This window comes from Dermacentor andersoni, chromosome 9, assembly GCF_023375885.2.
Source record: "Dermacentor andersoni chromosome 9, qqDerAnde1_hic_scaffold, whole genome shotgun sequence".
NCBI classification, from domain to species: Eukaryota; Metazoa; Arthropoda; class Arachnida; order Ixodida; family Ixodidae; genus Dermacentor; species Dermacentor andersoni.
This window is the reverse complement of record NC_092822.1, coordinates 117,484,182-117,556,270: the sequence shown is the minus strand read 5'-3', so window position 1 is coordinate 117,556,270 and position 72,089 is coordinate 117,484,182. Positions and strand designations below refer to the sequence as shown.

General features: G+C 45.7%; 1 long non-coding RNA gene across 2 annotated transcripts; it reads left to right on the top strand.

The window, feature by feature from the left end:
• Positions 1-18,790: 18,790 nt before the first annotated feature.
• Positions 18,791-32,743, top strand: LOC129384463 (uncharacterized). 2 transcript variants are annotated; one of them, XR_008612178.2, is made up of 4 exons: positions 18,791-19,173; positions 20,881-20,986; positions 23,491-23,560; positions 30,921-32,743. It is a non-coding gene; the product is annotated as an uncharacterized lncRNA (long non-coding RNA). The 2 variants fall into 2 exon arrangements; XR_008612179.2 differs by lacking the exon at positions 18,791-19,173 and adding an exon at positions 19,190-20,042.
• The last annotated feature ends 39,346 nt before the right edge of the window (positions 32,744-72,089 follow it).

Here is a 72,089-nt window from a genome sequence, read left to right as displayed (position 1 = left end):
CCTGCGTGCGCTATACCGTGTAATCTCAAGCGCTTGCTGCATGCTATAGCATGGATTTATTTCTTCAGGTCCAATTTCTGTCAGAACACACGTGTGCACTGCTGTGAAGCCTGGAGTATAACCGGCATGAGGCAGAAGGGCGGCTAGTTGACAGGGTCGTTCGCCGACATTTAAGCACGCCTTGATTGCAAGGCGATTGGTTGCGGTTGAGAAAACAAAACGCAAGCGTAATCACAGGTTTCCTTTGTAGCAATTGCTACGAACGGGTCGATGTCTGATTTTCCCTTTATTCATTACTTTTCTCCACCTTGCGGGTTTCCGCAGAACTACTGCGTCAAGACGAATTTTTCTTCAACTATGAGTCTTTTCTTTCGAGGAACCCGAATGGGTTTCCTTTGTAGCAATTGCTACGAACGGGTGGATGTCTGATTTTCCCTTTATTAATTACTTTTCTACACCTTGTGGGTTTCCGCCGAACTACTGCGTCGGAAGATAGTGTAAATGCCTTAGGGTTCACCGAGTACATAAACTGAGCACACTATTTAGAGTGCCAAGGGCTAAGGGCTCTTCCAGCAAAAGCCTGCCCTGTAATCGTCTACCAGTGTTGGCCACATTGATGCGACCAGTCACGTGCACTTGTATAAGCCCACATGCCATCGCTTCCTTTGAAGAGGAAGCTTTAACTCGCGGTCGGCTCCAGTGCTTCCTATCGAAATACATGTAAACTGTAAAAATCGTTTCATGAGATAACCGCCTGACGGATTTGAATGCCATTTTTTTTTGCGTTTATCAGAAAAAAATTAACGCTGGTCACTACAAGAAGCGAAATTTTAACTTAAGAGCTACAATTTCTACAACCTAGAAATCGTCTAAGATTGATAAGCTTAAAAAAATTTGAAGCACAAAGTTTTCGAATCGATAACTTTTCCCTCATAGATATATCGCAGTTCTGTAGAGTGCGTCCTTTGGAGAATCTAAAGCGTACAAAGTTAGTATGTGAATTTATAGCTTACAAGAATTAGTTACATTGTTTACAAGGAATTTGGAAACGTCCTACTCACAAATTAGTGCTGTATTTGCAGAGAGCGGTATATACACCACGTTTGTCCGGTATAGGTATTAGATGCAGCTTACGGAATTCTGATATCTTTTTTCATTGCCGAGTTTGAGTGGTAAACATGATAGACATTTTAATTTGAATTTTCAATTTTTTTTCAATGATGCCAACCTAAATAAACAATCCGTTTCATGCACTCATTAAATTATAATCTGATATTTTAAATGTAATAAACCTCATCAACTTTGGAGAACTGGTTGCCGACGAAAATGATTTCCCTCTTCTCATCTATTTAGCAGGAACCGCCAAGTTAAAGCTTAATGTTAGGACCCCATTCATACTCCTGAAGCAGGGGCCCAAGGGCGATATTCAAATGATTGCCACAGGAAGACGCAATGGCGCATTGATGTGAACCTCTGCAGTGACCGAATAGAGCTCACGCACGTACTTGTGAGGGTTACAGTGAACATGCGGGAGTATTCAAAAGTGTCCGTCTAGGTACCGAAAATACAGCGATTCATGACAGAGCAGGATAAATCTGTAGCAGCAGGCGACGAGCCTTGGCAATGTTGTTAATCAACCTTCACGTAAATTTCCGTTAGAATCCAGTGATCCGCTTGTGTGTTACAGCATCAGCTAATTATTACCGGTAGAAATTCTTGTGAAGATTTTGGATTACGGTTAAAGGGGCGTTTGGTGAATATCTGCCACCAGTTTGCATAAAGCTTCGGTAGATTCTTCTCACAGCAAAGCTGCACATGGCTAGGGCTCCTTGCATTATTGTTTGCCGTGAACAAAAACTAGCATCATCAATGCCTCATACTCCTGTAAGTAAGCAAAAAATGCACTGGCTCATAGCCCCGTGAGGCAGAGGCTACAATTACTCAAGCTATATACAATCGCTCAGCAAAGTGAAGCGAAGGGTGCTTAAATTATTTTTAATCACGCATACAACATACAGAACAGCATGTCTAAAACTGGTCTCATCAATAGCTGATACCCCCGTAAGCAACCAAAAAATGCCATGACTCATAGTCCTGTAAGGACTTTACGTCGATTAGCTGCGATTAGTCCCTGTTGTTGTCGGTGATTTCAATGTGAATGCGTCGGTACCAAAAAGTGAGCGGTTTACGCGTTCCGTGTTGAAGATATATCCCTTGCAATGCCACATCGATACGGCCCAACCGACCACCCAGTGACGTACGTGCATCGATTTGACGTTATGAAACAACAATGTGATTGCAGCTGCGAGGGAAGTAATAACCACTGATAAAGACATGTAATGTGTGTGTACCTTTCGTCATGATGACCACCCATCAAGACAATAAATGAGTTCGTGCCTTTGTTCAAAATTGTGTCACCTCCGTGTCGTGTGTTAAACAGCTTCGCTGGTCAACCACCTTCACAGAGTGGAATGCTCATGTTTCTTTTCTTCTTTTTTTTTTTTGGCAGCAACGTTAAGACGCTGTGACCACCAAGCCCCCTTCCTTAGACTTAGTATACCATTGTTGGAAGCCCTCTGTATCAGCGCATAGTGTTGTGCGACAAAATATCTAAGATGTGCTTTGTCAACTTTGCAAGTACCATGCTCAGCCTTAATGGAGTGGTTACTGAAAAATTCGCTATACATTTATGCTTTCGGTCTTGTCTGCCCATGCCGTCGGGTCTTTTTCTCGAGACAGGCTTTCATTCACGTCCTACCTTTTATTTCACTCAAATAATCAATCACTCCATCAATGAATCAGTCAATTTTTATTGAGAAAGTACGAGTTCAACAACAACGATATTAAGCTTATTGGTCTAAGCATAATTCATTAGGCAGTATATGCAACTCTGTTTGACGGAAGCCAAGTAGACAAAGCCTGCTCAAGTTCACACACTGTAGCACCTTCGTTTGTGTCAACGTATAATTTGAATTACCGCGGACGGTATATGCGCTATCACAACGCTTTTCTTTTCTTCTTTCTGCTTCTTACCTGTTCTTCCCCTTTCCCACTCCCCAAGTGTAGGGTAGCCAACCGGGCACGTTCTTAGTTGGCCTCCCTACCTGCCCCTTTTTGTCTCTCTCTCTCTCTCTCTCAGCCAGCCACACGGAATCAATCGACTGCATTGGTTTTTGTCGATTTGCTCTCTAAAAAAAACACTTTGTGCCATATTTCCATGTGCTTGACCATTTTGTTTTGCATAATTTTCGTACCTCCTCGTCAGTGCATACTTGTGAAAGTGTCTTCAATAATCAACATGAACAATTCTTGAGTGTGGTCAGGTATATCTAAAAACAAACAGCAACAAAATGAAAATAAACCAAGGAAATGTTTTCGATGCGAGCGCCGCCAGGTCATGCCAGCAGATAATTTGTCTCGTGCCGAGTAAAGTCCTGATAAATTGTCGCGAGTTAAAGAATAATCGTGTGGCGCTTCACACGCATGACTGCACGCAAACGCAGTAACCCACCTTTGTACAATACAAGGGCCAGTGCGTTACAGCTACTTTCCATCCCCTTTTCCCTTTCCCCAGTGTAGGGTAGCCAACCGGGCTCAGTCCTGGTTAACCTCCCTACCTTTCCTTTAACATTTGCTCTCTCTCTCAAGGAAAAAAAAAACGAAAGCATTCCTTTACACTTCGTGGGTTGATGGACGACGTCCCTGGCGGCAACCTGTTGATTCCACTGACATTAATTAATTTATTATGTGAATGCTAGTGTCTTTTTCAACGAATCATAAAACCCTGGCTTTCTGATTCTGATTTCCTAATGAGTAAGCCTTAAGATAGTACACAAAACCACGGTATCATATAACTGTGGGTAAAGTAACTTTATTTGCGTGTTACATAAAAAAAACCTAACAGCTTCTACAGGCCCTCAATTTGTTCTCAGCTGCGATAAAGTAAAGAAAGAATAGCACACGATACATTTCATTAGGTCGATCGGTTTCAAAGCGCCAGCTGTGTAATGAATATTAAACAAAGGTCCAAGTTCTCTAATTTTACGTCGTCTCCTGCGAGTAGTAGGCAACTATACAAGAGACCTTACTGGAACGCAACGATTGTTCCAACTTCTAAAGCATCGTCCTTGCTGTGGGATTTGCAATCGCCTATAGCTAACGAACTGACGGCACGCTCAAAAACGTCGCATAATGGTAGGCAACGTTACCTTCCTTTGGGATAACTTTTCCAGATACCTAACATTTAACATGAGTGCCATTATTTATGCGTCTATAGTGGAGATAGCAAAAAAAAAAAAAACGATCATCGCAATATTTCCTCAACTTATCCATTAAAGGACCCATTTTCTTACAATATTGTAACAATGAACGTTCACGTGCAGTATACGCAATTTGCCGCAAGGAGCGCAACTAACTTGACGCTAAAGACTGCGTGGTTAAGGTGATGAACAGAGGCACACCGACGCCTAAACACGAAGCGTACAACGACCTCGCGCTACTCCTTGTAAGTTGCGTAGGTTTCGTGTCCCCATGTCACTGCCCACACGACTTGGCGTAATGTAGTTTCGACAGCAGCGCAACATCCCGGAACAGACCATGCCATAACCTATTAGCCCCTGAAAAAGCCTCCGTTTCAGAGTAGAAATACGTTTCTTCAAACTTACCGTAGTCTGTTTGGCCAACGATTCCGGGTAAGCTCCAAATCCAAGCGAGTGCGATTAAAGCGATACTGCGACCACAACAAACACCTTGCTTGAATCGAGAATTCCTGGCCATTTCAGCGGTTCACAACACAATGCGTGCGCTAAGCCGTATGTATTCCGGACTACGGAGATCCACGCGATGCCAGAAACTTTCCTGGAGAGACACGCAAGCCGAAGGCATCAAGCTCTCTGTTCGATCGGCAAAGCCGGAGGTTGTCGGTCGCAGTTGTTGGTGCGCCGGCGCGCCGAGTCAAAGTGAGAGTCGTCCCCGCTCTTCGCCCGCAGCGACCCCCTGCGGAAAGCGCAGGCGGGAGCGCTCACGGAGCGCGTCGTCGCGAGGAAGGGGTGCCTGCATTTTGCTGCAGTTAGACTCATCGTATCGCTGGGTTCGTTTGTTAATAGCGCGAAATAGGCAGCGCAAACATTGGTTTCGTACTTAACACTCACCGCAAATCATTCCGTTCGTTTATTTGTTTATTTGTCTTTTTCCTCGCAGTTGACCTCTGAGATCCAGCGTATTGGCCGAGAATGTTCGGAATTGAGAAGTTGCATTGGGTAGGAGAGAACTCTTCGGATGATGTGTGCTATCAATGTTGTGTGGGCGTTATCAAGCTAAGCTGTGTGGGTTAATTAGAACCTTTACTGAAAATTACTTTACAAGCACTCCAAGAGCATAGAAGGTCATTTTATGAACCACGTACTCTTTGAACCACGCCCGATATCCGGAAAGAACTGAATGTTAAAAAAAAAACCTATAATCTTGAAGAAATAAGGAGCTTAATATGGGTGACTTGCTGCCAAAGTTTCAAGAGCATTAGGTAAATGCGGGCTTCAGCAAGATTTCGTAGGGCAGTACTTCTCTTGTGGAACTTTACGCTTCTCACTACGCAATAAGTTAAAACTAGCTCGCGTTCAACTTGACGGGACGTCAACTTTTTTAATCTGTCTACTTCCATTTGAATCACCGACGCTAGTTAGTATGCATGCGCAATTTGTAAACATGCCTGCGTAGCACCAATAGCTGCTGGTGCCACCTAGTATTGCAAAACTATGCCATGTGCTGATTGCAGTAAGCGGTGTGTCTTTGGAGCGCCATTGAAAATGACTATCGGCAAAATCCGACCACCTGTTGTCGTGCCTTCTTTGAAAACCCCAGAGGGGACAATGATGACGGGCCTGCTTGCTCCAGCCCACGTCGTTGAGGTTGAGGACGCAGGTGTCCACCAAATGACCAGGCGACGGATTCCTTAGGGCATGTTTACGCTCGAGCCGCCCATCGCCGTAAGCCGCACCGCACGCGTGGGGTCACGCGAAAGAGTGCGCATATCGAATACTACTAGTGCACAAATTTAGGCTGACAATGTGTACGATTGACACTGTGTACAAAGTGTCAATGGAAATTTGTGCTCAAGTGTTCGATATGTGCACTCTTTCGCGCGACCGCGCGCGTCCGGTGCGGCATGGGCGATAGGCGGCTCGAGCGTAAACAGGTCCTTAGAACATCGGCGCATAAGGGCGGTCGCTGCGGCGCCGGCGGTCGCGCTTCGGTATAACCGCCCTTTCACAACGAAGGAGGTCACTGGGAGCACTGGGCAAATCTTCGGTACCCGGCCTTGACGGCATCACTCTTCCCATACTAAGATCACTATTCGCGTGCCACCCTAATTTCGTTTTGTTCATTTTCAATTCGGGTTTAACACTTGGCTATTTCCCGCGCAAATGGAGAGAAGGTCATGTAATCTTCATTTACAAGCCCAGCAGACCATCGGATGACAGGTCCTCCTACCGACCGATTGTAATGAATTCCCTCTTTTTTTGGCAAAATTTTGGAATGTCTGCCAAATTCATCACTCTATTTTTTCTTGCACTTTTGCGGCCTGCTTCACAATAACCAATTCGGATTTACGCATGGCGAGAAGCGCCGTGTTGGCTTTTTATCAGCTTCGTTAAAATTTACATCATTTCAAAAAATTTAATGTCCCGGCTATTCGCATTTCATTAGATATTAAAGGTGCTTTTGATTCCGTCTGGCACCCATTGGTTCTCGAATTTCTGCAAAAACACGTCTGCCCACGCAATCTGTTTTACCTCCTCCGTCCCTTCCCTCCGGCCGCCTTGTCATCTTTCGTTCACACACTGAAGAGGTGTCTGCACGGCCTACATTGCGCAGCCCGGAGGGCTCGCCCACTAGCCGATTGTTGCGGAAAATAGTTATTTCCAGCCTGCTCGATATTCCCCAGCCGCCTGAAGTACGCTTGCAGGCCTGTGGGGACGATATGGTCACCATCCTCCCGGGCGAGAATAGAGCGACTATTTAAGCGCTCTGTATACCTTTAATCTTAAGCCATGTGGCGCGGTGTTGGTCAGCGTGCAAACCCGCCGTGGTTGCTGCTGAGCACGATTTTGCGGGATCGAATCCCGGCCACGGCGGCCGCATTTTAATGGAGGCGAAATGCGAAAACACTCGTGTACTTAGATTTACATGCACGTTAAAGAACTCCAGCAGGTCGAAATTTGTGGAGTCCTCCACTACGGCGTGCCTCATAATCAGAAAGAGGTTTTGGCACGTAAAACCCCATATTTTTTTTTTTCAGCGTGCAGATATCTTTCTGTTTAGCCTTCCCACACGGCAGCGCAGCGGTGAGGGGACCGCTGTTAAAAATATGCATGGGTGATGGCACGCTTCAACACGAGAAAACCATTTAAAATTTTAGGCGTAGTGTTTGAGATAGGGGGCGAAATGGTGCCAAGCAGTATGGTTTTACGAGGGTAGTTACAGCGCATGGAGTCAGAAGTCATTTTCTCCATCAGCTCATGTAATAGATATGTTTGTATAAAAAAGTGAAATCTTTATTAACACGGGCAATTGTTGTAATGGTTCGGAAAGGGAACTGGTCGCGCTCTCTTCGCGAGATTGGACAGAATCATGCCTTTGTCAGCGGGCCGCTGATAGAAGCGCGATTCTGACCAATCGCGACAAAGCAAGCAAGACTACTTGTATTTCGAATTCTTCTACGGCGGCCCCCCTAAGATACGTGCTTTCAACGAAGGTTTCATTTATTTTAGTGAAAATGATGACAATCATTGCTTTCCCCGATTTTGATCTCTTGTACATATTCACATTCCACAGAAGGAATACATAGACAGTTACCGCTTTTCAATATCTCCTGCCATCTATTTGCTGTCATGTTGTATACTAGAGGAAAGTTCCCATAATGCGTTTCCTAGAATTCCGTGATCTAGGTTACGACTTCAGTTTTCTTTCCAGGGCCTCTGAATATATTAACAATGCCAGTAGTGCAAGTAAGCCGAGAAAATTGTATTTTCTATCGATATTTTTTTTACTTCGAGCACGGACGAAGGTGCACTAGCGAAGTGGAAAGGGAGAGTTATTTATACCACCCGCCGATTTATGGCGACTGTTGTATTCTCCCATTAAAAGCAGCTACATGGACAGGAAGATCATAGCTCATCATTATACACCACACCAGACTCGCAGACCAATAAAGAGGTCGTGTTGCTCCTCGCATGCACAATGTAGGCCCTTTGTTGGGATTGCGGTCGGCGCTGTGTTGTCAACGGAGAAAAACGCCAGCAATTTAGCTTGTGACGGAACGAACCGACGCAGGAGAGTGTGCACGCGAAGTTGCATGCACTGCTCTCTTTGTTTGGGCCAGCTTCTCCGCGAGCGTGCGTTTACATTGATTTAGTTCAATCTCTACGTATACCTCAGTAGTGCCCTGCAACGCTGTTGAAGGCTAAAGGTTGTGAAATTTAAGTATGGGGGAAGCGACAACGCTATTGACACGCGAGAGAGTAGGGCAACGAAATGCAGGTCAGTTGACTTGACTTTCAGCAGTCTGCCACCCGTAACGTGAGTACGGGGACGGGAGAGAGGAAAGAGAGAGAGAGAAAGATACGGACTTGCGATTCATCCACCGCACTACACAAGATGCAGCGTGTCTACAGCCTGGCTTTCTTGTGTGTCGCCTAGAGGCATTGCAGAAGTGCCTGTGTGGCTTTCTGGGCTCCAAGGACTTTTTATTCGGTAAAAGGCCGATTGTGCAGCGCGATCAAGGCGCGCTGGAGAGTTGAGATTTGTTATTCGGGGTACTAAAAATGACAGAGGGGCCTGCTCGATATAGCCTTCTGACACGTGCGCCGAGCGCACATGGAGGAGTCCGCCATCCATGTGCGATTGCTGTGTCAGTTTTGAAGGCTATGCCACACACACGACACAGCAGCGTTGTGTAACATTGTGAGAGAGTTGATGGTAACTCCTAGTGGAATTGATTGTTTATTGGGCAGGAGAATAGAATGCCCTTCCCGCTCCCGTCGCAATGGCAACAAATTTTGCTTCCTTTAATTATCGGCTTGCCTGATTCATGATATTCATCACAAAGTTAACATTCACCTCCACCCCTCATGTAAATAAATAAAGATACCCCGTTTTACAAGGAACATTACATGGGAGGAGGAAAGAGAAAAGTAGTAGGCAGGGAGGTTAACCCGAAGAACGTCCGGTTGGCTACCCTACACCAGGGGAATGGGAAAGGGAAAACAAAGATAACAGGGAGAGAGAGGAGGGAAGGAAAGAAGAAAATTCCGGCGAGTTCGCTGACGCGTGTGGTCTTACAGAAATTGCATTAATAGTCACAGATTGTCGCACAAATCCGTCATCCTTAAGAAGCACAAAAGCGCCTTCACCGCTTTATGGGCCGATGGGCGATGGTGGCAGTGTTCCAGCAGCACCTGCACAGAAAGCGGCCGATTGGCCAGTTTTTGGAGAGCTTTGGCAAGTTCTTGTCTCTCCGGGGCATATCGTGGACAGTGGCACAGCAAGTGGTCGATGTTTTCTTCGGTGCCACAGACCTCGCATGCTGCACTGTCATGAGTGTTACACTATATATATATATATATATATATATATATATATGTGTGTGTGTGTGTGTGTGTGTGTGTGTGTGTGTGTGTGCGTGCGTGTGCGTGTGCGTGTGTGTGTGTGTGTGTGTGTGTGTGTGTGTGTGTGTGTGTGTGTGTACGGTGTCAGTTTCTCTTTCGGTTAACCTCTCTGCCTCTTTAATCTCATTCTCTTGCTTTAAAACTCAACAATTCGACAATTGAACATATCTGAAAATAAAACATCAGATTCTCCGCTCACTGTCACGCACACTATCGTAAGCCCAGCCCTTAGCAACCGCGGGAACTACGTATTCTCCACTTCTTAATGTGCCCAGCGTTATGTAATTCAGCTCTTGTGATTTAAATCCACATGCTTACTCACCAAATTTTACATTCACAAAGTTAGGCATGACTTTTTTTTGTGCCGCTGAATCAAAGAGAAAGTCCAACGAAAGAACTTTTGTGTCTGAAATGCTGCACGACGAGATTACAAGTAACAAGTACGTGGTGGTGTCGTACCGTAAAATGAGCCGATCTAATCATGTGGAGTCCATGACGCTATATATTTATTACGGCAACCCAGTGAGGTCCGCAACTACTCAGCCACTGGGGAGGATTCTTTTTGATCGTTCAGCTATGCTATTACTTTAGATATGAACCGCCACGGTAGCTGAGTGGCTATGGCCTTGCGCTGAGCTGAGGTCGAAGTCGCGGGTTGGATCCCGGTCGCGTACCGTGCATTGGGCGTCCGTCCGTTCATTGGGCGTCCGTGGTCAAAATTATACCGGAGTCCGCCACTGTGGTGTGCCTCCTGATTATTTCGTCGATTTGTCGCGTAATATACCACATTTAATGAACTGACACCAAACTATGAAAAAACAAAAGATTGGTTAGCGTCGTCCAGAACGCTGATATCTGAAAATACTTACCTATTTACTGTTTATTATTAATAAAAAATAACTAATAAATAATAAACATTATTTAGTAATGTTCAATGTCGATGAGTTTTGAGAATGACTGAGTAGAGATCCAGAAAAAATTGTAATCATCCTAACGAAGCAACGCAAAACAGATTCCAAGCAAGGCATCCAACCCCTTCGCTGCCGTAACGTGGAAACTATCTTAAGCGTTTTCTACAACTGGAGAGAAATAGAAAAAATTGAAAGAACCGTCTCCAGAGAATGGCACTAGTGCATGATCAATTGACGGCGAAAAGCCTGCGCCGGAAAAAAATAATCGATAACGTCAATTTGACTCCCTTCCCGGCGCTTTTGCGCAGAGTGATCATCAGCATACAGGACTGCCATTTTCGCTTCGCGTACTTCCTCTCATCATTTAACACATCTTGTACGTGCGACGCAGACGTATTGGCTCTTCCACGTTCGCTGAAAGCTTGTTGGCAAATGCATTTGCCCTCTGATTGTTTTCACTTTATAACGATTGATCAATATATACGTCGTCCGTCCATGACTGAATCGAACACATGAATTGAACCGAACCCTTGGGTGTTTTGGCTGGGTAAAGAAGACGCAAAACGTATCTGTATGCTCTTGGTACGCTTAATCGAAATGCTAGAGTACGTTTCTGCAATATACCGCTTTAATGTAAACTATATTTTCATTTGTCTGCATGTAGTCCAACGACGACAACACCAACGACTACAACAATAACCTTAAGCCAAAACGAATGTTTCATGTCAGCACAAAATAATGGCATGAATGGGAATGGCACGGGTCTGCCGCTGTCTCGTACCCCCGTTTTTTCATTCAAACAGAGTAATAACATCTTGAATACGTGTTCACGTTGTTGTCATCTTTATCTGCAGTGAAGAACACAGACTAGAGTGCCGGAGACCAATTGGCAACTGCCACCGGGAAAGGCCCAGTACCCGAATACCTTAAAGGCAGCGAGGGTAAACGTGTGCATAGGTTCAGGAAAGGCAAACAAACGATGAGGGAGGTGGAATAGAAGGGTTAATAGGCGCACACGCTTGCACACGCACGCAAATGCATTCCTAAACATATACAGGTAGCATGCAGCCAGTGGTCTCTCGACTTGGCATTTTGAAGTTGGAAAGTGGTGTGCCGTGTTAGAAAAAAAAACAAATTGAGAAAAAAGAGAGAGAAAAAGGTAGTGTACATCAACAATACGCGCAGTCGATTCGCTACCCCACACAGTTGTAAAGGGTACAAGAGGAGGAAAGGGGGCGGCACCCACTAGCAGTGCGGATATAAGCATTGCGGCGAAGTGTGTATGTTATCCTAACCATGGGATACAAACTGTAGCATGCTAATGTAATCACATATAGCACTGGACTTTTCCAGTTATCAGCCTGTCGTCGTGACAACGAGGCAAAATTAAGCGCTTCGAACGACTGTTTCGTTTTTTTTTTTGTACGACTGCCAAAAATATTGTTTATGACACTTTGCTCAGAGGCGCGTTCTTTTTTTCTTTTTCTGGTGCTCATCATCTTCACGCCTAAAAACGTCTCTTTTTGCAACCCTCTTACATGAATGCATCGTGATGACGAAGTTCTTGAGAGCGGTGCGGTGTCCACTGTCAGCGCTTCCTGATGCCGCAGCAAACGTCGACGGGGGAACCGCTTAAGGCATACGGATTGTTGGTCTTTGGTTCTACAATGAATGGTTTCTACGCGTTGTCAGGTCTAGCTTTCGCGCGATTATTCTACTCAAACTGACATTTAAACGTGCTTTACTTCTACTAAGGCGCTTCCATTGTCTGCTTGAAGGACGCGTGAACAGATATGAAATGGGAAAACGGGGGTATCCCGTTGTCAACCACTGGTGCTTTCTTCATCAGCCTCCTATACGACCACATTATTTCTTTTATTGTTGTTTCATGAAAATAATCTGGCAGCACATACCAATTTCCGGAGTCCTCCACTACGGTGTGCTTTATAATCAGATCGTGGTCATGCCACTTAAAACTGCATAATTTATTCGGGTTTTCTTTTAACATTGCCTCAAAATCAAGACGACGATATTCCACGAGCAGACGGATTTATTAATGCAAAACAATTGCATACCCCAGTACGCGAAAACTCGTCGGCGTCAGTGTGGCTGAAGGATGGTGCCAAAAATGGCCGATGGCGCAGAGTAGAAACACGTGAAGGAATGCTCGGATTGACGTCAAACTTCTCAGCGAGGTTCCTTTAAACGAAGTAAATTATAGGCCTTGAATAGAAAAGTTCGTAAATTTCAGTCTGGGTGGGAATTGAACTCGGGACTCCGGGGTGCGAGACGAGCACGATACCCCGACAGCACGGTGGCTCCACAGCTCTGACTGCCTATGGGGTGGTTAGGCCAGTCAAGTTAGGAGAGGGTTGTTTGGGCTAACTTTGCTAAGTTGCTCAGATGTCGTCAAATTTCAGTGTCAGTATGCAGTGTAACGTACAGAAAGAAACTGGAGATACAGCTCACTTTTTAAATAAATGTTATGACCATTCATTCAGGTTTGTGATTAAATAAATGTGTCGGCTACGCGGGCGTCATTGGGCACATAACGGCACAGTCAATGTGGAGCACGTGGTGTCAACTCTTGAGTGTACAAGCGGAAAGTCAGAGAGGCTGAGATAATCTCATGGGTGGCGGCAGTGTAAAAGAAACCTGCCATGAGTCACTACTTAAGAGGAAAAAACAAAATGATAACTAATGATACAAATGATAACTAAAAGGGAAGCTCATTACTTTTCGAAGCGAGGTCAGGACGCCTTAGAATACGCACTTATAAAGCGAGATATAAGAAGGAAAAAGCATGTGCTTGCTGCGGTAAAGCTGGGGAAATTATGGAATGTGATGTCTGCCCAGCGGTAGATTTAGGAATCACCAGCCTCCTTCATGTCTTGGCTTCACCGAGGGCAAGGGGAGGGTAAACATATTCCCATTAGAGATTAGTAAGAGGTGATCGAAAGTTTGGTGGAAGAAAAGAAGGGAAACGACAAACAACGGAGGTGTGCAAGAACAAAGTTCACAATAGGGGCTTAGAAACGTCGGTTAGGGGAATTAATCATGGTTTGTTTTCCCCTTTTTTTTCTTTATAATAGGCAGGATAATAGGCAATAAAATAACAAGCGCTTGGTGGCGCGACCCATCGCCCCGTTACAAATGGCATAACGCTTTCGCATTCCCACACGTAAGCAGCTTTAAGTGTCTCTGCACAATTTCATTTCGGCGCTATTGTTGTGGGGTTCCCTTTAGGTCTTTTAAGAGATTCCAAGCTTCTCTTTTGATAGAAACTGTGTCACGTATTCTAGCTCACGCCCGGTGAAAAGGAAGCGTTGAGTTAAATGTTTTGTGGTAGCGATAATGGAGCTCGTAAATACAGTCGACTCGAGAACAACGAACGCCGCTCCAGATCTGTTACGCTGCTTTTGACATTCAACGCAGTGTCAAGTTCTGTGTGTTTATTTTGTTAATTATTTTTTGTACGGCCTTGCACAATTCGTGCGCTTTGACTGTTCAGTATTCGTGATTAAAGTATCATTCAGCATTCTATTTTCTTCGTGTAACTGTCGCCTAAACTCATGTCAGTCGGTGTTGATGTTCATAGTTCATGCTCTTGAACAAACGTTTAAGATTACCCCATTCAATACGGTAAGGCTTCGCTAATCGTGAGCTACATAAAAATGTGGGTTTAACAATATTTCACGTGAGCATAAATATAATAAATTTGTGCCAACAATCTCACCTGACGTCGCCGATGGGCACCATGTACATGGGATTCCCATATTAAAAGCACTCATCATCGACACATAACAAGCCTTGCCTAACGCTGAACGAAATATATCCTTTGGGAAGCACGCCAGGCAATACTCATTTACTGTTCAGTTACAGAATTTATGGAGCGTTGACTGGTATTGACCCATGCGAGTGTGCTTTACTCAGGCGCGAAATCAAATTTTCATTGACATGTGCCTCTTTTACGGGAAGTGCTCACTTTTTAAACCTTGCACACATTCAGAAAGCAGTTGAAAAGCCAGCGTAAAGGGCCGGTTTTCTTACAGTTTTAAGGCCTCACGCTCGATGAAAAGGAAGCGTTGAGTTAAATATTTTGTAGTAGCGATAATAGAGCTCGTAAATACAGTCGCCTGGAGATAACCGAAACTCGCTTAAACCAGAGACACAACGTTTACAATACTTCGGTTAAAGGCAATGCTCCTATTTGTGAACTTTGGTTGAAAGAAACGGTAACTCAAACTACCATCTACTTGATCGTCGGCCGTTATACGGCATATTCAGCGAGAGAAGTACGACAATCACATCAAATGGCGGCGCTAAATAGCCAAGAAAATGATTTCGTCGGGTAGTTGCAGGCACGTTAAGGCAAATTAAGGCTTCGACATTTCGATGGTGTTTCCGCATTGTGGGCTTGGCTAGGCAAATGGTCGCTCGGGAGAAAGACAATCGAGATGGAATAACTTCACAATCGTGTTTTCACTAGCGCTTTAGTAAACATCGCAGGAATACGACACTTTAGCTGATGCCATTGTTATGTACTCTGAGGAGCGCATTGAAGACAATATCGCAGACGTTCGGGACAAAGACCCTAATTACAGAGGCAATCATGGCATATGCATTATTGCTTCGGTGCACTTTTTTACTGTGTCAGACCAGACGACGGATAGCTAGCTTCAAGTATGCAGCGCCAATTTGAACGAGAGGCCTGTGCGGAATTTCTGCGAAACGATTCGCGCCTGAGCACATATACCTTGCACAAGAGATGCAAAGCGATATTGAAAGCAGACCGCAATACCATCTTTCTTTTTTTCAATCACAGTGTAAACCGAAAGCATTTGGAGTTTTTCAAACATTTAATTTTATTCTGTTCCCTTAGCTGTAACGAAACTGCCGGTAAACCCTGATAAACGGAACGCTTTTTTTCTGCCCCTTGCAGTTTCCTTTAAGCTGAGTCTACGGTACCCAATTACACTTTTGGGTAGAGTTGAGTTGAGTTGAGTTGAGTGGTTGTAGGCTACTGGTGGGATTAGCCTTGCAGTAGCTGCCGGCAATTGCTCCACCGTAGCGACACTTAAAATACATAAATGATATAAATCAGACACAGACCTCACAACTACACATAGTCACTCCTAAGGTCACCATGTGGAGGCCAAATCCCTGTCCTGCATGTAATTTAAAAGAAGGCGAGAAACCTCCTTCCTATCTAACTGGTTCCCGCGCGGGAAAACAATGTCCTGAAGAGAACTGTGGGGAATTCCTGTCTTCTTGAGGGACCCGAATAACACACTCCTTTTCGCGTTATACAGAGTACAGCACATAAGGTAATGTTCTATGTCACCGCACACGCCACACGTTGAACATAATGGAAACAACGCCAAGCCAGTCTAATACATCCACGCAGGGGTACGAGCAGAGCCCCTGCGAATGCGGCGCTGTTCGATCTGTTGTCACCTCAGCTCTGTAATTTCTCCATAAGCTTTGCTAATCATTGAGTGAGTTATATATATCCTTGGAAGACGGGCGCATCTTTAAGGCGATACTGTCCCTATGGAAAGAGTACGGCTTCTCCGGCGCCGGCGTCTTTAAAGGCACAGCGCCATCCGAAGGAAGCCAGCAGGTGGAGGCGGCCATGGCCTCGCAAGGCGTGGAGCTGCCAGTCATCAGGGACGATCAGCAATCCAGTGCGTCATCATCGCTCAGTGGGGACGACTCAACTATCATCGACCCTGACGAGCAAGTGGCTGATAAGGCGGAAGTGGACAGGGACGGCTTCAAGGTGGTGAGTCATCGGAAGCAAAGAACGGTCGGAATCCCAGTTGTAGTCTTACCAACAGAGAAAGGTGTTGATTTGAGAGAGCGGAACCCTATCAGGCTCTTCGAAGCCATTAAAGTGCTGCTGGGATCTGCTCCGATTCGCAGTCGCTTCACAACGCAAGGCTCTCTTCATCTAGATATCGCAGCGGAAGAGCAAGTTGACGTTCTTCTCCGGTGCTCTCTAATTGGTGACACAAGAGCCAAAGCCCGGCTGCCCCACTCCTACATGACTAACACATGTGTTATTAGGGGAGTAGCAGTGTGGTATTCGGAAAGCGGCCTTCTTGACTACTTGAAACCGCAAGGTGTTTTGCACGGGAAACGTATGATGCGCCGGATGGATACTCAAGAAAAAGAATGAGCAACGAAGCCTACTAACTCTGTTGTGCTAACGTTTGCTCCCAACACCGAGCGCCCAGAAAAACTTGACCTTGGTTTTACCAAGCATGCAGTCAAAGAATTCGTTGAATCTCCTCCCCGATGCTTTAAGTGCCAACGCTTTGGGCATGTAGCCAAAGTTTGCATCAAAAATCAACGTTGCAAACGATGTGGTGGCGCCCACGATTACAAAGCCTGCAAGGCAGATTTTGCTTGCGCTAATTGTGGGGGTGACCATCCAGCGAGTTTTGGTGGCTGCCCCTTCCGTGTAAGCGCCTTACACCGTCGAGTGTTCTTCACTAGTGGTCCCAAACCACGACCGATATCTGGAAGTAACAAGTTCCCTGCGTTAGAGTCGGAACTTCGTGGCGTGGTAACAAGCAACGTCAGTGAGCGACCTGAGCCTAGCAAGACGGCAGAGTCCTCTGTGGGTGAGTCGGTTGTTCGATCTGCTTCAGCAAAAAGTGTCCAAGTTCCTCAGCAACCAGATCACAGCCAGACTCGAAGACAAGGAGGACATTGTTTTGCCTCAAAAGAGACTAAATCCAGCTGCAGCGGCCAAGAGTGAGTCCCAGTCCGCGTCTTTTGTTGAAGTTGTGAGGCAGTGCGTCCAGCAAAATAAGGAGCTCAAAAATCGGGATCTGTCCGACTTTCTGCGAGTTTTGTTTGAAGTCCTCCGCTCATATGTTCAAGCGATGCAGACTGGCACCCTGAAGAACTTTCTACAGCTCGTTCTTTCCTTTGAATCCATGATTACCGCCTTCGCAGCGAACTTTACCTTATAATATGGCTAGTTTTCTTCAACCTCGTGCAACTAAAAATCACCGAAAAGTACCGTTTATTATGCAATGGCACTGCGCTGGGATTATAAGTCGATTAGGAGAACTGAAATTATTTTTGAAAGAAACTTGTGTTCTAGTACTGGCCCTCTCGGAGGCTGGCCTACCAAGGGGACGATCTTTGACTGGATATATCGCACACAAGAATTGCAGCATAAAGTCATTTCCCGCAGGAAGTGCCGCCCTTTACATACGAAGAGAGATCCCTCATGTGGCTGTGAACGTCACCGATCTTTGCACCGATAGTATTGAGGCAGCGGCTGTGAAAATGCGGCTCGGCTTCCGAACTCTTTCTTTTGGGTAGCGTAACTGTGTACCATGCCATGACGATCTACTGGTAGCTGCGGCCACTGACTCGGCTTCGGCTGCTCCCGCACGCCACCTGATGCAGTGGCCCGCTTAGTCGCCTCCGCGACCGTATAGCAACTGCAAATACTGCGGAAGCAAACAGTGCGAAGAACCAATTCACCGCGGCCTCGATGCTTTCCTGCACGGTGCACTCTAACCTTACATCGACGGCACGTGCGGGTAATAAAAGGGCACAGTGCTCGCTTATCATCGCTGCCAGCTAAGCCTTTTTTTTCCTTAAGGGCCTCTCGCTTTATCGACGTCGTCACGAAATGCCTTATAGCATGTTCCGCAGAAAGCTGCGTTATGAGGTCTACCACGGAAACTTTATACCTGGCCGTATTTAGAGAGTAAGACGAAAAGGGGGGGGGGGGGGGGGGGGGTGAGGAGGTAGTGAATTGGTTAGATGCCTCACGTTACTCTCTCGGGGTGCGTTGTCATTCGGCGCTATTGACGTATCTCATTATGCAAACAGGCACCCTCACCACGGCTGTTAAAATTCATCCGCTTCCCTCCAACCCCTCCGTTCTCACTCTCTGTACGCCGCTCGGTTTAACTAACACTCATTCCCGACGTCCAAATTGGGCGTAGTTAGGGTGACCGCTCTGTATCGCGCTTAACAATCTTTGGCCGTCCTTCTAAACAGGGTCATATAGCGTCGCGGCACAACGACATCCTTCTCAATTGCCACACTGTAAACACAAATGAGCCCATATGGGCGTTTTAACAGTTGATATGCCATTTTCCCCCCCTAGCTTAAAATGAGTACGCCCACGAGAAGAAGTAAAATAAGCTAGAAACATTATTATACCCCCGACCCCATTTGAAGGGGCATTGCGGTTGTAAAATGGGGGTTTTCAAGGAATAACGGTGGCGTAGGGGAAATTGAGACGAGCCAAACAGAGAAAAGAATAACTCAGCCATGACCAACAAGGCAGTCAGCCGCAGCGACAATTTCAGTAGGATTATTTCTGCAGTCAGATTCGAAATATCCCGCGCAATGTGTGTCGGCGCTGTTTTTCTGTTCGGAGTAGCCGCGCCTTGGTGCTGCAGAGGACGCCGAAGTCGGAACTACGCGCGGAGGAACACCAGCCTTCGGAGCGCGCGCGCGCGCGTTGAAGCAGCTTTCAGCGACGGCCATTCGGCCAGCGACGGCATATTCTTCTACCGTGGTTGATGTTTCTCACTGCTTTGAACCCCCAAGACTCCACGGTAAGTGACTTTGAACGATTATTACATGTTCTATGAGTGTGCATGTGTTCTAAGTGAGGAGACGCGCTGATATGACTTGTTGAAGGTCTCGATACAACATGGCGCGACAGTTGACCGTCCAGAACCATTTTGCACGATCACTGTGTTTCTTCGAGCTTTGTCGTAATCGAGGCGACTTGAGTGCTCAGAGTCAAGCGAGTGTACTTAAAAATTAGGATTTTATATAATGAGGGACTTTGCCGCGTCTTTAATTGGGCGGATGTGAGCATTCGACATGATCCCCGAAGCGCAAGCCACTACCATAATAGTTACGTGCAGTGCGAGGTGAGCTAAGCTTCGCCGCCTAACCGCGGCCTGAAAATGTGGCGGCTCGTTAAGGGCTTACTGCGGTGCGCGTGTGTGAGTGTTTGTACAGCGATCATTTGAGCGAGAACCGGCGGCGCTTCTTTGTGCGCGGTATCTGCTAGCTGGCGCGTACGTGGCGCCAATCCCCTAGCTCGTGCGATTGTGTGCAGTAGGTCGCCCACTTAGCGCGCATTGTGCAGATTTGCCAGTACGCTCCTTTCTATCGTCTGTGTCTCTTCGCGCCCACGTCGTTGATTGTGCAGGCAGTGCGCGACTGCGGCACGTAGCATGTAGAGCCTGCGCCCGTCGACTTTGATCTACGGGCGTGAAATGTCGGCGGCGCGTTTGTGGTATTAAAAGCGTGTGGTGAGCTTCCAACGGCACTACGGGTCAACGCCGCATGAGCTGCCGGTCAGAGTATAAGAACCTCTTTATTGTTAGCGTACTGCTTGGCGGTAACAGGTGTCCTGCTTGGGTTCAGATTACTGGATACGCCGTCACTTGAACCTCGGCGGCCGGAGCAGGTGAGTACCAGTGGCGCCGGCACCTCGGCCGGCAGAAAACGGTGCCCGTGCCGTGACGAGATATATCAATTTACGCGATAGCATTGCCGGTGATAGGCCATACGGGCGCGTCGCTCCATGCCTGTGTTCTTTGCTGAGGCCGCCACTACGCCTGCGGTGCACTTACTACGTTATATCTATATAGTCGATGCTTGTGCAATGTTGTTATTCAACAGCTGGCGCTGTGCTCTGGATACCTGAACTTGTTTAATGTTTAATTACTTTGCTGCTGTGCCATTGCCTATTGGGTACAGATATTTAGTATTGAATTCTAGGTGCCAAATTAACACAAAGAAGTTGCGCTTTTCAACTCAGGATCATATCACACATCACAGCGTCATCCTATATTGCACGAGTATTAATAACAAAATTTCTGTTGCTGGTGAAAAAAAAAAAGGGCAGACCGATCAACCTGTAACCTGTATCTGTGAGAAAAATGTGCTTCAAGTCCGCGATTGTCTATAAAAAAAGGTACTACCTTGGTATTCAATGTCAGTAACACTCATAAGTTATGCATCCTTTTGTGTGAAATAATTTGTCTTAGAAGCCATTCATTGTAAGGGATCAGTAAACATCTCATAGCTTAAGTAGTGCATATGTGCATGAGTTGGGCAAAGGTATTGGTTTGTAAAGAGCAAAGCCATTAAGATATAAAATATTTGCAAGCTTAGTTTAACAATAAGCTGACGAATATACAAAACCTAATGTAGCAGCAGATGTTCTCGAAGATAAGCTTATGACCAGCTTTTTTGTGTTCTGTGCGATCACTGTAGTGTCAAATTTTTCATTTTTATTTCAGGACTGCGGCTGCGGTCGTTTCATTGCCAACTGTGAGGATGAAGCAGCTTCATGGCCGGAGATCGGGCGCCTCCCATCAGTTTCCCTTTTCAGCAATAGAGGCCTTGGTATGCTCTTACCTAGAGTTTGCTTTTTTACCCTGTATGTTTTGAGCGCAATGGCTAGTTTAGCGGCATTACTTAGAGTGATTGGTGTGACACCTGTTCCATAGGAGGTATGCAGGTTATCCCACGTAACTCTAGCAAACTTTTAAAAATATGAATATGCCATCTAGCTGCACAGAACCTATGTAATGTTGTTTCCTGTCTCTTGGAAATACTTGGATTTGCTGCATTTTGCCTAATTACCTAATTAGTCTTAATCAATTAATCAACTTCTCAAATGTAATTAGATAAAAAGTCTCAATTATAAAATTGTAGAGCAACGTGAAAATTTCCCAGTACAGCTATCTGTGGCTCAATATGTGCTACATAATGTGTTTTTAGAGCATGAAAGAAGCCTAAGAATCTCGCAAAGTGCCTTGAGTATGTTTCTGTGTGACAGCGCCTGTGTTGTGTTCTTCCTTCAGTCCTCGTCTTTTGCGCTGTACTAACAGTCGACCTCGAGTGGCCATTCCCGTGGCAGTCTTGCATGTATTGAGTGCTTGCCCTGTATAGGCATGTGTGTTTCCAGTAAGCAAAAAATACTGAAGGAGCCCAACGTGATGTATTTCAGGACAAGTGTATGGTGTAAATTACTATGTGACAATAAAATAAACTGAAACAAGACTTCACAGTAGAGGTATGCAGGTGTGTGCATCAGCATAATGATGAAAACCTCGTGCAAGTTTAGAAAAATATTCATTAAGTTTGTTTCTGTCATTCTTCTCTGTCACATTATTATTGCAAAAATGTGCTCTCTAGTATTGCACGATTAAAAACACAGTTCAAACACATCATTTGCTGGAACCTTGACATTCATAGCAACATAGAGAGGAATGGTTAAAAATTTGCTTTGCTTCTCTGACCTTCATTTTAGGTCTTTCTCATGTTTGCTAAGCTTCTTAAACTATCATAGACCCCTTCCAGGGTTTACAGGCAGCTTGAGCACATTGTGCCAGATTGTGGAGAAGCTGCAGAGGTCGCAGTGTGTATAATGGTGTGTGGTAAATGCAAGTTTATTGCAAGATGCATTATGCTCAGTACCAATTATATTAAGTTATAATTTTAGCAAAAATCTCTGTTTTCCAGATATATATCAATGTGTCTCCAAAGAACTGCACTTTTTAAAAGAGTTGCTCATTCTCTGTCTACTGTTCGGTGTTGTTAAATGCATGTATGTTGGACAGCATAGTGCTTGGCCTTCAGCTGAAGGTAGTAGTGTAGGTAGTAGGTAGTAGTGTAGAAAGTGGTAGCAGTAGTAGCTTTATGCATGTGCATAAAGCTGCAGTAAGCCAAATGTGAAAAGATAAGGGCTAATACGATACAGCCATGTAGCAAAATTTACACAAGCAAACTGTTTGATGCAATCCCTAGGAAACTAAGCAAAAATATAAGAATGTGCTTATATGATAAACAGTACCTATGTTTCAGGCGCATGGCCTTCTACCGCCATATTCCATAACAGTTCATTATTTAACACTTTAAAACTACTTGCCCTGTTTATGTCTAACTGCTCTAAATTCGAAAATTTTCATTGATTGCACTATGAAGGTTTTGGCCGTGGCTTAAGTTACTGCCAGAAATAAATTTATAGTTGTGGCCGTCCTATGTGTGATAACAAAGTCATTTTGGAACCAGGTGACTGTTATGCAGTATGCTAAGTGTGCGTATTAGAACAGCCACTTATATTTTCATTGTAACCATGTATAAAGTATGTATGTACACATCTCGAAGCCATAGACTGTGTACTGTTAATTGGAGGTGTTATTGTGTGGAGTAGGTTTTTTTGTAAGCATTGTCTAGAATTTGCACTACATTAAGGTGTAGTGAAGCCAAGCGAAAAATATTGACAAAATGGCTAAAGTACATTCTTAAGAGTATTAAGCGCACTTAGATGACTTTACAGCATGTAGTAAAACAAGAATGGGAACTGAAGTGCTTAATTTTTGTTCATTATTACCATATGGCACCAACATGCAATGAAGACAAAAGAGGAAGAGAAGTGAAGTGCACTAAAGGGCAACTCGCTCCTGATGGGAGCTGCATTCACATCTACATGATGCATGCAATCTTTGAGTTATAGCAGCAGCTAACCACCTGTTCACATTGTTGCACATTTGTATTGTTTATGTACTAAGTCTGGCCCTGGAAGTGTTAAGCAGTGCCACTTGTGGCATTGGTGCTGCATGCAAGACATCCTTCTAACCACAGGTGTTATGTATTATGTAAACCTAAGTTCTTTTAAATTCATGTAACCCACAAAAGTTCCATTTGAAAGGATGTGCCATATTTGCCACCATTGCCATGAGTAGCATTGGCTGACAGTCACAGGGCGAGACGTTAACCTTGCTCAGCTATTATGCAATACTATTTTACATACAAATGGGGTAATTAGTATACATGCCGAAAGCCTCACAGAATAAAATTTTTTATTCGCATCTTACAACGATTGTTATTTTGCTTTAACTCAGGAGGCCTTTCTACCTGCGTTGCATCCTGTGGCTGGACCACTCCCACGATCTCGGCAGAATCGTTACACAGGTGTGTTCTTTTGTGATTCTCAGTACTGATATTTTCTAGTTTACATTCAATGTAAATGCACAGATCAAATGAAAAACAGGTTGAAAGATGAGCTCACAGGCACTGTATCCAAATGTTTGTTAGGAAGGAAAATCTTTTTTACAAGTTGTCGTTATAGCAACACAAGAGAGTGTGCACATCACACCACCAGTACCTAGCAAGCAACAGCATTATACCGTAGAAGAAGCCAAAACATCAGGCGAAAACCTGTACTAAACTAGGGACTGTATTAAGACCTTTTCGAGGCTTAAACTATTTCTTGGGTTACTCTGTCTAATTGCTTGAACTGAACTGACGTGTCCTGCAAAACAATTTGCATTCGCATTTGATACAATCTGCAGCAAAATATGAACAAAGGGCTGCAATACTCTAAGGGCCTACTATTGAAGTTGCAACCAGTCTTCCCAGTGTACTGCAGCCTCAGGAACATGAAATGTGGTACACTGTACCACATGCACACACAACAAATTTTAATCCATGGGCATCTGTACACTGTGCTTGTGCAGGACTGCGCAACTGGCTGTTTATTCGTGACTGAAACAGCTACGTACATCAAGACTGTATTGGGAAGCCACCATCTTTTTCAGTCAGTGTAACAGTCCATAAACATATGGATTTCCATGAGCATTTTGTCTGCCACACTTTTCTTTGTCGTTTTTTTTGGACTCCAGCTTTGATGGCTGCAAGACACTTCAGGCTGGCTGAAGAGACAGTGGTAGCCTAGTAGGTGGCCTCACAAAGTTGTTATTTTGATTTTTAAGAGCCGACTTGCTTTGGACAATGCTGAAATAACACATCAAAAGGCACGGGATTATTGACAAGGTTAGAATGACTTTGAAAGAAGTTTAAGGCTTCTTTTAAACTCTGATCTGTCTGCTGAGACCAAATAATGTCAGCTTTTAATGAAGCAATGTTCAGGTTGGAAAGCTGCAAGGCTGTGTGGGTACTCAAACACCATCATTGCTTCATATAGCTGAAGTTGCTGTGACATCAAGGCAGAAGGAAATGACATGGCAAAGGAAAGGTTGGTCGACAAAGGACTCATTGGCAATTATGTAGGTTCAAGGGCTATTGCACTGAGTAAGAAAATGTGTTCCTGATACAGCGTGAACAGTGTTAATGCTGAAGAACAAACTGGCACCATCTCCCCAGTCCTACACAAGCACGTGCATAGAAAGGGATGCCTGTTGGCCTTGAGGGCCACCACTGGAGGGATCACCTGCTATCGCTATGACATAGAATGTGACATCAGATGACTATAGTTCACACCTTTGCTGCAGCTCGCTGGCTGGGCAATTGAAGCCTTGATTGTAAGGATGAAAAGTTTCAATCACAAGGTGGCAATTTAGTTGCCAACTCTTACAGCATGGTTCACTACTCAGTGCTGCAGTGCTGGACGTATTTGACCAAGCCTGGTGCGAGTTCTCATGAGTACCCATGTTCAAGCTGCCGCTAGATACTTAGTTGATAAAGTCACTGAAAATGAAATTTGGTCATCGAAAGAGTCATGAAAACGATGCACACAAGGCTTGTAGCGTGCTTACTTGGTATGACCTCAGTCAAGACACCCTGTGTGGAGATGCTGGCAAAAGTGCAGCAGAAGTGTGGATTGAAGAGACAAAAATATAAGCTGTTCAAGTTCCACATATAACAAACTGATAATAAATCGCCGTTCAGCAAGAACTCCGGCAAAAGGGGCAAGCTGCACTCCCCACAACGAATGCTATAAAAACAGTACTGTTATTGCAGCAAAATTGCCTATAGCTCTTTTGATAGCTTGATAGCTGGTAGCTACTTCATGGTAGCACTTGATAGCTGGTATCACACAATGTTTTCTATGCCACGGAAATATTCCAGCACGTGGGGGCCACAATTCTCCTAAAGGCCAATACAGACACAGGTTGCCAGCAAGCATGGACTAAAGATTTTTCCGTTTGCATTGATGTAGTCTACCACATTTTGTTTTCTTGGGTGCACAGTCACACTGGGGTAACAATTTTCTGCCTGAATATTCATCGCAAGGAGCACTGCAGCCAGCTAAAGCGAGTTTTTCGTTCACACCTTGCCACAGATGCGGCAAGATGTAGACTTGACCCATTTTTCTAGGCACATTTGTTGGGTTCAAGAAAGAACACAGAGTAGCTAAAGAACTTTATTCCTTCTAGATTTAAGGCGTGGGGCCAGGTATTAACCATTGTTTTAAGAATTTTCCCAAACCGGGAAAGATTCTTTCTTGAAAGTCTTCTCATATCAGCTTGATACAGTCCCTGGCTTAGTATGGGTGCATGTGCTGTGGCTTTGTTTTAGTCTGTTTAAAAGGTCGTTTTCCTTTTGAGTGTTCCAGTCGCAAAGAAATCACAAATATATTTTGATTTCAGGAACCCTTGTGACATTACATAATTCCTTTACATGTTGCAACCAAGCTTATTTTTTAAACACATGCCTTTCTTTCAGCATGAAAGAAACATCTTAGATGAAACAAGGCAAAAATGGCTGCTTATGCATTTGTACGATATTCCAACTGAGAGGGGTGAAAAGTAATAAAATGTTCTACTTTCATAATTTTTCTACCATGTGTACAACATTTCCTAATAGGCATGAAGCAAATTCACTTTTATCACTAGCCTATTACAGAAACAAAAAATGACAAACTGAGCTTTTAAGGGGGCGCTCAGAAGGGCCCAGTCCGTGCGTCTTCTTTTCTAGCGCCATGGCTGTGAGCGCAGCTGAGCACATCTCCAGCCTGCACACCCTGTTCTAGAGGTGATCTGCTGCGTGTGGAAAGACTAGACGTGCTGATATGGCGTGGTATTATGTGCACAGTCTTCCCCCGTGTTTAGTACACGGGGTTGCATAATCTGTAGTTTCAGAGATGCATTGAAGTTTGATACAGACAAAGCATTCACCTCCACTGCCAGCACTTTTCATGATGGTGTCGTTCCACTGTGTGTGGCAGTATCAAAGAGGACAGGGTGGATGCGAAAGCAAGGCTGGGTTTGCTTCATGCTACCTATGTGAAGGTATCGTTAACACACCGTGAAACCGTATCTTTGGTCGCCGACTCTCAAATTCAAAATTTTTTTCTCATTCAGATTTGTGTTTTCTGACTGCGGCCCTTTCCGTGGGAAAACAATCCATTTGCAAATGTACTTACTTGACTAAACGGTCGAATCTGAGTACAACAAACCAAATTGCTGATTTTAGTGCATTCGTTATGTTGGGGTTCCTTTGTATATGACTCCAGAAAAAGCCGACCATTGTCTGCTCACACTCCGCCGCGCCTGCCCATATAGGAATAAACTTAATTTTGGTTGGCCATGATGCTTATTGGTGTAGTAGCTGTCGTGTGTCCACCCATACACATTTTGTTGGCTTCCCGAAAACCTCAAAGAACAGCGGTATTTTGCTTATGTGCATTCACTAATCAAATAAGTACATGTTTGCTAGAATCCCCATAATATTGAGTCAGCTGGTCTGCTTGAAAATGTTCAAAATATGGCAGTTAGATTTGTAATAGGAAGTCGTACTAAAAGGCTTTGTATTACTGAGAGTAAGGGTAAGCTGCAATGGCAGGATTTAAAAGACTGGGAAATCTCTTCAGTTAAGATTATTTCAAGCATATACTGTTCCAAATATGTAGAGATAGAGAAATTCATATCAGGCTATCATCATACCTCACAAGAAAGAGATTACACTAAAAAGGTTTATTAATTTCCTTTACTTATAGGTGATGCCTCACATTGTTTTTTCCTTGGACCAAAGGGACTGCAAGGTTTTTCAGCCTGCAATTGTTTGCATAGTTTTCAAAGATAATTCCCTCCCTGCTTTGTGTGCTTGATTTGAATGTAAGTTACATTACACAGAATGTATACCCCCCCTGCAATGCCAGTACAGGCGAAGCAGGTACTAAATGAATAACCACGAAAGGATTTTGGAGCGAGCAAAAATGGCATGTGCAATAGATATGCGTAGATGTCCCGTTGGTGTTGCTGTCAAACAAGAAATTGGGATATCGAGGAACTGAGCAAAGTAAATACATGTGTGCTTGCCAAACTATAGCTGTCATTTACACCTTGATTGTGACTTAGCTACCAAAAGAAGTTTTTTTGTCTTGTTCTTTTTCTGTTAAAATGTACTTTTTTCTTTGTCTACTTTCGTTTGGGTTTTTGTAGCTATATCGTGCACATGTGACCAATAATGCCGTGTGGAAGTTAGTGGTTGTTGGTATTTCTCACTGCCTGTCGTTTGTTCAATGTGTGTACTAAAGTCAATAGAGCACCAACCAGTATAACCTAGTGTGTTGAATTTGTTTTCTTGTTTTAGTACAAATGATCTGACTGGTTATGTGCCCAAATAAACAATTAGATTATGAAAACAAAGTTCATCAGAACATGTCATGCATTTTACTTATAATTACCCTATTTCAACTGCATAACCCACATATTAAGGCATGTAGATTTAAGTGGAACAAGTCTTTTTGCAATCCTTAGTTCTGAATAGGTGAGAGCAGTGCTAAGGGCACAAAATGAGTCCACATAGATAAATGGCATGGTGCACTGTGCACTGACTAATAATTGATGTGTTTTTGCAACAGACAAGCAAATAAATATCCAGTAATGCCTTGTCAGAGACACGAAAGCACATAAAGAGGCAGGGGGTGGTCAGATACAAATGTGCTGTGGTTTCAGGTTTGTTAACAAGCATACCACTTTTCTGTAACTTCAGAGAACAGGTGCTGCGCTGACACATTATTCTTTTTTTTTCTTGTTGTTATTTTGTGGGATTTGATTAGTTTCTGGGTTAATGGTTGCTGCTTTCGCTAACATGTTGCACTTATGAAATTTGGGCTGTCATCTGCACTGTTTACAGTGTATGTACTCTTATGGTCACATTATAGTGGTGCTTAATCGTGAAGGCTCTCATTCAAATATAAGCTTGTCTGGTCTACATATGCTTTCCTTCATGCCAAAGGAATAAGATATACTATGTTTATGTCAGAAGGAAAGAAATTGAGACTGGTGTCTATTATTGCACATAAATCTATGCTTAGTTGCGTTAACATTTTTGCATAATTTCAACAACTTATTTAGTGCATTTCTGTAACATTCACACTCTTATCCACTTAGGTGTAAGGAATAAAGGCAAAAAAGTAAAGCATTGCAGTGGATTTAACTTAATGCTCTTGATTCTTGTTACCTTCTTGATAGCTTTTCTATCTGGAAGAGCATATGTACAAAAGCATGTTTTGACCAAATAGGCTGCTGTTTGGGAGGCTTTGCAAGCACCACTATAACGTGACAAAAGCAGTGTGTGGCCATTTGGTTATATAAATTCTGGTGTAATGACACCACAAAAAGTAAACAAAGATATGTACGCACATGACACAAGCACCGGATCTCACTTCAAGCTTTAAAGTAAGGAAACAGGCAATATTTAATAACAGGTGGAGACATGATGTGATGATATCTGTAAAAAGAAATTCTTTATGCAGTGCAACTAATGGATCACTGATACATTCGTCATACTTTTTAAATGTTGCAAGCCGCAATTACCTTGCATGTTGTCAGGTCGTAATACCTGGCTACAACGCAAGTTTTGTGGAACACAGGACCGCAGTCACATTCTTTGCAGTATTTAACATTGTGTGATGGAGGATTGTTTCACACGGATGACTCATACTCCCTCAATTTCCCTGATTTCGCATTAATAGAGCATCCCATCTGTCCAATGTAGGCACGGCCTTATGATGGCAGCAGACTACACAACGCTTGCGGCCTAGCTCACTAGATGCATATTGTGCTTCAACCACAACCAACCTTTTCCTTTTTTTGGCTTCTGCCTTTTATTACAGCACAAAACTCTCCTAACAAGGGCCTGAGAAAACAATGATTTGCGCAACTAAATTAGGCATGAATATGGAGTATAATGAATGAGATGAAGTAAAAAAGTGGTTGCAGTTGTTTCGTATGCATTTGTAATTTTCATGGGTAATTGTGTAGCTGGTCTCTACGGGCAAAAATTTTTTTTCTGTATGAAACATGTGATGAGAGATTTGCTCTGATGAGAAAAAAAGACAAGCCAGGAAAACAAATTATATTGTTGCGTGCAGCACAATTTGCAGGCGGTGCACTGTGCAACGGAGGTTATGTACAGTCAGCCATTCCCATCCAGTCATGCTTGCATTGCATACACACATTGTATTAATTTGAGATTGCAGCTAATGAAGTTTGTGTGGAATAACTCTCATTCGCACATAGTGATGCACTGCAAAATAGATTGGTTCGTTCCTGTGTTCATCAAAACTTGTAGCCAAAAATTATGAGCAGATGTACATAAGATAATTAAGCTTTGGCAGATTAGCACGAAAAGGACAAATGCATCAGTCATTCTCAGCTACATTGCACAAAGAATTTGTTTTTGAATTAATGACATCACTTCCTGTCACTATGTGATGTATATGATGTCTGTTTTCTTATTAAAGCGAGAGTTGAGGTTAGGCACTTGTGTCCTGCATGTCTTTGTCTTCGTTTGCTTCTGTGGTGCCATTACACTAGAATAAGTCCATGACAGGAGCTGCCAGTCTATGCAGTTATACTACATTGGGCTCAGTACGCCTGGCGGCCTGAATGTGACGAGTGCGAAGTAGCAGTAAGAACTTCAGAAGGGTAGAATTTTGTGTCGGTGGTGCATATTACAGTATGGTGAAGCGCTATAGATGGAACAGTGTGAGGCGAGACAGATGGGAAAGTGCTACAGACAACTGTGAATGTTTACTGGAAAGTTTCGCTGCAGCGGGACAATGCATGCGTTATCCTGGTGCAGCAAAATTTGCCAATGTTCATAGTTGTCAGTAGTACTTGCCCATCTACATTACACTTCACCGCACACTAGTAGCAGTAACAACATAAACCAACTGACCCGAGCAATAATGAAAGCCCACAGAATTGCCAAATTGTAGGAGAAATGTTTCAGTGTAACACGTGTTTTGTTAACTGACAAGCAAATAACATACATGTCTGCGAACCGATGATCAGATGCATTTTTCATGCACATACATTATTTTGTACAACTGCTTCCTGCTTTGGTTTTTTATGGCTTTTAGGAAGCATTCCAAAGTACTTAACTGTTTGTCTGTTCTAAAATTGAATCTGTTCTCAGCCAGCACTATGTGGCATTACTGCATAAGCCCTTACTTCGTCAGTGTCCTTCGCACTGTTCCCAACTAAATATGAATAACCAAATAACCATGTTTTTAAATTTTCACATTATGAAGAAAATACTCTTAATATGTATTTCATTAGAAAAATTTTCTCAATTTTAGGAAGAAGTCTGGCTGGCCCCAAGCCTGGTGCAAAATGAAGAAATGGCACTCCACATCAATTCATGTTTACTTGTCGTCATAACCAGTCTGTTAGCTTAATTTTTGGTTCTTCCTATTGAATTCTCAAGAAAGGTACCAACTCTGTCATTCACTCTGCAAACAAATTTTTGCACTTGGGGATGCAGCCATGCACAAAGCCTTTGAGCTCATTAATATCTTTATTTTTTAAAGAAAGTGCAGCTGCTGCGTGGAGCAATAGGTTGAATAAGACGAGGGTAAATGAAAAGATGGCGAAATTAGTCATCAACAGTTGTCCAACAAAGGAAGTCTCAAGCTGGAGGCAACATCTTTGCAAGAGAACCAAATGGCTCCAGCCTGAGACATTCGTTGTTCAACCTGGCAAGTCTCCTTCTCTAAATATTTCCTCTAGCCTGAGACCTATATCCATTCCACCACCCTTGACCAACAATACACCTATACATTTGGCAACCCATGGAAAGGTAGCAAATTCACATTCAAGGAAAGGGAATGTAGTGTGCACCCTGGAAGGTAGCATGAACAGTATTTTATTTACTTAATGAAATGCAGATTTGCTATCCAATTACTTTATTTTGATCCCCGTTTTATAATTGGACAGCATGGTTCCTCAGAGAGAATAATAATTCGAAGCTCACGCAATTTTGCTCCTTTATGTCCGTTAAATCTGTCCTGGTTGCTACACTATCAGCCCTGTCTGCAATTGCGTAGCAGTGTTTTGAGCATGCATCCAAATTCAAAAGAATAGTTAGGCTTCTACCTCAGAATGTTTGCTACTGTGTTGCAGCTCGAATTCTATGTCTAGGTGGTCACTGTGATGCCATGTGCTTTTTAAATAAGACCAATATGCTATTTGAAGGGCAATTAAATGCAATCTCAAATGACCTCAGCTCGGGGAATGACACAATTGGAGGTCAATGTGATAAGGAGGATTTGATTTCTGAAAACAAGGCACTTAAACGGGAGAAAGCATGACTAATTTCGTATAAAGATGCTGCTTTTGGATATGATCAGGGAAGGTACTTGTTCGTGGCTGCATTTGCAACATGTTACATTGCTGGCTTTATATATTGCACTGGGTACAGTGAAATGTTGCTGCTTGCACAATATTCAACTAAACATGGTAGCCATGCTAATGTGTCCATGCAGAACACAACTCATCCACTATTATAGACTACAGTGGAATCTCGATAAACGAAAATCGCTTCGAAACTGCCGCCTAAATAGGACACCATCCTGATAATTGGTTGGCTCTCTGCAATGTCTCTCAGTAAATATAATGCCTGGTAAATGGAACCAATTTCCCTGGCACCTTGAGGCTCCATTTAAAGAGCACCCACTGTAAAAATATAGGGGGGATCGTGTTTGGAACTTTAGTAAATGTAGTCTTAAACAAAACCGCATTTCAGTGGGAGCGAAATGCAAAAGCACCTGTGTACTTAGACAGGTGCATGTTAAAGAACCCCAGGTTGTCCAAATTAATTCGGGTTACTCGCTATGGCATGTGTCATAATCAGAAGGTGGGTTCTGGTTCGTAAAATACAATAATTTTTAATAGCTTGCTCAGAAATCCAGCACTAAATTATGTAGCTTGTTTGTGTGATGAGTCCCAATTTCTTAATTTAGTACTTTGACATTTATCATATTTGTGTGCTAGTCCATGCAGAATACCACTGATCGGCCTCATTATACCAGCCACTGTTAATTAGGAATGGCTTAGTCAAGCAACTTAAACTTACAGCACAAACACCTAAGACGAACCACAAAAGGAAGATACGACGCACACTGGTGCTAACTTCTTTATTTCTTCGTTGTCGATGCAATATAAACCCTAGGCCACACTACCGCGCAGGCACTCAGATTACATTACAGAGATCTGCCAAATTATCACATACGCAAGCGTAGGAAGTCAAATTCAGATGGATGCTGGGACAAAGATATCTTACTAATGCAATTATCGCCCTGCCTTTCTTGTGGTAAGCCTCTAAGGCAAGCCGCACATGCTCATTCTTGCTTTTGTCAAGAATCGACGTCCCATCAAGTTGTGCCTCACAATTGTTGCAAGAGTTTATATGCGCACCAAGGTGCGCTCCTCTATCTACATTTTTGTTTACTTGTTGCGCATGTTCCCCGAGTCGCTCATTGATGCAATGCCCTATCTAGCCAAGCTATGTCTTAGCACATGAGAGTGAATTGTATAAACCACGCCGACCGCGCACAACACGTATGAAGCATCATGCCGAATTCGGCGTCCTCCTCTGCCCTCTCCGCAGGTGCGGGAGCATAGCTTTAAAAGCTTGTTCGGTGCAGAAAACGCCAAAGGAACACTATGCCTGCAAGCAATTTTCTTGAGTTGATAGATGACCTTATGTGTTTAAGGGACCGCGCAGGGAACATGCACAAAAAGTAAACAAAAATGTAGATAGAAGAGTGCACATTGTTGCGCATATAAACTCTTGCAAAAATTGTGAGGCACGACTTGATGGGACGTCGATTCTTGGCAAAAGCATGAATGAGCTTGTGCGGCTTGCCTTAGAGGCCTGCGACATAAAAAGGCAAAATGATAATTGCATCAGTGACATAGCTTTGTCCCTGCACCCATCTGAATTTCAGTTCCTACGTTTGCATATGTGATAATTTGGGAGATCTCTGTAATGTAATGTGTGCGCCTGTGCAGTTGTGTGGCCTAGGGCATATATATGCATCGACGACGAAGAAATAAAGAAGTTGTCAGTTAGTGCCAGTGTGTGTCGTATCTGCCTTTTGCGGTTCGTCTTAGGTGTTTGCTCTGTAAGTTTTAAGTTCAGAATTATGTGCCAACTAGGCCAAATGAAGTTTTACTCTTAGTCAAGCGAGCTCAATATATAGTCTGTGCAAAAGTGTGGAGCGTCAGTACAAAGTAACAGTTCAAACACATGGCTCTGTAGTTACAGTTCAGTATGAAACGAGATAAGATTTCTTAGCATTTCTTTCATTTACTAATTTCATTGTATTAGGACGTAGAATACTAGCAACTGGCATGCTTACAATGTACAGTGCTCTTTTTTAAAATCCAGACAATTGTTTTACTGGGGCAGAAATGGGCTTTCTTTTGGGCCCGGAAGTGAACATATTATATTTCTTACATTTGGTGTAAAATAAATTTTCTTCACTGTCAGTGTGTGTCTCGTGCATTTTTCCTTTCAGCAAGTAGCAACTGCTCTCGAAGGCGTTTGCTGGCCTCGGAGGCACTGCCGATAAGCTAGGACGACTGTATAAAAGCTTTGCAAAGAGGGGCTCTGTGATCAGCAAAAGGGGAAAAAAAATGAAGACGTGCGGTGACGGGTTCATTCGCCATTGGACCACGTGTGCGCGTGACTTGGTCGATTCAGCGGTGGCCCTGTGCCGTCGATTGGACCACGTGTGGCGAGCCCGCGGCGAAATGCTTCGTGGTGGTACGCCGCGCCTATGCAGCAGCAGACGGAACACCGCAGGCCAAGGTATCGGACGCCGGCGTTCGCTCCGAGCAGGTGCGACGCCTGCTCGGGTGGCAGCTCACGGACGGCCGAGTTCCCTTGAGCCTTGATCGCCGGCGTTCGACATTTCGGCCTGCGGTGTCCCGTCTGGTACTGCGTAAGCGCGTGACCCGCGCCACCATGCATTTCGCTACGAGCTTGCCGCACCTAAACTAAAATGCCTTTAATTCCTTCACAATACTCCCATTGTACCTCCCAGTCAAATAGGGGGAGGGGGTGAAGTGGGCGTATACGGTACCCCCGTTGTGTGCCCAATTAATGCCCACGTCAATGGGAGTTTTATCGTACGCCCTTTCAATGGGAGCAAAAAGATGTACAAAAGGGAATGCGCTAGAGGACAAGCAAAAAACGCCCATCTGGGTGTTTTTTTGTTTACAGTGCACCTAGAAGGACACGCCGGCGGAAAGGTAAATGCGGTGTATACGTTGGGCATCAGCGGAATGTCCCTGGAAGCTGCCAGGCGAGGAAGCTTCGGGGATCCAGCGGCACTGCGTGCTTGGGTGCAGAAGCAATAACGCGACAAACAAACGAACTCAATAAATGTTGTTGGTTTTGCAAGCCGGAGTAATCTTGGCTATCCATGAACACCTATTTCAGCCCGCATACGTTAATGTTCAGACAGGAATAAATTGATCATATGGGAGCACCCCCCCCCAAAATTTCACGTTTATGCTCAGCTTGTCCAAGCTATTGTGTCTTGACGTGGACTGATATTTGTCTATCGTGGGTAAACGGAAGTTTGTTTAAGAACACTTCTGAGTATATATATAGCGTAAACGTGCGTAAATGTGAATGAATGAATGTTGTTCCCGTTTTACAATGGTTTCAGAAGAAATGCTACAATTCGGAAGCTGAAGCGAGTTTATCGGCGGCAGCACAGCAGCACTGACATACAGTTGAGGGCCACAGAGCGCACTGAGGTGTTGGACACCTTGAGGGCGGTGCTTGCGGCTCTAGGGTAAAACCACGGCCCGAGAGATGCCGTCGTTTCAAGAGGAATTAATGCATCTGTCTTTCAGTGGAACGCCAGAGGGCTTAAGTCACGCATGTCCGACTTTAGACAGTTTGTCTTTACGCACCAGTTCCCCATTATCGCGATATGCGAGCCCAACCTGTCAGCTCCCATCAGACTGTCCGGGTATGACTGCTTTATGTCCTCCACCCACGGAGAGTGCAGGAAGGTTGTTGTGCTTATACGCCATGAATTGACTTATGTACACCACCCAGCGCCTCCTGACGAAGCAAATCAATACGTTTGCTTAACAGTGAAGAAGAAAAAGCTCACGTTCACAATTCTTGGACCCTATTTATCTCCAGCAAGCAGTCTAGATTGTGAGCGCCTACGGGGAGTTTGGACGTCGACTCCTAAGCCGTGGGTGCTCACTGGTGACTGTAACGCCCACCATTACCTATGGGGGCGCTTCAAAGTTAACTCTAGAGGCAGAACGTTGGTGTCCTTTGCCTCTGAACGCGAATTTCGCTTCTCAAATGATGGTAGCCCTACTTATCTGCGTGGATCAGCGTATAGCAGCTGCTTGGACCTAACCTTCGTTTCACGGTCGCTTTCGAGAAGAGTGCACTGGTGTTCCGATTCAGAAACGCGGGGTAGCGACCACATCCCAACCTATTTGAAGATCTAATGTTTGACTAGCTCCAAGTCCTCCAGAACCGTCCAGTGCACCGATTGGCCTAAATACAAAATAATAATGGAAGACTGTTGTCGTGACGGCAACTCTTATAACCTACAGGGCGCGATAAAGGATGCCATACAAACAACCACGCATTTGCTTTCGAGGAGTTCTTCCCGCACCGATTTCGACATCGAACTAGCAAAACTTCGAGCAATTCGCCGTCGTGCGGAGCGAAGATATAGACGCACGAAGTCCTATCGTGATTTGAGATTGGCTAGACGAACACAAAAGAAAATACAGCGTCACATGAACAAGCTGGCTTCGCGACAATAGGCATCCGTTTGCGAGTCCCTGGATCCGCGAAAACCTTTGTCGCTTATATGGAGGACTGTTCGTGGCCTTCGCACAACCTTTGGTCAGCGCCACCCGTTTAAATCTCTGGCACTTTATCTACAATGTAGAGATATTGACGTCGCTGAATCTTTCTGCAGAAAGATTGCTGGCGAGACAAATTCCGATGGAACGGGTACGGGAACGCTCGGCCACCCACTGTTCTCACGCGATCCCCGCATGGAATGCCCTTTTTTTATGGGAGAACTAGAAGCTGCGCTGGCTTTGTGCAGGCGTTCTTCAGTGCCAGGACCTGACGGCATTACATACCGTGCCCTGTGTAACCTAGGAGACCAAGCTCGGAAGGCACTCTTGCTCTTGTACAACGACTCCTGGCAGACGGGTATGGTTTCGCAAGAGTGGAAGTCAACTCGCCCCATTCCACTTCTCAAAGCTGGCAAGTCGCCTTTGGACATTTCCTCATACCGTCCGATCGCACTTGCCAGCTGTGTCGGAAAAACAATGGAAATAATGATTTTAACTCGTCTGGAATGGTACTTAGAGTACTATGAAATCTGTCCACACGCATGGCCGGATTCAGACGGGGCCGTTTGTCAACAGACCGCGTTGTTGACTTGATAACAATTGTGCAACACCAAAAGGCCTGTAAGCGAGTATCTGCTGCTCTGTTTCTAGACGGTAAAGGAGCTTATGATAATGTCACCCATGAAGCCATCCTTAGCACGTTAGAAGCCGTCGGACTTGGTGGTAAAATGTATATGTGGGTGTGCAACTACTTACAGAGGAGACCATTCTACGTGCACACAGAAAATGGCCCAACATCCGAGCATTACGGTAGCCGAGGAGTCCCTCAAGGCGGAGTGTTTAGCCCGACTCTTTTCAATCTCACCCTCAGTGGATTAGTTTACAACCTGCCAAGCACCGTACGAATTTCCATCTATGCGGTCGACATCTGCATTTGGGCATCAGGCGTGACACGACTTCAGCTTCGCGCTCGGCTTCAGAAGGCAGCCAAGATGACATCTTGCTACCTTCGTGAACAAGGACTTGAAATTTCATGCGGGAAGTGCGCAATGGTGGCATTCACGAGGAAGCCACTGCCTGGTTACGGCGTATCTATTAACGGACAACTTATACCATACAGCAGAAGTCACAGGTTCTTAGGAGTCGTAATTGACAGAGACCTGTCTTGGACTCCGCACGTCAATTAAGTGAAAAAGCGGCTGACTGCTATCTGTCACCTGTTCAGGTTCCTTGCAGGAAAAAGTTGGGGAGTGTCTATACACGCTATGTTACAGTTGTACATGGCGTTGTTCGTTAGATTCCTGCGATACAGCCTGCCTGCAATATCCAACACCTGCAAGACTAACCTGCGTACGATTCAGAGTATTCGAGCCTAAGCCCTATATGTATTGGCTTACCACGCAGTGCACTAACGGCTGAAACCATTGCCCTTGCACCGGATTATCCAATGACGACGCACATTGCCATTGAGACAATGCGTACGCATCTCAGGCATTATGCTAGGACCCCTTCCCGCCACTTGGCGAGCCTCACTGCTCGACATTTAGCGGTATTGTCAGTGCACATCGTGCGTCGTTTACTTCAGGGTGCGCACTTGCGGCCAAGCCAGCGTTTCCTCCGTGGTGTTTGAGCTGTCCACAAGTACATATAATGATTCCAGGACTACAGAAGAAGACAGATCTGTCGGCCCCTGCTCTAGAACAGCTGAGCTTACTTCTTCTGCATGAAAAGTAGAGCAACCACGTGCACATCTATACCGATGGATCGACTACGTCGTGCAGTTCTGGTGGTGCCGTGGTTATACCAACGCGAGGAATGACACTGCGGTTCAAGGCATCGCATGTCACGACATCAACGGCGGCAGAACTAACGGCCCTGCGTCGAGCACTGGAATTCATTGATTCTGAAAGACCTCGAAATTGGGCTGTGTTCTGTGATTCAAAACCCGCATTACAGTGCACGCAGTCAGTTCTCCGGCAGGGATGTCATGATCAATTGACATACGAAGCCGTGAAATTTTACCGCGATGTCCAGCAAAAAAGACACGAGGTCGTTTTTCAATGGGTACCTGGCCGCTGTGGAATTAGTGGCAACGATTCCGCATAACGCTGCTCGCACAGCACATCAAGAAGAGCACAGCGTTCCAGTTCCGCTTTCGAGGACTGACGCTGCAAGGCAGCTTCGACACCTGGCACGCAGTCTCACAGTGACCGAGTGGAACTCGCCAAGCTTACGACTTACACGACTGCATCGACTAAACCCCTCCCTGCAAGTCCGACCTCCACTCGGACTTCCTTGACGCGAAGCTACGCGTTTCTGCCGCCTCTGGTTAGGAGTTGGCTTCACAAAGGCATACTCTACATTAATTGGAGCCACTGACAGTGCAGCCTGCGTGGTCTGTGGCACCGAAGAAAATATCGACCACCTGCTGTGCCACTGTCCAAGATATGCCCTAGAGAAACAAGAACTTGCCAAAGCTTTCTGAAAACTGGACAATCAGCCGCTTTCTGTGCAGGTGCTGCTGGAACACCGCCCCCATCGCCCGTCGGTCCATAAAGCGGTGAAGGCACTTTTGTGTTTCTTAAGGACGACGGGCTTGTGCGACCATTTGTGACTATTAATGCAATTTCTGTAAAACCACACGCGTCAGCAAACTTGCCGCAATTTCCTTCTTTCCTTCCCTCCTCTCTTTCCCTGTGATCTTTGTTTTCCCCTTTCCCGTTCTCCCGGTGTAGGGTAGCCAACCGGACGTTATTCTGGTTAACCTCCCAGCCTTCTACTTTTCTCTTTCCTCCTTCCTCTCGATCACAACAATCACTTTCATTGCCAGGATAAAACAACAGGAAAGAGGTGCGAACGCCATCACGCGGGACGTGTGTTCCGTAACCGCCGCGTGTCTACTTCGACTGCCTTCTTTTCAGGACCGAGTATGGCTGTGAAGTTGGGGTACTTGTGAAATCAGCAAGGCTCTCTTACACGTCTGTACGGAAACGACTGTCCAGAACATGAAAACTTCGTTATTTGGACGAGTCAGCCGAAGTTCTTCGAACTACGAGAGTCGTTTATCAGATTGTTACCTGGCAGCACAAATCGAGCGAAGCGAAGCTTGCGAAACGCACGGGTATCCACGTGTAACGCATAGCCTCACTCTTTGTTGGCGCGAAGGCAGCTTGCAGCTACACATAAATTACCTATAGTTACCTTGCGGCTGCTGTACTCTGATTCATAACGTCTGTAATGCGTCGAGGCCGATTCACGGTTCTCATTAAAGCTCTCTTCGCGTGAGGCTGCCCGCATGGTGTCAACAGTTTAGACGCTTTCATAGGAATGTCGAGTCATACGATGCGCCGGCAAATTGCTGGCACACTGGATATCTTCATCCATTTTATTAGCGGTCTGTCTGCGACGAGCTCTACAGCGCTACAGAAAAGCGAGCCGCTCCATTAACATATACGCGGTGAACATTTTTAAGCGTTACTGATTTTTTTAATCACCTGTGGCACATAGCATAATTATAGTCATTGAGCTGGTATATTCAAAGAGGCCGGCGTCGTTCTTCAGGAGAAATCGAAACACATATTCACCTGATTAAAAAGTCACTGCTTAATTTCCTAAGCAATTACATTACGCACATACTGTAATTACTAATTGTAACCGATGAGTTGGCATGACATATCCACTTGGAATGAATTTTGAAGATTACACAAGTTTGGAGATTCATTGCCAAAGTGTGCGAGCGCCAGTGAGTGTTCCACTTACTTTCGTGCTTAAATGCATAAAAAAGCGTTTAGGTAAAAGAAAAGTAAGTCTAACAACAGTGGATTTTTACCACTAGTTCGATTGTCCATATGAAGAAACCCATGTCATCCTCAAAATTCATTCCAAGTGCTTGTGCCTTGAAAGCTTACCGGCTACAATTCCTTAATGGCAATGTCTGTCATAAAGTAAAAAAGTTAATTAGTTAATTTTGTCAGTTAGTTAATGTGTTTCTGCCACTTCAAGTAGTCCACCTCGAGGACTAGAATTGGGCTATGTGCCGCAGGTGACGTTTTCTTTTTTTGGAAAATACTGTAAAACTTAGAAATGATAACCCCGTATATAATATTCAGCAGAATGTGATGATGCGTCAACTTGGCTCGTCGTGTTTTTTTTTAAGCAAACGCAATCCGCGTTATAATTCGCCTTCTAATCCGCCAATCCGCCTTCTAACGCGCCACTAGTGGCTCGCGATATGCGCTGTCGATACCAGGGCCGCACGGTGGCGCAAGAGGCAGTAGCGTAAACGCACCTCATGTGTCTGCATGATTACTATCACACTGAAATATTGATTTGACCGCTTTATGCTGCCTCCGCAGAATTTGCCACTAACGATTGAGGCAGACACTAGCGAAGCTGATTCTCAAAGTAAGCGACAAGCTTTTTTGTGTAGCGTGCTGTATATCTTTATACCATCAGTGAATGACGAAACCGCATGACCACGTGATAAAATACACAAGGTCAATATATCTCTCTATCGATTGCAATGCCAAATGATGCCAAGTCACGGTGTACATGTATTTGTGTAACCTTCGGCGCGATATTATAGCGGTGCACAAATGTATATGTGCCGAGATTTTATGGCGTGTTTCACCTGCTCCTCAAGTTTCCACATGATACACGGTTTGGAAGTGAAGGCCGAAGCATATGGGTCATCGTTGTTCGAAAAACGTACAACGCACTGGGTTGTCAACTCTCTATTGATGCCTGGTGTCGCTAATTGTACTGCGAAGCGTTTCAGAGCTCTTTTCCAAGGCTAGGTGCACCTGTAGTAACGCAACACTCCTCGTCTTCCTTCGTAGCGTTGCCTTTTCCGGTGCTCCTTCTGTCCAGCTCTTTCATCACTGGCCCACGCTATCAGTTGGATGAGCCGGCCACGAACTGAGCACGGTAAGAGTGGCGTATAATCGAGCAAGGTGCATGACAACAAAATCGGGCACCTGCTGCATATGCCTATGTCATTCTTTAGTCCAAAGTACTTGGCGCATCAGTAGACAAACGCAGTGCAAATCTCGCTGCCGATCGCAAGGCCAAATATACCCTGACACTGAGTACACCCGTGTCTTGTAATCACAGCACCCCAGTCGAAACTTCGTAGCAACACCCGCTCTCCCTAGGATATTGGCTGCAACTCATTATGGTACTCATTATGGACTTGTCGCTACCTCACTGTCATATTTCGCAATTCCCTGGCATCCTCTACAGTACCCTCATCCTGGAAAATAGCTCAAGTTCTTCCTTTATTCAAGACCGGTGACAAACACATCTTCTCTAATTATAGACGAATTTCTATAACCTTCCATTCGTCTAAAATGTTAGAGCATATTATTTACAAACACATTATGGAATACCTTGAGCCACATAAATTACTAACTAATGTCCAGCACGGCTTCAGGCGTGGGTTTAGCTCATTACCACAGCTAAGGGAACGTACACATGACATTTGTATTAACGTCGACACGGGCAACCAAATTACGCAATCTTCATTGACTTTTAAAAGGCATTTGATACTGTGATTCATTCGAAATTTCTGTATAAACTTGAGGTCATCCTTAATAATCCCCGCATTCTCAGTTGGATTTCTAGTTTTCTTTCCGATCGACCTCAATTTGTGTCCTTTAACACAGCTAATTCCAGGGTGACAGAGGTGCCTTCAGGAGTGCCACAAGGTTCCGCGCTGGGTCCGTTCCTTTTCATGATCTTTACAAATTATTTGCCTCGTCACATAACCTCAAATATACGTTTGTATGCTGATGACTGTGTATTATATCACAACATTTCCTCCTTTGATGACCATTTACAGCTTCAAAAATCATTTTCTAATTTTAGCTCTTGGTGCGATACCTGGCAAAAGGGAATTAACATCCGTAAAACCATTGTTATGACTTTCACTAATAAAATAACGCCTTCCGCTTTTACTTACGAAGTTAATAATACGCCTATTCAGAGCGTTAGTGAATATAAATACCTTGGTCTTGTTTTCGCACCCAGTCTGTCTTAGTTGAAGCACATAGATTTAATAACCTCAAGAGCACTGAAAAAGTTAGGCTATTTGCGCCGCACATTGACCACTGCCGCAAGGGATACTAAACTACTGATGTATAAATCACTAATCCGGCCTATACTAGAATATGCGTCTCCCGTCTGGAATCCACACAAACAGTGCGACATTAATCACATTGAGGCCATGCAAAAGAAAGCGATCCGCTTCATATGCCGTATGTAGGATAGGGATTTTTCACCGTATACAGTGCTTTCATCCCTAGGCTTACAACCGCTCTCCGATCGCCGACGCAAGGAATCACTGTAGTTTTTGCATTGCATTATTAACTCTTCCTGCCGTACATCTTCAGATAACTACCTAACTCCTGGAAAACTATCTAATACTAGAAGTCACCATCACCTAAACATCGCATCTTATTTTGCCCGTATGGACACTGTTAAATACAGTTTATTTTCCCGTGTAATCGAGTACTGGAATTCTTTGCCTGGTCCTACTCGTTCTCTTCCTTTAAACTGATTCTTGGCGGCCATGGAATAGTTTTGGTTTGTATTGGTTTGTATTATTCGTATTGCCTGTATTACTTACTATTTTCATTTGTCTACCTTTCCCACCCACTCCTCTAATAGCCCGATCGGGCTGCAGTATGTACAAATAAATAAATAAATAAATAAATAAACTTCAGTGCAATGGCACCCGTCAAGCGGTAGTGCTCGATGGCCGGAGGTCTAAGACAATATAGAACACCTGTTCATCTACTAGTACGTGACGTGACTCCCACGCGTACCAACCAATATGGCGCCTTCCTCGCTTTCTCTTAAAATCTGTCCATCTCTCTTCGCTCTATATTATCCTCCCGGTTTTGAAGACAAGGTCTTCTTGGGTGACTTCACACTGGTTTGGCGTATCTGGGATCTGGGGGTCCTGTAACCGCTTCGTGAAAAAGAGCGACCGGTTCGCGCCTACAAAGCGTCATAGCGAGTAGCAAGAAGCATGAAAATGTACGTCTCAACGTGATGAGAACCGAGAATTAGTCGCAGAGTAGGCAAAGTTAGCGTTACCGCCGTAATTAGCGTCAATATGGCCGAAAATTCAGCAGGTGGAATTGTATCCTTGTAAAGGGTGCACCACCGTTAAGGGAGATATGTTGAGGCAAAGCCGCCATACGGCACGCTTGTGGGAAGTAGAGAGAGTTTGCTTGGACTACGCAGGTCTGGCAAGAGGCAATGGTGTCTGAAAAGCGGCTTTTGCAGTACCTACAAGTCGCGACAGTTAGTCACAGTGCAGGTAAAATAATGGGGCAGGCGTAATTCGCATTATTATAGCCCATAAACACTTTATAAACACTTTGTGGAACCGTTTCAAAAATCTGGTTACTTTGTGCATAAACAACTTCGTTCCGACTAAACGCTACGTGAAACGTCCTTCCAACACCTGGATGACGCGTGAGGTTGTTCATCTAAGGCGCAGGGTTAAAAAGGCTCGAAAAAATCACCAGCTACGCCCTTCATCATCTACCGTTGATATGCTGTCTAAGCTACGCGTAAACTAGAACGACGCCGTTAAAAAGTCGAAAGACCACTACCAAACCGTTCGCTTAAAAGGGTTTCTTGCTTCCTCGCCGCAGAAGTTCTGGCGTTATTTATCTCCCAGAAAAAAACCACCCGTCAGTCTTCTTTTGCAAGGGATAGTTGTGACTGATCAGGCGCTAATCTCTGATGGGTTCAATGGTTACTTTTGCTCGGTTTTTACCAGTGATGACACCAACGTTCCATGCTTCCCTGGTTTCGACGACAAACCACCTATTGACGATGTACATATAAGCGAAGAGGGCGTCTTTTCGCTCTTCCGTAAGTTCGATATCAAAAAGTCGGCTGGTATTGATGGTATTCCTACTGTCTTTCTCCACCGATACACTGAATGGTGCTCTAAATACCTATGCCTGATATTTAGAACATCGCTCGCCAGCGCTGAACTACCCCACGATTGGAAACAAGCCATCATTAATCCCATTCCAAAGGCAGATGACAAGTCACTTGTGTCATCGTATAGGCCTATTTCCTTGGTCGGTATTTGTGCTAAAACACTTCAGCATATTGTAACGACGTGGGATCGACAGGTATGCGTAGCAGCACCGCCAAGAAACGCACTTTATCAGTCGTCCAAGGGACAACAACAACAACGTCTTCTTCGTTTTCCCCGCTTCACCTAAAAACCCGCGCTACTTCAGCGTCGTCCCCACGGGCGCATACCCGCTGAATTATGGTTCTGCCAAATATAGTTGTGTCATTTGCTCCCCCTTTAGAAAAGATCATCGTGCCGATGATAGAGGCTTGGAAAGCAGCGGTAAAGAACTGGGTAGTCTTGGCGGTCCTCATAGTACGGCGTCATACGCAGCACGTGAACGACCTCGGGTAAATGCCGTCGGCGCTTTGAATAGTGCGAGCTGTCTGGAACGACTTCGTAGTTGACGTCACTGATGCGTCGGAGAACTATGTAGGGCCCGAAGTATTTGCGTAGAAGCTTTTCAGAGAGCCCACGCTGTCGAATAGGTGTCCAGACCCACACTTTGTCGCCGATGTTGTATGTTACGGCTTTGTGCCGAAGGTTGTAGCGTCTGGCGTCACAGTCCTGTTGTTCGTGGATTCGCAGACGCGCAAGCTGCCTAGCTGCCTCTGCTCGGTGTGTTATCTCTTCAGTACCCGTCTCGTTGTCGTCAAATTTATGAGGGAGCATTGCGTCTAATGTTGTTGTAACCTCACGGCCGTATACGAGACTGAAGGGCGTCTTGCGAGTGGTCTCTTGACGAGCCGTATTGTACGCGAAGGTGACATAAGGTAAAACCTCGTCCCAGTTCCTATGCTCTACATCTACGTACATGCTTATCATATCAGCCAATGTCCTATTGAGTCGTTCTGTCAGTCCGTTCGTTTGAGAGTGATACGCTGTTGTCTTCCGGTGGGCAGTACCACTTAGCCGTAGAACGATATCTAAAAACTGGGCCATGAACGCAGTACCTCTGTCCGTGACGACTACTGCGGGAGCGCCATGCCTTAAAACGTTGGATTCCAGAAAAAATCGTGCCGCTTCATCTGCTGTTGCCCGTTGCAGGGCACTTGTCTCGGCATATCTAGTGAGATAATCCGTGGCAACGATTATCCACCTATTACCAGTAGTTGACGTTGGGAAGGGGCCCAGAAAGTCCATGCCTACTTGTGCAAATGGTGTGGCCGGTACGTCAACAGGGTGCAGTAAGCCGGCTGGTTTGACGGATGGCGGTTTACGACGTTGGCAATCCAGACATGTCTGAACGTAACGTTTAACGATCGCAGTAAGTCTCGGCCAGTAGTAATTCTGCCGAATCCGTGCCAATGTGCGAGTGTAGCCCAAGTGCCCAGCAGTCGGCTCGTTGTGACGGGCGTGTAAGATTTCACGTCGAAGCGGTGATGGAACAACAAGTAGTTGCTACCGCTAGGCAAAGTTCTTCTTGTAGAGGACGTTGCGACGCAAGCAGTATGATGCCACTCCTCTTGCAAAGAGCCTCGGCACGCTGTTGGTTCGTCCTTCGAGGTAATCAATAAGCGGCAGCAATTCAATGACAAAACTATATTTGGCAGAACCATAATTCAGCCGGTATGCGCCAGTGGGGACGACGCTGAAGTAGCGCGGGTTTTTAGGTGAAGCGGGGAAAACGAAGAAGACGTTGTTGTTGTTCCCTTGGACGTCTGATAAAGTGCGTTTCTTGGTGGTGCTGCTACGCATACTCGTCGATCCCACGTCGTTACACTGGTGGAGGTGCGGGGTATTCTTCATGCTTGGCAGCCCTTCGCGGAGCCGACGATCGAGCCCGGAATCACCATCGCGCATCGAAACACCGGTCCACCGGTTCAGTCGTCGCCTGCTAGGCTTAGCGCCCGAGTCCAGTCCCCTGCAAGAAACTTCGAGAAATCGTTTGCCTCCTACAAATAACATGGCCACCGCAGCTCCATCGCAAGTAACACTACAGAATCCTGTGGTCGTGGAGAGCTTTCATGGTGATGCCTTTGAAGACGTCCAAGATTGGCTAGACCAGTTCGAGTGCGTCGCCCAGTATAACCATAAGACCAGCTCGGCGGACAAACTCTCGAGTGTCTATTTCTATTTGAAGGACAATGCTCGTACGTGGTACGTAAACCGGGAGAGGAGCTTTGCCACGTGGGACGACTTCCGCGCACAGCTGCTGGATACCTTTTCAAGCATCGACAGGAGGGAAAACGCGCAGCGTCTCCTCGAAGTCCGCGTTCAATAGCCCAATGAGAGTGTTACTGTGTTCTCGGAAGACATGGCCCGTCTTTTCCGTAGGGCAGACCCAGACATGCCAGAGGAAAGAAAGCTGCGATATCTCTTGCGAGGAGTGAAGGAGCAACTGTTTGCCGGCCTTGTGAGAAATCCACCGACAACAGTGGCACAGTTCACAAAAGAGGCTACAGCCATTGAACGGGCCCTGCATCAACGATACCGCCAGCCTGACATGAGCAACTCGGCGGCAAACACTTCCGTACTGGCTGCGAGTAACGACATGTCTCTGCGTGAAGTTGTCCGAGAAGTGGTGCGAGAAGAGCTTCAGCAGCTCGGCTTTGTGGTTGCGCCTACGGAACCGACGCGAGCGTTATCTTTTGTTGCTGATGTAGTCCGGGAGGAAGTCCGGCAAGCTTTCTCAGCGCCAGACTGTGGCAACGTTCCGCGGCGCCTCACTTATGCGGAGGCTCTTCGCCGTCCACTCAACGCAACTTTAACGCCGTTGACACCCATAACTACAACACCACCTACGCCACAAATAGAGCCGACATCGTCACCCTCGTCGACTCTACCGACCCCGCCGATCATGCTAGCACAAACAACGCCGTATTTTTGACATGCGCACGCCACTCCTTGGCTCCATGGAGAGTTACCGCCGAACTATCAGCGTCGGAAAACCGATTTGTGGCGCACCGTCGACCGTCGACCAGTGTGCTACCATTGTGGTGAAGCTGGACACGTCTATAGAGTTTGCCGCAAATGGAACAACTATCGCGCCGCTCAACACCCAAACTTTCCTGCCAACTATGCTTATTCTGCGTACGACGGTCGATGCGCTTACAACGACGCTCCTGTGAACAGTCAGCCACAAAATATGACGACGCCCCGACCACGTTCTCCTTCTCCATCTCCGGCGCGCTACAATTCGCCGACTCGTCGCAGTTTTGCCGACGTCACTAGGGGCAGATACCCTAGCCCTCGACGGGGAAACTAGCCGCAGCGACCTCCGGGGGTGAGGTTGCCAATACTCTAACTGCTCCACATCCCCCGTTATCGACGAACGACGACGTGAAGACTACATTGACGAAAAAGACGCCCAGCACAACGACGAATACGACGGATAGAAGTACGAAAGACGTAACTGACATCGTCAGCGCCGAGCTCATCGTTTGCATTGACGGCCACGAAATAGCCGCTCTGGTTGACACTGGCTCCCATTTTTCAATCCTAAGCTTACAGGTCGCTGACAAACTGAGGAAGGCGAAGACACCATGGCACGGGCCCAACATAAGAACCGCCGGAGGTCAGTTGATGACACCTGTCGGGAAATGCACGGCCCGGCTCTTAATCGCTGTTTCAACCTTCTTCGTCACCCTCGTCATCCTTACTGAGTGTTGTAAAGAACTTATATTGGGCATGGATTTCCTACGGGAGTACGGCGCCGTGATTAACATCCATGACAGAAGCGTCACATTTGCCACAAGTTCGGATAATGTCACCCATGAGAAGCCACAACAACCTCGCTTACGTATTGCCGCGGACGACGTCATACTTTTGCCGCCGAGTTGCTCTCTCGTACAGGTGCGCTGTGACAGCCTGCAAAGTGGGACTGGAGTCGCTGAACACATCAATGCGCTAGCACTGAATTGCGGTGTGTCCATTGCGAGAGCACTTATCAATGTAATCGACGGAAGCGCCGAACTCTTGCTGACAAATTTTAGTAAGGAGCGCCAACACATCGTTAGAGGCACTGCTGTCGCCTATTTCGACGAAGTGACAGAAATACAAGACTGCCACTTAGCGCAGGAGTAGGCCTCTACAATCCACACAGCCGCACCTATTGTAGACGTTAATCCGACGTTAACGGCTGTTGAGCGGAACCGTCTTCGTGAGCTCGTCAATCAGTACCAGGGCTGTTTCTCCTCTGCGTCAAGAGTTGGTCAAACGCCACTTACCCAACACCGCATCATTACTGATGTCGACGCCAGACCCATGCGACAAAACCCTTATCGTGTGGCCCCAAAGGAACGCGAAGCAATACAAAAACAAGTGAAGACGATGCTGGAATCTAATAGTCCGTGGGCATCACCTGTATTTTTAGTGAAGAAGTACGGTAGCCTGCGCTTCTGCGTCGACTATCGGAAGCTCAATCAGTTCACAAAGAAGGACGTTTATCCACTGCCACGTATTGATGATTCCTTGGATAGGTTGCGAAACTCGTGCTACTTTTCCTCAGTGGACTTGAAAAGCAGTTATTGGCAGATCGAAGTGGATGAGAGAGACCGTGAGAAAACAGCCTTTGTGACGCCTGACGGACTTTATGAATTTCAGGTACTTCCTTTCGGTTTGTGTTCGGCGCCAGCAACATTTCAGCGTCTAATGGACACTGTGCTTTCCGGACGCAAATGGCAAACATGCCTGGTGTACTTGGATGACGTGATTGTCTTTTCCGCAACGTTCGACGAACACTTACGAAGGCTGAAAACTGTTTTTGAAGCGATACGCTCTGCCGGTCTCACTTTGAAGCCTGAGAAGTGCCATTTTGGTTTTCATGAGCTACAGTTCCTCGGTCACGTCGTCAGTAGCCAAGGAGTCCGGCCTGATCCGGATAAAATTGCCGCCGTCGCTAATTTCCCCGTTTCACCTAAAAACCCGCGCTACTTCAGCGTCGTCCCCACTGGCGCATACCCGCTGAATTATGGTTCTGCCAAATATAGTTGTGTCAATATCATATTCAAACACCTGTTGACATTTCTTGAACAAAACGACATAATTGAGAACCATCAGCATGGCTTTCGCCGGGGTATGTCTACCGTTACTCAGCTACTCGAAACTATTCATGACCTTACGTTGGGGGGGGGCATCGACAAGTCTAGTCAAACTGATATAATATTTTTAGACTTCGAGAAAGCTTTTCACCGCGTGTCTCATTCCAAACTTCTCTCAAAATTAAGACCAATATTCAATAATGATTCGTTACTCGCATGGTTTGCAGCCTACTTAGCTTACAGGTCACAGGCAGCCACCGTTGGCCACACAACTTTTAAATCTGCCCCTGTGCAATATGCAATCCCTCAGGGCTCTGTACTAGGGCCTTTATTGTTCGTGATTTTTATAAATGACTTGGTTAGGGATCTTCCTGTTGTGGCACGGCTTTTCGTAGACGACTGCATTATTTATAAAGAAATCCGCACTCTGGCAGATCTGGAATTATTAAACAACACGTTAAACAGCATACAGGCATGGTGCTCCACGTGACAAATGAGTATTAACATTAAAAAAACAGTGGCAATGCAAGTAACACGTAAGGTTCAATCTTTTAGGTTCACTGACGTCTTCAGTGGCACCAGTCTATCTGAAGTATCGAGTTATAAGTACCTAGGACTATTTTTTAATCATGACATTCGTTGGAATAATCACGTGACCTACATAATTAGGAGAGCTATGAAACGCTTAGGATATTTACCAAGATCTTTAGGTACATCAACGACAGAAATTAAAGCTTTGGCCTATAAAACTTACGTAAGACCGATCCTCGAATACGCCGCAGTAATTTGTGACCCCCATACAAAAACTAACATTCAAAAACTCGAGAAAGTACAGAAGAAATCGGTCAGATTTATTTATAACTCTTATAGTTGGAAAACATCCCCTGCAGCCCTTTTACAGACAGCCAATTTGGAGAGCTTGGAGACAAGGCGGTATCGCGACCGCCTAAAACTCTTCTGTTTACTGTATCATGACAAATTGGGAAAAGATAAGAATTTATACTTTCAACCAATACAACGACGGCAAACTCGATCCTTCCCCTCCAGGAAAGTCGGTGAATATTTTGCCAAAACGAATGCTTTTAAATACTCGTTCTTCCCACGTACAATCCGTAATTGGAACGACCTGCCTGCTGAGGTGGTCGAAAGCCCCACTATTTCGTCTTTCATGTGCGCGCTTGAGCGTTTGCGACAAGTAATTGCCTTCTATTTATCAAGCGTATTTTTCATGCGTTTTTATTCATGTGCGTTCGTTGAGCTATGACATGGAATAGTCTCTTTGTTATGCGCAGTGCTGAATGCTGTCATGCGCAACGTTAGGACGCTGTTTATACGGAATTTTTGTATCCTTATATTGTTTCACTTATTCTTGTGTTGTTTCTTGTTTGATGCATATGAGCTGCGATATCGAATGCTCACTTTGTTATGTGCAGTGCCGAGTGCTGCTAAGAGCAATGTTAGGATGCTGTTGATAAGGAATTTTTGTACCCGTGTATTGTTTCATATATACCCACTCCTGCCCAAGGCCTGACACTCAGGCCGGCAGTATGTACCAAATAAATCAAATAAATAAATAAATAACTACGTTGCGCCGTACACTGCACTGTCTCATAGATTGGCGTAGTTGGCCTCTTCATAAAACCAACGATGGTCAAGCAGGTGTAGACTCTAAAGAAGAAACCATAGATGTAAATGCTGTGAAGTATAATACCGATGGATAGATAGCCCAACTTATAAGAATGTCGTAATATATACTGAGGTGTCATTCTTCATCCTTGTTCGCCCACATCCCATACCCATTGTATGCCCTAAAGCATTAACTCTCCCATCAAAAAAAAAGCAAGAAAACAAAACATCTATTTTTGATTTAAACACATTGAACAAGTAAGCGGGATAGCTTTAAAATAGATTACTTGAGCCGCATTTTACCTAAGACACCCCGCGATACTATATTGCTATTATATCAAACGTTAATTTACCCTGTTCTACAAGGTGCATCTGTCCTTTGGCTCCCCTACAAACAATGTGAAGTAAGTTTGCTCAATAGCTTTCAAAGAAAATCTATACGTTTCATTTGCCAAAATTACAGCCGCAGTTCCTCATCAACACAGGCTCAACAATCTTTAAACATTGAACCATTACTTTCGCGTTCACGCATTGATGCTCGTACTAATACATTCAAAAACTGTTGTATTTCTTTCCATACAGTAGAGTTTTGGAATTCTCTACCCGGTAACATTCGTTCACTATAACTAAACAGTTTTATACCTACCACTGGTAAGCACTTCGCTAACGTGCAAAGCGCTTCTTTTTGATCATTTATCTTTTTGTGTATATGTGTGCTCTAATATGTTATGTATAGTAATGTATTATGTTCTCACTCCTGCTATAGACCTATATTGGGCTGCAGTGTATCTAAATAAGTAAATAAATTAATAACTTCAAATGGGGTATATTTCAGCTCGTTCGAGGGATCGCAAGTAGCTCTGAACACTAGTACTAGCCCTTCGCATCAGCAGCCCGAGCTCGGGTCTCGCACCGCAGCGGTGGCAGTCCACGCAGCGCCAGATGCATATTACCTACTGCAAAATGAATGAATGAATAAATAAATTATTTAATTAATTATGTAATTAATAAACACAAAGTGAGTGAATGATGCACATAAAGAAGAATGGCAAAGAGTGAGCACGCCCTCGTGGCCTTCTGCTGGCAGCTGTCAAACTGCGTTCGCAAATCCTCAGATGAAGCAAGCGGCGGCTCTCGAGACATGGCAGTGCACATGCACGTCTGTTCGCGCACATGTGCCGGCCAGTATACAATACCAGGCGCTTGTTTTTACACTGAAGTTATTTATGGCTAGGGTTCCGAGCATTTTTCGTGTCCGTCAACAAATCCGCGTGAGCAAAAACTATCATCAACAGATTGGCTCGCGCCACTGCTCGCGCATTCGTCGTCGTCGTCTTCTACAGATGGTACTGTTGCCGCTCGTCATGCCAGCGTTCCCATACTGCCCCTCCCTCTGCGAAGGCGCTGACGTCACTGTCCCACTGACAGTCAGTGCTGTGATTTCGGTGTCAAATTCTTTGCCTCAATATATCGCCACATGAAAACACAAATGTATATAACGAATGTATGAAACGAATTAACGCGTATGTACAAAAATAAATGTGTGTGCGTACCTTTCACCACGATGACCACCAAACAAGACAATGTTCGTACCTTTGTTCAAAATTCTGTTTCACCTTTTCGCCGTGTGCTGCACATCCTCGCCGGTCATCCACCTTCACGGAGTCGAATGGCTCAGCTTTTCGTTTTTCAGAGAGTGCAAGAGTGCAGTTTCACACACGCTCGCAGTTTTCACGAAATATTGTCCCCACCTGCGTACGTTCGCATTCCATTCTCCTTCCATTGCGAAAGGTGAAACGGGTGTGTTGGGCGACTTGGTTATTGCATTGGCACTAGACCGAAACGCTCGAGGTTGTGCGTCTTTATTGAGAGGCCACGGTTATTTGTAGCGACCTTGTTTTACGGCTCGCAAATGGGGGCATGTTGCATGTGCGTTGTGTCGTGTGAACTGTGCCACTTCTTCATGTCTGTGCCTCTCTGTCAGCACTAAAATAAGTTCACTCTCTGTAAGACGATGCTGACAAAACGACCGTCAATGTTTCGACTTTAACAGTCCAGATTTCTGGGAAAGGAAACTTCGCTTTATGCTCAAGCCAAGAGAGGAAACCATAGGTATTCAAGCAAGGCTTTTCTAGAAAGATATTACTGTCGGACGGAACAGCCTCGAGCGAGATTTACTACCCGGGCAGCTTACCGCCAGGGGTACCTTCCACCGTGATAGTGGAAAACGGTGGAGTATTGAGGTCGCTTCGCCCTCAGAATTAGTGCGTGTCTAAGAATATATTTTATTTCCGGGGTCGTAACAGCACGGATCCATTTTTTACGAGTTCAGCTCGATAGTGAAGACCTTTCCCAACAGCGTCGCATAAGAACACCTAACGAACAAAAGTGCCCGGTGACGTAGACGTAAACCTTTATGGCGAGTGTTTATATTTGTGACAAGGAACAAATGCGAGAGGGAGTACGTAAAGGCAAAAATATAGTGCAAACAAAGTTTTATTGGAAAAAGTTACAAAGAAAACACCTTTCTACCGGAACATCCCACCGCTATATAGTTGGGACAAAGTCCTAGCTACGCCGTTACGTCGCGGTGTTATTGGCATGTCCTTCCTGGACCAGTGGCAGTAATGAAAACAACCTTTATAGGAGGCGTGACCTAAAAGTTAGTGGTTTTTATGATGCAGCAAAATGGCTCAATTTTTAGCCTTCCTGACAAAACTTACTTGATGAGTATGTAGAAAATATATAGCCGTTTCTCTATATAGTCTGCAGGTTATCTAAAGGCAACCTTCGGCCTTGATCTTGTTTTGATTCAGACCTGTAGACGTTTAATAAACCTGCAAACCACTAAAGGTAACAGAAATAGCATAAATACCACCCAAAAGATTTCGCTGTGTTCGGTCTTTCCACCGGAATTTTTTTGTCCTTAAGTAAATAGCACCTAGGCAAACAACAAGTTTTACTGAACACAAAAGGAAACAGAATTCTCCATAGCTGTTGTCTGTATATCTGCAGAATGCATACAGCCTATAGCCAATTGAACACTTGTATAAGATGAAAAAAAAAACACAAGAGTTAAGAACACATGCATTTTATCAATATTTTGTGCCATAATCCGAGCTGAATCCGAGCTGAATCTACAGCGCCAGCAGGATGGACTCAGCAAAGAATGGAGAAAATCTCCGTTTCTATATTGTGCACCGATGGTGGCGTTCTCGTACACACCCTTATTGTATGGTGTTGAGCAAAGATAAGGTTAAATAGGTATTATAGTGGGCGAGAACACAGAAAAATACCCTTGCTGCATCGTTAAGGGCTGCAAAAGTTTTCAGTGTAATTCCTCATGCACCGTTTTTAGCCTTCGGTAGCTGTAGCCGTCAGTGGCACATTTGGCGAATTGCACCGTTTCCAGTACTACAGCGGACGTACAATGCTAATTTATTATTCAACTCCTTGGAGATGCTAAGTCGGCGGAAGACTAAAGCCTTGGAGCCAGTTATTGTCTGTACAAAGTGTGGCCAGTATTTGTTATTATTAACATGCCGGACACAAAACGTTCGCAGAGAGAAAAGCTGAGCTCATTACTTGAACTATATGGGAAGCAAGAAACTTGCTTGCCTTTACACCTCTGGATGGTGTAACATTTTGGAGCCGTGGTCTCGGATTCAGGCGTGACACAGAGGGTTATGCTTTAGTCTGCACCACCGGCGCATATGAAAATGCGGTAGCTGGCATATGCTTCCGGAGCGTCACAGAGAGGCTAAGCTGACCCATAGCGTCGTATACAAGAAAATTTATATTCGTCAGGCTTTTAACAGCCTAGTGTAACCCGTTGTAACACACGCATGTGCTTCTCATTGTCATTTCTGTCTTTCTCGCGATTGGCTAGCTTACTTCTATATTGCTGAAATTAACTTCACTTGGATTACACGCGGGAACGAAGGAGCTCAAAATCAACGAGGGTAAAGCGCATTTTTTTTTTTTTTTCATTGAGTGGGTCGCATACTATGCTTGGAAGCCTGATCACTTATTGCGGTTTTCAAACCGCGGCCTGTTATCAGTAAATCAGAGGTTAAAACAGTCACTATCGAGTGGGATTCTTGTTGGTGTTTATGTATCGCCTTTTTATTGTCATGCACTGCAGCACCTTGAACAATGAGTACACCTTAGAGACTGTCTAAAGAGTGCTCATGTCACATCTATGCAGACCACAAGGCAAACACCACTTTTCCACAACTCAAGAGAGCATTTACTGGAAGTCAGTGGTGACGCGTTGCTTGTTTGTACCGTCAGCCTAAATTCAAAGGCGAATATTTCCAAAACTATCCCAGTACGTTGTTCTCACTTCACGCTCACCCGCATTTGTAGCAGGGTCTCAAAGCTTACTACACGCTTAAAAACCTGCTACAGAGGGATTACACGTCAAACTTACATAGAACTCCGCGGGTCAAGGGTTCTGATCAGTTAGTCTCTTGTCGGCGTTTCAATTTATGTTCAAGGCACACTTTGTCCGCTTTTTCGGAAATAGCGCTTCCATCAGTGTGAATTCAGGCATGAACAAGTCTAAAACAACTTTCATGCGTTCTAGCTTACATAAGCTTCCTTACGTTTTGTAAATTAAATTTACTTCAGCCACGAAATGACGCTTTATGAAACTTGCAAAGCTGCAAAGCCGGCTAAGGAACGATTTCTCCTTCCAATCTCATGTATTTACGCATAATAGATGTCCTGATCACTTCTTTTCTGTTCACGCTTCCTATATGCTGATGATATGTATATACGCACAAGTGCCTGCTCCGCGTCATCATTTGTCACACGAGACGTCGCTGCGGCTAGCCAGTAATACCCACGTGTACAGCTCGACACGTGTCCGCGATATAAGCACAGCGACATATGAGCGAGGCCACGGCCCCCGAAGCAGGAGTCAATCAGTCTTCATTTCTTAGTGCTGAGCAAGCATTGCGTGCGAAGTGCTGTTTTGTAATTGCGGGTGCACCGGATAAAAAGCAAACACGCCCACTAGAAAACAGTACCAAAAAAGATTCAGAAAAGCGAATTCAGCAAAAATGGCCAGGCTTAGCTTGGTTAAGCCAAGAATGCGTTGCATATTGCGTGCGAGTTGGGGCCCAGCTATTCCTCCGGCTGTCGTGACGTCACGTCACGTGGTTGCGCTAAAGGTCAATGGTGGCTGCCCGGCCGCGCCCAAGGGCTGAACTGAGTGATTGCAATATGCAACGCATAAAACTCTAGTGTAGGGGTATGAGCCACTATGATGGCTCATACCCCGAATGGTGGCTGCCCGGCCGCGCCCAAGGGCTGAACTGAGTGATTGCAATATGCAACGCATAAAAGGCCCGTAGAGTCGCTTACAAGACTGTACCGCATACCCTCAAATGATCGTCGACTCGAAGGAAGCTCCACTCCACCAAGCTAAGCACAGCGCCGTCGCTCGGCTTGGGAAGACGCTGCAGGAAGTGTCATATATGATCGCGAAGCGCAATGACCACTTCAGCGAAGGGTGGCGCCTTCTGAGTCACCGTGGAGATTCAGTGGAGAAACTTTCTAGAATATGTGGGTGTATGTCTACCGACTTGTTTCCTTCTTATTCTAGATGAAAAAGCGACGTCGCTAAGCAGCTTTAACTGCGGCCACGTGAGTGACAAAATTGATTACCACAAAAACCAATCTGGACATCGCTTGAGCTGTTTTCTCGAGGATGAAAATTGGATGCGATCTCCTTGGAAGGGGATTACTCGTTCTGAGAAAGGATTTCTTTGCCCAGAGAGCTACAAGTGGAGGTGGAAACTAACAGCGAGGTGGCTATCGCATTCACATGGGTCAGTAGCATTATGCATCCGTCAAAGAGTTCAGATTTGATTTCCGTAGTGTTTATTTTTTAAATTTAAATGAGATGTTCCCATAGCTGTATGAAAGTGCTAAAAAGTAAAAATAAAACTAAGAGCGGATAATTTAGTTTTCCACTTTCATTATTTTCCGCGTCCGTAATTCTCGACGTCATTTCAACTAGGGTCAAATTACAGAATGGCGCGGACAGCGTTTCACGGTTGCTGGCGATGCATGGAACTACCTCTGGTCACGCATCTTCTCGAGTCTGTTCCTGTGTACTGTGCCTTCTACTTGCAACGGCGGTAAAAGAAGGGGGAGGGGCGGTCAACGCGTACAAGAGACAGCGAGAATAAACGTTCACTCTATCGATCCCTCGTGCTTCTGACTTCAATGATAGTCACGTTCCTTCATGCCAAAGTCCGCAACTCGGTCCGCGTTCAGGACGCCGAAAATGGTCACGTTTCGTGCCTGCGGCGTAACGGAGACATTCTCCTTCAGCTGAACGTTTCTTTCGCGTATTCGTCTCTTCTACGCTCGGTGCATGTTCTTGTGATCATATTGTTATATTCGTTCTTTCCTCCTCACTTGGCTGCTTGTGTTGCCGACATTGTCATTTCTCCATAGCCGACTTCTTCAAGTATTTATTGCCAATTTCCTCGCTTCACGTTTCTTATTGCCTCCGTCTATCCCGGGCACATATACCGAGAAACACAAACCCTTTTTTGGACGTTGGCCGAGAACCCAGGGTCCCATGCCTACTTCCATGTACCCAGTGGCTCAAGTAGGCCATTTTGCCACATAGCAGCGCAAACCCACTGGTACACGTTGTTGCCAACTTGGCAAGACAACAGATTATAGCAGCCAGAACGCACAAATTGGTGCTTAAAGCTTCGCTTTAATATCTGCAACATTAAGGGTTGTGCTAATACGTAGCTGTAAAATACTGACAGTTTCGTGTAGTGTCGTCGAGCGGAAATACGGGCGGGAACAAAGAGAGTGGACAGGACAGACGCTCGGATGAGCGTCTGTACTGTCCACTCTGTTTCTTCCCGCCCGTGTTTCCGCTCGACGACACTACATGATGCACCAACTGGCCCGACAGTCTATGCTTCTGGCAGTTTCCCCCGAAGAAGGTAAATAAGCATTGAAAGCAATGTAGCAGGCATTAGCGTCGCGCTGAAGTCGTGTCGCAACACTGGCGTGCGTTGGAGCGCGCCAGGTGGCGCTACAGTCGCACCTCGTTGGTGCGCGAGATAAGATCGAAGGAAAGACCGTCGGCACTCGTCAGCGTCCGAAATAGAAGTTCACTTAAATTTAGCGTCGCACTCACCAAAGTGTTCTATGCGGGCACAGCTGCTCGGCAGGAACGCTGACGCGTGTGCTGAGCAGCATTCATTGTCGTCGCGTTTGGAGCCAAGTGCAGTTGACGTCTACAGAGGCCCTCTAATCCTCCACGCGGGAGGTGCGCATGCGATTTCTGTTGCGGTAAAGCCCGACAACGACTTATACCCCCCACCCCTCGGAGTGACCAACACAGTTAGGGGCTATGCCTGCCTGAACGCCGAACGAGAGGATAAAGTTAGCTCCGATTTCGTTACGCGCGGTGCAACAAAGGCGTCACGTGAGCACGCGACACATGTATACGCAATAGATTTTTTCGTGTACACAACGATGCCAGAGTCAATATCAATATATCAATAAAGATATAGACGATTACGCGCTCAAACTAACCAGGCAGAACTGGGAGTCCACCTGCGATAGGATGGACGGAAATATAGGCCTAGCTAGGACATGGAATCTACTCCGCTACCTGCTGGATCCACAGGGCTGCAAAACAGCGCAGCGACAGAACCTTCAAAAAATTCTTCACTTGTACGAAGGTACGGAGGTAGATCTAATGAAGGACATACAGGATAGATACAAAGGGGACACTAGCAAGGAACCCCTACCTAACTATGAAGGCGTAGGCAACTCCAGCCTAGACGAACCCATCAGCGAGGCGGAGGTCCGGGCGGAGATTGCCAAGCGCAAAACCAAATCAGCTTCAGGCCCGGATGGCGTTAGCAATAAAATGCTTCGCAATCTAGACGATAACTATATAACTGCATTAACTAACTTTATGCAGAAGTGCTGGGGAGAGGGTAAACTACCAAATCAGTGGAAAACCGCTAAAGTGGTGATGATCCCAAAACCAGGCAAGAAACTCCAGATAGAGAACTTAAGACCTATCTCTCTAACCTCTTGTGCAGGCAAGCTTTTGTAGCACGTTATTCAAACGCGGCTCAATAACTACATGGAGGATAATGACCTCTATCCGCATTCGATGGTGGGCTTTAGGCCCAGGCTCTCCACCCAGGACGTGATGCTGCAACTAAAACACCGAATCATCGATGCGGAAACGGGGGACGCAAAGGCAATCCTAGGGCTTGACCTAGCGAAGGCCTTTGATAACGTCACACATAAAGCCATTCTTGAGAACCTTCAGGACTTGGGAGTAGGCGTACGAACCTACAATTACATTAGGGACTTCTTGTCAGACCGAGAAGCAAAAATTCAGATTGGAGAATGCCAATCGGATGACATTATATTAGGCAGCAAAGGGACCCCACAGGGCTCTGTGCTCTCGCCCTTTCTTTTCAATGTGGCCATGATCAAACTCCCTGAAAGACTGCAGGCTATTGAAGGACTAAATCACAGCATATACGCTGATGACATTACGTTGTGGATAGCTAGGGGCAGCGATCCCCAAATAGAGGAGACCCTCCAAAGGGCTATCCAGGCAGTTGAAGGTTGCGTCGGACCTAGGGGACTTAAATGTTCACCGCAAAAATGGGAACTGCTTCTATACCAGCCGAAAAGCAGGGCCGGTAAGGAGGAACCGCAAATCTCTCTCACAGCTGGGGGGATCCCCATTCGAAAAGTGGACAAAATCAGAGTTCTGGGACTTTTGATTCAGGCCAACAGCTATAATGGCGAAACAATAAGGAAACTAGACGGCTGCGCACTGCAGACCATGAGGCTGATCCGCAGGATCGCCAACAGGCGGTTCGGGATTAGAGAAGCGAATCTAGTTAGGCTAGTCCAGGCCTTTGTGATAGGTAGAATAGCTTATGTTGCTCCCTTCCTCAATTTTAGGTCAATGGAGAAGAAGAAAATTGAGGGCACCATACGTAAAAGTATAAAACAGGCGCTGGGGCTTCCCATCCGCACTGCAAATGAAAAGCTTTTAGCTCTAGGGCTCCACAACACTCTTGAGGAGATTATTGAAGCAGTGAGGATCTCGCAGTATGAGAGACTTGCGGGAAGCCCTACGGGCAGGAAAATCCTAGCTAGGCTGGGCATAAACTATGAGGGGCAGGAAGGCATCAAAGTTGACCTGCCGCGAAGCGTGCGGAACCGACTAATAATCCCACCACTACCTCAAAACAGGCACCCAATCCATCACAAGGAACGCAGAGAGAAACGGGCGGAGGCTCTTGAGAAGCGTTTCAAAAACTCGAAGGACGTGCTCTACGTTGATGCTGCAGACTATGGCAACATCCGCATGGCCCTAGCTGTAGCCAGCGCTGAAACTAGATTGATAGCCAGGGGCACATGTTCCAACGGATTGCTCTCAGATTGGAGAAGAATCTGCCATAGCACTTGCAATTGCAAGTACTTCAGCCAAAATTATAGTCAGCGACTCTAAGGTTACGGTGATGAACTTTGCCAGAGGCAGAATTTCTCCCGAGGCGAACAGAATCCTGCAGACCTGCAGAGATAGCAGGAAAATTGAAATAATCTGGGCACCTGCGCACGCCTCCCTCGCTGGGAACGAGGCGGCCCAGGAATTAGCTTGAGGACTTACATTCCGAGCTGGTGGGCTAGCCGAAGGGTTCACGGGGCGAGACCGCTTAGTGTGCTACAGAGAGATCACACAACACTACAGACTAGGGCGGGTTAAATATCTTCCGGCTGATGCATCCTTAAACAAGAGCCAGGCCTCCACTCGGCGTCGCCTGCAAACCAACTCGTTTCCAAGCCCGGTGTCGTGCAGCCTCTACTACTCGGGTCAGTACTCTAGCCAGTGTAAGCTATGTAAAGCCAGGGATAATCTTAATCACATTCTGTGGGAATGCCCACAGGCTCCCTCTCAGGGAAGAATAAAGTCTTTAGAACAATGGGAGACCTTATTACTCAGCTCCGATCCGGAGATTCAACTGAAGACCGTCCAACTGACCGAAACCGCCGCTAGGGTCCAAGGACTCCTGGCCGTCGTCTAGGTGAGAAGGCTTAAAGCCTTCCCTACATCTGTTGGAGAAATAAAGTTTTACAATCCAATCCAATCCGATTGCGTTACGAGCGGTGCAACAAAGGCGTCACGTGAGCACGCGACACATGTATGCGCAATAGATTTTTTCGTGTACACAACGATGCCAGAGTAAGACACACGTGTTGTAAGGTTGCAAGGACGTATGCGATAATGGTATATATAACATGATTTCGTTACATGCGGTTTTAGCAAGGGACCTACCAATTTTCGAAGATGTTTCACGTCATATAACTTAATGAACGTGTATTTTATGGGGTCAATAAAGCTCTAAAAGCAACTATACGAATACAATTGCGAGCATTAGGCGCTGTGAAGTGGTGCCGCAATTTGGAGAAGAAGAAAATGAACTCTCCCAGAGAAAAGAGATCGCGAACACAACATTTCATTTACAAGGTTATAGCTTTTATGATGAGCAACAAGTCAGGCTTAGTGGCGACAGCAGATTCCAAGTGGTGATCGAAACAGACCGTCTGACTGGGTGGTTGGCTGGCTGAGTGAATGGCTATAGCTGACTGACTGGCTGCCCTGGCTTGGCTGGTTGTCCGGGTTCGTATTTCGGAGTCCCGGATTAATTTTAACAACATGCTCACACTTGAAACTCCCTCGTATTATTCAGTGCTTTGCTGAAGAAGGAAAGAAAGAAACAGCCCGAAACCATGGACATGTACTTCGCAAATAAAGAGGCATGCACGTTGCATAGACCGTGAGTTAAGTTTCAATGCACAGTTCTTCAGACCCAAGAAAGCTTCGTTTACTTGGACAGAGCAGGATTGGCCACCCTGGCGCAGTACTTGGCCACAACCTCCTATATGAACACAACAATCAAACCCCGGCCCTCAGTCCCCAGCAGCTGCGAAGCAACTGACCACGGCGGCGGTCAGACCTGCGACGCTGCAGAGGGTGCTAAGAATCCCTGGCTCCGGACAGGCCGCCATTGCAATGTGAACCTGGTAATGTTTAACGCTAGAACGTTATCTAGTGAGGCGAGTCTAGCAGTGCTATTGGAAGAATTAGAGGGCAGTAAATGGGATATAATAGGGCTCAGTGAAGTTAGGAGGCCAAAAGAAGCATATACAGTGCTCAGAAGCGGGCACGTCCTGTGCTACCGGGGCTTAGCGGAGAGACGAGAACTAGGAGTCGGATTCCTGATTAATAAGAATATAGCTGGTAACATACAGGAATTCTATAGCATTAACGAGAGGGTGGCATGTCTTGTTCTGAAACTTAATAAGAGGTACAAAATGAAGGTTGTACAGGTCTACGCTCCTACATCCAGTCATGATGACCAGGAAGTCGAAAGCTTCTATGAAGACGTGGAATCGACGATGGGTAGAGTGAAAACAAAATACACTATACTGATGGGCGATTTCAATGCCAAGGTAGGCAAGAAGCAGGCTGGATACAAGGCAGTGCGGGAATACGGCATAGGCACAAGGAATAGCAGGGGAGAGTTATTAGTAGAGTTTGCGGAACAGAATAATATGCGGATAATGAATACCTTCTTCCGCAAGCGGGATAGCAGAAAGTGGACGTGGAGGAGCCCGAACGGCGAGACTAGAAATGAAATAGACTTCATACTCTGCGCTAACCCTGGCATACAAGATGTGGACGTGCTCGGTAAGGTGCGCTGCAGTGACCACTGGATGGTAAGAACACGAATTAGCCTAGACTTGAGGAGGGAACGGAAGAAACTGGCACATAAGAAGCCGATCAGTGAGTTAGCGGTAAGAGGGAAAATAGAGGAATTCCAGATCAAGCTACAGAACAGGTATTCGGCTTTAACTCAGGAAGAGGACCTTAGTGTTGAAGCAATGAACGACAATGTTGTGGGCATCATTAAGGAGTGTGCAATAGAAGTCGGCGGTAACTCTGTAAGACAGGATACCAGTAAGCTATCGCAGGAGACGAAAGATCTGATCAAGAAACGCCAATGTATGAAAGCCTCTAACCCTACAGCTAGAATAGAACTGGCAGAACTTTCGAAGTTAATCAACAAGCGTAAAACAGCTGACATAAGGAAGTATAATATGGATAGAATTGAACAAGCTCTCAGGAACGGAGGAAGCCTAAAAGCAGAGAAGAAACTAGGAATTGGCAAGAATCAACTGTATGCGTTAAGAGACAAAGCCGGCAATATCATTACTAATATGGATGAGATAGTTCAAGTGGCTGAGGAGTTCTATAGAGATTTATACAGTACGAGTGGAACCCACGATGATAATGGAAGAGAGAATAGTCAAGAGGAATTCGAAATCCCACAAGTAACGCCGGAAGAAGTAAGGAAAGCCTTGGGAGCTATGCAAAGGGGGAAGGCAGCTGGGGAGGATCAGGTAACAGCATATTTGTTGAAGGACGGTGGACAGATTGTTCTAGAAAAACTGGCCACCCTGTATACACAATGCCTCATGACCTCGAGCGTACCGGAATCTTGGAAGAACGCTAACATAATCCTAATCCATAAGAAAGGGGACGCCAAAGACTTGAAAAATTATAGACCGATCAGCTTACTGTCCGTTGCCTACAAAGTATTTACTAAGGTAATTGCAAATAGAATCAGGAACACCTTAGACTTCCGTCAACCAAAGGACCAGGCAGGATTCCGTAAAGGCTACTCAACAATAGATCACATTCACACTATCAATCAGGTGATAGAAAAATGTGCGGAATATAACCAACCATTATATATAGCTTTCATTGATTATGAGAAAGCGTTTGATTCAGTCGAAACCTCAGCAGTCATGGAGGCATTGCGGAATCAGGGTGTAGACGAGCCGTGCGTAAAAATACTGAAAGATATCTATAGCGGCTCCACAGCCACTGTAGTCCTCCATAAAGAAAGCTACAAAATACCTATAAAGAAAGGCGTCAGGCAGGGAGATACGATCTCTCCAATGCTATTCACAGCATGTTTACAGGAGGTATTCAGAGACCTGGATTGGGAAGAATTGGGGATAAGAGTAAATGGAGAATACCTTAGTAACTTGCGCTTCGCTGATGATATTGCCTTGCTTAGTAACTCAAGGGACCAACTGCAATGCATGCTCACTGACCTGGAGAGGCAGAGCAGAAGGGTGGGACTAAAAATTAATCTGCAGAAAACTAAAGTAATGTTTAACAGTCTCGGAAGGGAACAGCAGTTTGCAATAGGTAGCGAGGCACTGGAAGTGGTAAGGGAATACATCTACTTAGGACAGGTAGTGACTGCTTATCCGGATCATGAGAGTGAAATAATCAGAAGAATAAGAATGGGCTGGGTTGCGTTGGCGGCATTCTGAGATCATGAACAGCAGGTTGCCATTATCCCTCAAGAGAAAAGTGTATAACAGCTGTGTCTTACCAGTACTCACGTACGGGGCAGAAACGTGGAGGCTTACGAAAAGGGTTCTACTTAAATTGAGGACGACGCAACGAGCTATGGAAAGAAGAATGATAGGTGTAACATTAAGGGATAAGAAAAGAGCAGATTGGGTGAGGGAACAAACGCGCGTTAATGACATCTTAGTTGAAATCAAGAAAAAGAAATGGGCATGGGCAGGACATGTAATGAGGAGGGAAGATAACCGATGGTCATTAAGGGTTACGGACTGGATTCCGAGGGAAGCGAAGCGTAGCAGGGGGCGAAAGAAAGTTAGGTGGGCAGATGAGATTAGGAAGTTTGGAGGGTCAACATGGCCACAACTAGTACATGACCGGGGCAGTTGGAGAAGTATGGGAGAGGCCTTTGCCCTGCAGTGGGCGTAACCAGGCTGATGATGATGATGATGATGATGATGATGACATGGACAGACATCTGAGATGTATTCTTCGTAACATTTTCGTTAAAGAGAGAGGAGGATTCATGTCGTGTCTTAATTGTGCATTCCTCCAGCGAAACCATTTGCAATCAGGTGAATAACCGCTTGAGCATCGTTCTCGTATCCTGGCCTGGAATTCATCTCAAGTGCAGCCCGCGAGCACAGGCTGCCTTTAAATTGCATTCTGTGAAAGAATGACATGCATGAGCTTTTAACGGGCTCGGTTAACGTTTGTAGCATATCGAATGACTTTAGCCTGATCGTGAACTGAACTCTCATAGTGAACTTATGCAACTCGTGATAGCTGTAGATACGCTTGCTGCTTGAGCTCGATTCAAAATATGCAGTCGTTAGCGGGTCGTTGCACTTCTTTTGAATTTGTCTGCCTGCAGACAGCGGGCGCGTGGAAAGAAACATGTTACGCAAGATCTTAAAGCAGCTCAGGTACGCGTTGCTCGCGCGAAATCACGGATGTATACATTTCGCCTGAAATCGAAAGGAACCAATCGGGCTGGCCTCGCGATTAGGGAGCCCCTTTTAATACTGAGTATGACGTCATGGGTTTGATATTCGATAACGGCTGCGTAAATCTGCCGTGGAGGATACCGGAAAGTGCTGGTGTAACAAGTTTGGTTACGCAGCAACCCTCTCCGACCGCATGAAACGACAAAAGATGCACAAAGTTTCCCAGTAAATTTCTTAGAAGTGCGCGACTCAGACAGCAATGTGTTCAATGCAACCTTTCAAGAAACAAACAGAAAAAAACTAAACACATTTTCACTAGCATTAAAGATCCTACATGCAAGGCGGTAATATGACGACGTCATGACGACACTGGGATGACGTCATGCTCAAGTGATGACGATGGCTGTTGAAAACCAGGAAGTGGAGCCGAAGTAGAGAACGTCTTCTTTATTCGACGCTTGCAAAAACAACTAAAGAATGCAGGCGCGCGCTCGGCTCCACGCTCATTTTTCACTTCGTCTTCTTCTCTTCTTTTTCGGAGCATAATATTCAACAGCTCCCGGCCGAACAATTAGCGTGTGCTTGTTTCTTTTCAAGACGGAGCTTGTCAAGCAGAGTCTAGGTGGCACCGCATCTGTGCCGGTCTCCGCAACGTGTTGCCACTAGAAGTGCGCACTTTGCATGAGCGAACTTTGCCGTCGGCAAAGCCGTCGGCACCATGAGCACTTTTCTGTGCTCGTGGTAGAACCCTTGCTGGCAGGTGTCTTCCTAATGGACGTAGGTGCCGCAGTGGAAGCCATCGCAGCCACCATTGCTGACGTGCTGCTGGTGCATGCGTCGGGTGCATGTGATTGGCCTGCCCTGGCCTCGGCCCAGACAGCAGTCCGAGCCCTCCAGGGGTGTAAGGTGGTGGCTGCTGGGGTGAAGGTAATTCCTTTTGATGGCCTGGCGAGCTGTTGCGGGCTGCCATGGCTTCAGGCTGTCGTGGAAGTGGCATTCGCTGCACCCGGACAACGAGGGCCAGCGTGTGGTCGTTGCGTTTTAGCCTTTCCACAGTACTGCTGTGCCTCCCTGACAGTGATGACCCAGATGGAGCCTTTTCTGTTGACGACGGGCGCCCGGCAGGCCCGCTCGAGTGTGGCGGAGCGGAAGACGATGACGTTGAAGACGACGATGATGACGACAATGACAAGGAGCTGTGCCCCGACGACTTCCCTCCACCCGCCGGGTGGAGCACGGACGTGTCAGCAGTGTGGTCACCCTGACCAAAGGTGTCAACGCTCCCATGCCGCTGCCCCAAGTGATTTCGTAGAGCCCGTGGTTTTGTGACTTGGTTACATATTTCACACACAACTAAATACAAATCATACCACGCTAGACAAAATCTGAAAAGTTCCGTATCCTCCTTTCTTAATTTCATGGCATCGCTTTCTCTTTTCGCTGTCTCTGTCTCTGTATCGGCTTCTTTATTTTCTGGACTCCTGAAGAAGATAGTTTCGGTCCAAGAATTCCATGACTGTCCTTCAGTAGCCGACAAACTAGTAGTGGCCGCCAGTCTGTGAAGATCTTTCAATAGTTTGGCAGTAGAAGGGTATTTGTCTTCTACTAGTTGGAAGCGGTGTCGCAGAGTTGCAGCAACAGGAAAGGGACTGCTGCAGGCACCAAAAGGAACCCTTGTGATGTGCAGTTCTTCAATATTGGAAGATCCTTTTTCAAAGCAGAAGTAACGAAACGCGTCTCGGTCTTGTTCAGCCAGCGATATTTGAAGAAAGGCTTTTTTGATATCGGCGGAAATTATCATCTTGAAGCTGCGAAACTTTAGCCGTAAGTCGATGATGTTGAGGTTCAAATTCGGCCCTGTCCACAAGACGTCGTTGAGTGAAGGTGACTCCGAAGCACAAGAAGAGGCGTCGGATACCATCCGTAGTTCAGTCGTAGTTCTGTCGCGTCGCACTACTGCTCGGTGTGGCATATAGTACGTGATATGTTCACTCGCACTGTCCATTGTGACCTTCTCAGCATAGTCTTTGATATAGTAGCTCCTAATGGCACTGTCATATTCCTTCTGAAACTCTGGTTCTCGATGTAGCGTTCCCTGCAAGGATTCCGGCCTCTTTAACGTTATATCCCGGTTATTTTTAGGCTGGGAAGAATTGCTGCGCCACGGCAGTTCAACTTGCTCGCGACCATTGTTTCTAATAGTTGTTTCCACGAAGTTCTTCAGGACGTGTTCGTCATCTTTCGAAAGTCTGTCTTCGTTAGTCAGCCCCAGATGTTCTATTTCCCAGGAAGACCTCAGTTGCTGAAAAACATCGGCTTCCATTAGGCATATGTTGAAGTTCCTTGCGGTTTCCGGCTTGTAGAACTTAGGTGGACTTCTGGTATCTCCATGAAGTGTCCATCCTATGATAGTTTCGATGGCGGTCAAGGAGTCGTCCAGTCGATGAATTCTTCCGCTGACAAGCTGCCAGTAATAGTCGGCACCTATAAGGATGCTTATTCCAGGCTCAGGCGAGACCTGAACTGCGTTGACGTCAGCCAAACGTAGGTTCTTGCTTTTCAACTTTGCAAGTACATTTGTATCTGTCAATGCTGACAAGTCATTGCATATTTCGGGAACTTCTATCGCCTCTACTTCTAGTGAGTTTGAGTCGTACTGGCAATGCAGCGTGACTCGTGCTCTTCGATAATATTTCCGCGGTGCTGAAACGTTTCCAAATCCCGAGATTGTGAGCTGCTCTTCGGCTAACACAGTGGCTTTCAGCTTCCTAGACAATTCTTCCGTGATGAAGCTGCGTTGACTGCCACCATCAATCAACATTCTTACAAAGCATTTGCTTCCAGTGCCCAGAGCCCAAACTTGGGCGGTCTGCAGAAGAACTCTGTACTTTAGCGAGTCCGTCGATGAGCTGGAAACAGTTGTCTGCGTTTCTGTATTCTTCTGCTTCCATTTTGGGTCACACATCGTGGTGATATGTCGTCCCTTGCATTTCTCACAGCTTAGTCTCTTCCAGCTTCGGCATTCCTTAGCTTTGTGAAATTGTCTAGCGCAGCGGAAACAGCATCCTAATTTCCGTAGTTTCTGCTTTTTCTCGTCTAATGTTAGTTCCGCTGGGCAGACATCCAACGAGTGATCTTTGCCTCCGCATAATATACAACTCTCTGTAGTCAGTTTCACGGTTAGCATAGATGCAGAACCTTGGAAATGCTCGTTAGATTGTCGTTTTGCTGTTGAGGCTTGTTCTCTCTTGTCAGAAGTCATCATTATAGTATGTTCCCGGCTTCTTACTTCAAGACTCAGGAAGTCTAGAAGAACAGACATTTCATTTAGCCTGTCACTAGTAACACCTGTATTTGTCGAAGACAAGATGCGCTGATTATAACGGAGTACCATTTCTTGCGGAAGATTTTGTATTACAGCAGTTTTCAGAAGCACTCCATATTCTTTTTCTTCGACGCCAAGGTTATGCAGGGATCTCACGCGAGTCTGCACTTCTTCATGCAACCTTTGAAGCCCTTCGAAATCTTCGCAAGAACGAACTTTACGTAGGTTTAGAAGGCGACGCATGTGGTCGTTAACAATCAGTGACTTCTGACCGAATCTTTCTTTGAGAAGTTCTATAGCTGTGCTATAGCTCTCGTTAGTTGTCGACAGGCCGCTGATGACACCTTCCGCTTTACCCATCAAGTAGGTTCGAAGATATTTCAATTTGTCTACGTCGGTGATATATCGGTTCTGGTGAACAGTAGACTCAAATTGATCCCAAAATTCTGGCCATTTGATGGGGTCACCATGAAACTTCGGCACATCGAGCTTCGGTAGCTTAACGTGTGTGCGTGCTTGAGGAAAGTCATCGTGAGATGCGTGCGCAGCCGTTGTTTGCTGAGCGGATAAAATGCGTTCAGCGCGGGATTTCGCGAGGACGATAGATTCTTGATACTGTCCGACGCTTTGAAGCTGATCCTCAAGGTTATCATCCGTAACATGCTCTTCTACTTGTTTATCAAGGTCCGTAAGCATAGTTTCCTTTATCTTTAATAGGTTAAGATGGTCAGTCAGCTCACCATATGGCGTTGGTTCCGTCTGCATAAGAGTTGTCATGTCGTTGATGATCCTGGTGACCACCGCTCGAACGGTAGCACGCTTCCGTCGTATTCTTTCCATGTCGTCACGTCGGGAATCGGTGGCTTCGTGATGACGTGGATCGTTCTTCGATTCTGTCGCAGCGTCGGTGCGTTGATCGCGTCGGTCGGTCGTCCTCTTCAGGTAGCTCGCTTCATCGTCAGGGGTCTTCAACTGTAGATCTGATATCCTGGTCACGGTACCATATGTTGAAAACCAGGAAGCGGAGCAGAAGTAGAGAACGTCTTCTTTATTCGCCGCTTGCAAAAACAACTAAAAATGCAGGCGCGCGCTCGGCTCTACGCTCATTTTTCACTTCGTCTTCTTCTCTTCTTTTTCGGAGCATAATATTCAACAATGGCAAAATGATGACTGCGTGACGACGATGGCTTGACAACATTGGTCTCACGATAACGATGTGACGACGTCGGCACGAAACAGTCGAATGACGAAGCTAGAATGACGATAATAAAACGATTGCGAGCGCATCACGGCGACAGTGTGAAAACGAACGCATGGCGACGAACGCATGACGGCTATGGCGGGACAACAGCAGTATGACGAGAATCAGATAAGCTGGAATGAACCCTACACAGTGACCCTGATGGCATGCTCAAAATGCCTGAAGTAGTAAGAATGGCATTCGCATTAAATATCAACCACGGTGGCTCAGTGACTATGACATCCACTCCGATGCCGAGTACGGGGTCGGAGGTTTGATATGCCACCTCGGTAGCCTAAACCAGCGTGGTATAATCCCGCAAAATGGTGGTTCAACGAGTTTGTTCCAGTAATATTCTATTTGGGGCGCGCAATGGGTGAGAAATATTTTTGAGAAATGTTCGAATTCCACTAATGTGGGCGACGCGAGGAAGCAACGTCTATAATTCAAGCGTACGGGCAACCGATTAGAGAACAATAACGGGAAATTCCATCTCACGATTAATGTCCATGTTAATGCGAATGCCATCGGAGCCATGTGGGGACACGCCATGTTGCCACCACCGAAACGCGTCCTGTTGTAGGAGGCGGGAACTGCAGCTGGGCTCCTCTCTCGCGCTTTTCCCTGAACACGCTGCGCCATCTAGCGCGGGCTGCGAAATTCGCGCCCGGCGCCCGTGTGCAAACACATTCAGGCAAGACTGTCTCGATATACGTCTCACGAGTTCGATTCCGCCCTCCACCGGATATATTATAAAGGCTATATTTTTGTCACGGGAGAGCTGCGCGTACCCAAAGGCACATTATCAGCTACATAAGTTGGCGCCAAATGGTGTCATCGAATCGCTGCACATCACCAGTGGCATTTGCCCCGCGACTCAAGGTGGTGTCAAACGGGTTCGCTGAAGAGGGCACACATACCCTGTGCCGCATACCCAGTGACGTACACACAGTGACCCAAGTTCGTCAGATGATCGGTTTCAAACTCTGTTCCCCGGCACGTCAGCCCGATGCTGCAAGCGTTAGATAGGGGACGAGTTAATGAAATCTTAGTTGAAATCGAAAGAAATCGAAATGGGCATGGGCAGGGCATCTAATGAGGAGGAAAGATAACTGGTTGTCAATAAGGGTTACGGAATGGATTCCAAGAGAATGAAAGCGTAGTAGGGGGCGGCAGGAAGTTAGGTGGACAGACGATATTAAGAAGTTCGCAGGGACAACATGACCACAATTAGCACACGACCGGGGTAGTTGGAGAAGTATGGGAGGGGTTTTCCCCTGCAGTGGGCGTAGCCATGATGATGGTGATGATTATGATTATGATGAATTACCACAGACACTGATCCAAGTTGGCTGGAGGACGGTGGGAGACCCTGCCCGACGGCCCGTTGGTACCCTAATAGTGCGCGAAATTCCCAAAGAATGCTAATCGCAATAAAAACTATACGCTCATCACCACAAGCACTAAGGAGCCACGGGCAAGCACCGCTGGCCGGTAGCCCAGTGACTATGTCACTGCACTGCTGAACTCGAGGTTGCGGGTTCGATCACGGTCTTGGAGCCCGAACCACAGTGACGCGTAATAAAAAGAAACTTTCGCGTACCACGCGTTCGGGTCGCGTTAAACAACCCCGGTTCGCCCACCATCACTAACATATCAAGCGGAAGGATCGGCGGTAATTTTATCTTACGAACAATTGCAGATAAAGTGATTTTCGCGAATAGTGGCCCAGATTAAAAGCGAGGTAGCGGTGTTAGATCAGGCCGTAATTGAAGGCAGATGCAACAAACTGAGCTCGCCGCTTTTTTGCTCGGTGCGCCTGCACCGGTGCGCCTAGAGTTTCGATAAATTGCGCATTCACTAAAAATAATAAACAAAAACAAGGGAGACGATTGTTTCCTAGTAACATCTTAGATAGCG